Here is a 51,293-nt window from a genome sequence, read left to right as displayed (position 1 = left end):
TCTCCCATTGAAATTTTTTGTATAGTCGTTCTGGCGATCTTAACGCAAAAGGTACATTTGATCGAAGACATGCGCCCCTACAACGTTTCGGAGTCGACGATCGGATCGATACCGATACTATTGATGATATTCTGTCGATTCGATACCAAAGTACTCGATAAGAAGGATATGTATCAAAATTGTAAATACTCGGTATCAATTGTCAATTTATTAAAGCGTGATATTATGATTAACTAAGAATTGAACATTCAAGTACTCGATTTAGTTTGAACGATTCAAACTAAACCCAGAATGTTTTCCCAAGCTGCTAAAATTAATCTGAACGAATACGAAATATTATCCATGTCGGTATTTCTATTGCAAACACGAGACAACGGTATATGATCGAGTTACCGTTATTTCATATATTACTTACGTTATTCTTCGTGAAGAAATAAAATAAAATAAATACGGATGCGTCCCTGTGAATCAAAGTTACTATATCGAACGCGTCGTCGATGATTTATTTAAAAAAAGAAAGTCTTTGTAACGCATAATGGGTCAGATTTGAAATTTAGCCGTTCAAATGAATTATATCTATTTTCTAGTTAAATCATTTCTACGGAAGTTGAATTAGAAGAGATTGTTTAAGTATTTAAAAGATATTTTATCTGAAAGTTTACCTTTATTGTAGCATGCCACTCACACCTATTAGAATACTTTAACCAACTTGAATAGAAGAATAATTATATATTTTCGTTCTTAATAATGTTCCAAAATAATAAAACTGGTTCATGAATTATTGAATGATGTGTCGAGTCGAAAGTCTGAGCAGCTGAAATTCAATTCTGGCCCGCTGTGCGACGCGTCGCCAAATAAAGCGGAGATCGATGGATCGCATAATAAATTCTTAATGCGGCTCTCGACGCGAAAAATATTATGTATGTTATAAAAATAATTAAATTCACGGTCGACACGTATCAGAGAAACACGACACGAAACACTTTGTAATCGTAACTGGAAATGTCGAGGTGTCGGGTCTGTCCGGCCACTTTCGATCTTTTCCCTTGCGAGCTTCTTCGGTTTTCTTTTCTATTTTATAGTCGCGAACACGATGTGCTGCGCTTTGCAGTTTGTTTCGCGTTGCATCGGTAACTGGATATGATTTGGTTCGAGGCAATGGTCTCCTAGGAGTAACTCGACTCCGTTACCTACGAGAAAATCGATATGGGTGGGGGGTGAATGCACGACGACCAGTCTTCAAGAAATCTCGCGTGCGTTTAAAATATTAATACGAATTACTTCAAGTTTTATGCACCGTCCGTGTAATGTTGTGTACGAATGATAGCACCGTTTAACGCGTTGGCTGCTACGCCAGTTTCCTATGTTCAAAGATTTCCTCGACATTTGTTCAAATTAAAGCGTGAAACACTCGAGAAATTATGTTTACGGATAAATCTAAAATTTCTAATTGTTATTACAGTTTTCCTAACACTGGTTAACACTAAACGCGTAAGTCTGTTGTTAAAATTATTGCAATTTTGTGTATCTACGTAATACATTCTTATATAATAATGGAAAAAGCGATGAACATTATTTTATATTTAAATGAGTTTCATATGAGAGGCATATTTTCATTTAATAGAGTTAGAAACGTGTAAAACCTTCATGTTTATATTAATAAAACATCAAAATCATTATTTTCCATGCTTTTTATTTATATTCTCCTCTATCTTTCCCATTAATTCCTTTATTTTTTAAGTTCCAAAGTTTTATAATCCTTTAAAACTACTCTAATTAAGTTCTTTATTCTATTAAGATTCTTATTTGAATATTGCGCTAAAAAGTGACAAAGTATAGTATCGCCATCTAACATCAGGGATTCGTACTATCCGGAGTACAGATCCCCTCTCGCCCCCCAAGGTTTGGTGCACACGAATAGTATCGCCATCTAAGAACAGGTTTTGAACTAAAAATTTCATGCCAGGATCACAGAATGTTATAGGAGGTCTCCGGAGTACAGGTTCCCCCACCCCTCCTATTCCTGATACTTAGTACCTTGATTATTCATTAATAACTCCTTTCCTGGGATTGAAATATAAACTTTTGGAATTAAAGAATGTAGTATAGACCCTTAGCTAGATTCAAGGATACTTTTCATATCCATTCCGCCCGTAATTAACAAGTTATTAACGAATATCAGAAGTCGGAACATTCACGACTGTGTTACTGTCTGCTTTAATCGATGAATTATCGACTTTTCAACGATAACACACACATTTTGGCTATTAGGGAACCAAGTAGACATCCCTGGCGATATTCCAGGGCCGATTTTGTAACGCTTCACGTTCTAATTAATTAGTTATTAGCGATAGATCTCTTAGGTGTCGCGTTAGAAAGTTAGAAACAGTGTGCCGACTTCCGTTGTCGGTTAATAACTATTTAATAAGGCATAGGATGGATGCAACAGGTATCCTTGAATCTTCCCAAAGGTTCATACTATATTCTTAAACTCTAAAAGTTCATAATTCATTCCCAGGAAAGGCGTAATTAACAAATTACCGAGGAGTGATTTATTGAAAGCAGTGGTCTGCATTGTGGCGCCAACTAGTGGCGAAAACAGTGTACTATGTACTTCTCGACTCGTAATCAATTACTGCTCGTTAATTTACTAATTACGCCTTTCCTGGGAATGAATTGCGAACTTTTAGAGTTTAAGAATATAGTATGAACCTTTGGGAAGATTCAAGGATACCTGTTGCATCCATCCCATGCCTTATTAAATAGTTATTAACCGACAACGGAAGTCGGCACACTGTTTCTAACTTTCTAACGCAACATCTTAGGGATTTATCGCTAATAACTAATTAATTAGAACGTGAAGCGTTACAAAATCGGCCCTGGAATATCGCCAGGGATGTCTACTTGGTTCCCTAATAGCCAAAATGTGTGTGTTATCGTTGAAAAGTCGATAATTCATCGATTAAAGTAGACAGTAACACAGTCGTGAATATTCCGACTTCCGATATTCGTTAATAACTTGTTAATTACGGGCGGAATGGATATGAAAAGTATCCTTGAATCTAGCTAAGGGTCTATACTACATTCTTTAATTCCAAAAGTTTACATTTCAATCCCAGGAAAGGAGTTATTAATGAATAATCAAGGTACTAAGTATCAGGTATAGGAGGGGTGGGGGAACCTGTACTCCGGAGACCTCCTATAACATTCTGTGATCCTGGCATGAAATTTTTAGTTCAAAACCTGTTCTTAGATGGCGATACTATTCGTGTGCACCAAACCTTGGGGGGCGAGAGGGGATTACTCCGGATACTTCCACTAACATTCTGATAGATGGCGATACTGTGTCAGTTTTGGCGCAATATTGGAATAAATAAATATCGCTTCCAGTAATCGTTTGTAACTAATAAATTATATGAAAAAATGTGTAGAGGAATGATTGAACCATTTAATTACATAGTAATTAGATTCGTATAATACCTGGAGCAGTCATAAGACATTATAAGACTTTAAAATCGATTAAAATTAGGAAATTATTGGGAAAGGTATAGGAGAATGTAAATAAAAAGCATTAGATTAAAGCAAAGCTGTTTTATTAATAAATAAGGATGGTTTTATACATTTTTGACTCTGTTAAATAAAAATATACCTCGAAATCTTGATAGCACGTTCTACAAATAAATTATGTTAACGAGTAAAGGGTGTATTTTCGTAAACAAACATTTCTTTTTGTAAAGCTCACATTTGTCTTTGCTTTTGATTCCCTGTAGACGATCCAAAGTGCAAGTTCACTTCGGATAGCTTCGGAAAATTGAGGAATTAGACGAGTGTCAGTTTGTCTTTGTCTTGCACCTAGTGCCCGATCTAATAGCAATATGTTTACATGATATCGTAATATGTGGTATATAAAGGTCTGTATTTTCAAATAGTAATTAATAAAACGAATCTCTATATTATTTCTAATCACAACGTCTAACATTCAATAAATTTTGCTTTCCAATAGGTTGTTATATAAATTTCATGTCGATCGCTACTAGGTTAGGTCGACAAAAAAGTGCCGGAAATGTATTTCAAAGCCTACCAAAAATTATTTAGTAACCACGCAAGACAAATACACACTAATGTATCGCGTATATTGTATAATCGATATTATGATATTGATCATAACAAAAATATCCGTTCCTCGCGTCTATATTGGAGCGGGTTTGGTGTGCTAGTCATTGGGTTTACTTATGCTGCTGTGCCTTTATACAGAATATTTTGTCAGGTAATACAATTGTTTTGCAGAATAAAATAATTACAGTAAATGTAACAAATTCTGTGTTAAACAGGCATACAGTTACGGTGGTACGGTATCGACTGGCCATGAAGTTGATAAAGTCAGTACGATGAAACCTATTAAGGAGAAAGTGTTAAAAATATCATTTAATGCAGATACTGCAGCAACAATGCTTTGGAACTTTAAACCTCAACAGAATTATATAAACGTGGCTCCTGGTGAGACTGCATTAGCATTTTATACTGCTAAGAATCCATTGGATAAAACAATTACTGGTATATCAACTTATAATGTGGTTCCGTTCGAAGCAGGACAGTATTTCAATAAAATACAATGTTTCTGTTTCGAAGAACAGCAACTCAATCCACACGAAGAAGTAAGTTTACCAATGAATACTCGCGAATATAATTATAGGAACCAAGACCAAACAAATAAATAATATTTTTCATTGTGTATTATTAAAGGTTGACATGCCAGTGTTTTTCTACATCGATCCACAGTTTTCTGAAGATCCTAGAATGGAGAATATTGATGAAATCATACTTTCTTACACATTCTTTGAAGCCAAACCAGGAGTAAAACTCCCCTTACCGAAATATCTAACAGAACGTTTACAATAATTCGAAAATGTATGTTCACTTTTAAACGATGTACATAATTATATTGGTAAACAAATGGTTCAATATATCATCAATGAACGTAAGTTGAAATATCACTTTGCCTAAATTTCGTTAGGAGTACATTTCAACAGTGTAGAGCAACGATTTTCGATCATATATTGTTACTATACTAAAAGTGATCGAAAGTCGCTGATATAGAATAGTTTATCCGTAACAAAGCATTAAAACCTAAATAGAACATTAATTGGATAGGCACGTCTAAGACTAGAAACTTTTTCTCGATCGATATACAACGCGTCGATCTTAAGCGCAAGATCGTGCTCCAGTTTTGTTCGCGTTCGTAATAATTTCTGGTGCTGATTCTCCAACTCTCGTAATGCTCTGTGCATTCTTTCTACTTGATGCTTTATGTCGTCGATTTCTTGTTGGAGGCTGGGGAAAAAGGCGAATAAAGCTAGATATATCCATGGTACATCTTGCTTTAAAGTAATTTAAATTTGTCAAATCAAACCTCATGTGAGCATAATCGCGACACAGCTCTAAATCCGGTCGATGCATTCTAGCTTCTAATCTGGTATGAGCTACTTTAAATACATGACTTTTATCCGCAATGGCTTTGCGCATTAATTCCAAGTTCTTCTCCACGTCGAATATTTCGTGTTGTACCTAAAGCAAGTAACAAATTATTTGACGTTTCAAACTATAAAATACTGTTGCTTTTACCTTTTGTAAATGCTGTTGGAGCTTAGTTTTGGCTTCGAGTAATTCGGAGGATCTATGCGCTAAGGCATTGTTTGTGTTGCTCCATGCATCCCACATTTCTTGTGCAACTTTACTTACAAGAACCTCTACGTTCGTTCTCAACTGACAAGATTTATTTCTTTCTGTCTGAGACTTTTGAACTATTCGGTTCGCCGCATCCGCCCACGTTTCCTGTTCTGAAACGCTAAATTTCATTTTTTAGGGATATATCCGTTAGATATTCTGAGTTTCACGTACCATGAATCGTATTTTTCAATCCCAGAATAATACTGTAATCCCTGGCTGTAATTATTCAATTGATGACACATTGCATCTATTCCTAATGCATTCTCTTTATTTTTCAGATCCAGTTCTAACTGATTTTGAGAGGCCCTGCAGTCTCGTAGCTAAAAGTAAAACCGAGTGACTTTTTACCGCGAAATTTAGTTTTCTAATTTAAATTTACCTGCTCTTTGCATCTGTCCAAACAAATCTCCAACTTTTTTCTATTTTGACGTAAGATTTCGATTTCTCCGAGTAAACATTTCTCCGAATCGTCGTGCACAAGTTCTGTACCTATATGTCAATAAAAATAATATGTATTATAATACTATTAATTTATGTATCTTCGCCAGGATAATATAAACGTTGAATTTCACTTTTCTAAATTTGATCGATCATCACCCTGTCTAGCTTCTCTATGATAAAGACATTCCTCCGCGATGTGCAACGGACCCTCGATATCTCTGATCGCTTTCTCTACAACAGAACGAGAATCTTGAAGCCTTTCAATTTCGTGAAGCAACCTTTCCAATTCCGATGCCACTTCGTTTCGCCAAAAATTAACATCGTTCATTCTTTCGCCAAGCCGTCTACCAGTATCGTATTGTCCATGTTGCACTTTTTCTTCTGCATCTCTAATAGAATAATTCTTTAACAGAATTCGTTTAGAGCGAACGAAGAATTTAATTCGTGGTACACGATACTTACCTAATAATTCGTACAGCATCGTTTCGTATTCTTTCTGAAAAATGCCTGCACGAGTCTGCTTCGTTATAATATTTCACCTGTTTTTCGAACCATTCGTTTGGCGTGTATCGTGTATTAAGAGCAGTTCTTGTCGCGTGTACAGGATTACGTTGATATCCTGTTACTATATTCGGGAATTTTAACGAAGCATTTGATGCGTTGTTCGATATTGACTTTGTAGCTCTGAAACGTTCATTAATAATTAAGCAACTATCGTCGTTAAAAATTAACAAAAAATAAATGATAAAATTAGCGGGAACTTACAAAGGAATAACTTCGACGTTCTCGTACCCCATATTTGGGCGCCAAGGTATTAAATTATGTGTATTATGGTAGTCCCTTCCATAATACTGTGTTACGGGTTCGATGCAAGGTATCGGTACATTACTTACATTCCATGGCTGCAATTGCTACAGATTCGACACACATGGATGTCAACGTAATAATAAACTTTCTTAAACTCTACTTATTAAGCATTCTAATTGTGCTTATTCTAGAGTGGCGTGGGAGGAAGAAATTGACAACCATTATTTTTTTCTGCAAGTTTACAGATACATTTTTGTATTTATGAATAAATAAAGTAATCCTCGCTTTGGCGTCCGCATTTTTCCTTGCAGAACGTCTTTTCCCTTCTTCTTTCAGCTTAGTAAAAAATGGAGACATACGTCGATACATCTGCCAAGAAGATGCTTGTGCTTTGAAGACATTGTCGCATCGATGTTTATATTACATAATACAGACTTTTCATTCGTTCAAAGTGAACTTATTGTTCACGACTAACGCTTGTACTATTCGAAAGAATCCCTTCCCTTTAATTACATGTAAATGCTAATAGAATTAAGTTGAAATTTCATTTTCGTGTACAACTACTTCCGTGGGCTATTATATTTATCTTAAAACAATTTGTGTTTTGTATAAGCATACATGCAAAACAATGCTGTGCTTATAAACTATGAAGCCAAAGATGTTAGATTATTAGATTATACTTTCATTCTAAATGAGTTTTTATTTTAATACGCATTAGAAAATGTTTTCTTATCAAGTTCGTAGAATTATCTGTCACGTTCAGTCAAATTCAACATGGCAGATGTACCTACTGATGCACCACAACGTAAGTACACGTGCGGTTAAGTTCTTTGCGTTATTTAACAAATTACCACACGAAATAGTCACAATTTTTTATTTCGAAGCTTCCACACAATTACAATTTTAATTTTACGAAATAATCGTTGCTACCATATTATACGCAATGTTTATACTTCGAGTATGAGGTTATGCTATGTAAAACACTACAATTTTGTATGTATTTAGTTATTAGGCCTACATAATAATAAACAAAATTTCGAGTAACTGTTTCTCGATGAGGAATAGCTATTTCATATTTTTATGAATTTTTCTACATTCGATATCTGATTATAATAATTATATTTAATATCTTTTTAGATTGCCCTGGTACTACAAGTAAAGATGCAGGCAAAGCATCTATGTGTGCAGGATGCCCGAATCAAACACTATGTGCATCAAATGTTACAAAACAACCAGATCCTGGTATAGCTCTTGTCAAGGAAAGACTTTCTACAGTCAAAAATAAAATATTGGTATTGTCTGGTAAAGGTGGAGTTGGAAAAAGCACTGTAACATCATTGGTATCCAGATCTTTAGCAGCAACCAATCCTCATATAAATGTATGTATTAATGTTTGATGTATACAATAGTAGATATTATTTGCACTCTATACTCTCTATAATATTTCCACATCTTATTCTTCAATGTCTATTTATATATAGCATGTTATACATTACAAATTGAGCCTTGGTTACTTAATCATAGAAAAAGACTTACCCTTTTGCTCATACCAAGAATATTCATGTTGTTTTCAATGTACATAGTGATACAGTGACTTCTAGTAGCTGGTTATGGTCTACAATGTAGTTGTCTAAAGGAAATCCCTATATATGCTTATAAACCTATGTATATTGTATCAGCTTGTACCAGTTCCTTATTGATTATCTCAAACCTTCAATATTTCACTGTATAATTACACAGAACGAAAATGTTTCTTAATATGTAAAAATGAAATATACATTCTCAATTTTAATAAACGATTTAATATACAGGGTGTTTGGCCACCCATTCAAATTTCAAATCATTCCGAAAAAATTATTTTTGGTTGCGGGGGTCAATTACAATTATTTTTGGTGAATAGACATACCCCCGAAATCCTACTCACTTTCGAGAAAAAAAATCGGATAGGTACCTAAATTTTTCGGCGAAAAAAAAAATTTTCAAATCGTTCTAAAAAAATTATTTCTAGGTTCTGGGGTCAATTACAATCATGTTTGGTCATTAGACATACCCCCGAAATCCTACCCATTTTCGAGAAAAAAATTCAGTACGGGGGGAACTTTAAACGTTAATAACTTTTTACCGAAGCCTCCATCAGTAAATTAGTATTCTTGATTTTCGTCTTATTTTGGCCTCTAGAATCTCTCATTCAAATTTTTAATGTATAAACTGTATGAAGCAACAGGTGAAGCCTGTATAAACAAGTTTAATAGGTTGCAGTACTGGATATTGACATTTGTGGGCCATCTCAACCAAGAGTGTTAGGTGTCTTAGAAGAACAAGTTCATCAAAGTGGATCAGGATGGTCTCCAGTAGTAAGTCTCCATTCATTTCTCTACAGTTGTTAAGTAATTTTCGTTATTCGCGAATAAAATTTGCCCTATTTAAATGAAATTTATTCTTTTAGTACATAGAGGACAACTTGTCCCTAATGTCTATTGGATTTTTACTTGCTAGTCCAAGTGATGCAGTAATATGGAGAGGACCAAAAAAGAATGGTACCTTCTTAATACTGTGGTAGTAAGGAGAAATGAATAACCACAGAGATTTTATAATTTCACGTTATTATTTTTAGGGATGATTAGACAATTTCTGTCAGAAGTTGATTGGGGTAGTTTAGATTACCTGATTTTAGATACACCTCCCGGCACATCGGACGAACATTTATCGGCTACATCTTATCTTAAAGGTGCAGGTATTACAGGAGCAATAATTGTGACAACCCCACAACAGGTTGCACTATTGGACGTGAGAAAAGAGATTGATTTTTGTAGAAAATTAAACGTTCCAATCTTAGGTGTTGTCGAAAATATGAGTATTTTTGTTTGTCCTAAATGTAAGGCAAGTATCGGGAACAGTATGGAATCGGTTGGACGATGGTATAAACTATCATATAATCGAAATATACTTGTAAATAGGATTCTGTTGAGATATTTCCTGCATCGACGGGAGGTGGCCGTGCAATGGCCAAGGAATTGAATGTAGAGTTTCTTGGTTCTTTGCCGTTAGATCCGCTTTTGGCTAGATGCTGCGACGAGGGCAAAAATTTTTTAACGGAAGTTCCGGACTCGCCAACTGTTCTTACGTTACAAGATATCGTTCAAAGTAGGCATTTTTTTAGAAGCTTTACGTATTTATTCGTGTTGCAAGTTTAGTATTTAACGTTTTGTTTCAGAAATCGTGGAAAAGTGCGAAGAACAGAAAGAAAATTGTCAAATCAATTCAACGTGATAAAAATGTAATTTTTTATTCCCGATAACTACATGTGTATTAAAGTTGTGTATAAAAACATGTAAAAAATTTAGTTTTGTTTATTCTTTGAAAGTGTAAATACGAATTTTGTAAATTTAATAAATATTGATTTGTTTCAGTTGCTTTCAAGAATAATCATTTTATTAGATTGGCCAGTAAATAATATTAAATATTTTAAGTAGATAACGTTTTTTGTTTTTTCTGTAAAAAGTATTGCTCCTAGATTACAAAATTATATATTCTGAAAGCTGACACTTCACGTATAGCTTAAATAAGAAGTCGTTACGATAACTTTGTTTTGAAAATAAGTGACCAGAAGACGTACTTCCGAGTAATTACTGTTTTTTTATTTCCTCGAAGTAAACAATGCGATATAAACAATGAAAAAAACACTATGATAGCGTTGTAAGCGGAAGAATGATTCAAATATGGTTTAAGAATTGTTGAAGATTTTAGTCTGGTTAATGATCTATCGAGGTTGATGCAAAATACTGAAATATGTATAAAATGTACAAAAGTATAAATAAAATTATTCTTTACTAGAAATACGATCGTATTTCGTGTGTGATGTTAAGGTTATATTATGAGTCATTCTACTGATTAGAGTAGCTATTTATAATGTTATTGTGGTTGGTTGATGGAAATTGGAATCTCCTTTGTTAGTACAGTGTTCTCAGTGGATAGAATATTTGAATAAGAAATAATTTGCAGTCGGGAAAAAAGATTTGTCAAAATGATTGACGTAGAAATGGATCGTTTGATTATGAAAACGGATCTCGGAAAATCGTGTCTGTCAAAAAACGATCCCGTAATAGAATCTCCAAAAGTAAATACATCAATAAAAATTGATTCAAACAAAACGAAACAGCATCCGTCAAAAAATGTACCTTTAAATGTGTGTTTACAATATATATTGCCATGCAGTCTTTTGAAATTAGCTTTATACGTTATTACCTGCTGTGCTTTGATATTGTTTATAAGACAAGTCAAATATATTTTTATTGAGATATACGAAAGAGACATAAATTCTATCGAAGACAATGAAAGCAATCTAAGTGGAAGTTACAAATTTATTGATGCTGCAAATGGTATAACTATTAACCAAAAGTATGAATACGATGTAGCATTTGTTGATATAGTATTTCAAGCAACTGAAACTACACAAGTAAGTTCTAAACAATGTAATTATAAATTTTTATCAGATTTTCTATAATAATTTTCACTCATTATTAATAACTTTTTATCTGTTACAGTGTAACAATGTTCCAGAAATATTACGGTTTGATTGCCACCCTGAAGATGAAGCATCAGAATCATCTTGCACAAGCAGAGGCTGTTGCTGGAAACCAGTCACTAAACAGAATTCAAATTCACAAGTACCTTTGAGAGTTCCATTATGCTATTATCCAAATAATTGGAGTCTATATAAGTATACAAATTTGAGCAGAAATGGAAATGATGTTTCTGGATTTCTTAAACAAACAGGTAGTTCCTTTTATGGAAATGATATACCTCTTGTTAAAGTAGAAACCAGTAGTGTAGATGATTCGATTTTGCGTTTAAAAATATACGACGCTTCGAAAAAACGGTATGAACCACCATGGCCTATCAGGTCTGACACTAAATCATTTTCACAAAGAAACATTGATGCAAAGTATAAATTAGATGTTGATGACACCAAACCTGGTTTCAAAGTACACAGGACCACAGATGATACAGTGTTGTAAGTAATGTTTAAACTGAATTTTGGACACATAAATTACAATAATAAAGAACCTATATTGATCAGTTTATAAAATATTAATGTTTTCTTTTCATATTCAGATTTGACTCTATTAATATTGGAGGTTTCATATTTGCTGACCAATTCTTGCAAATAAGTGCTCTTTTACCAACTCATAACATTTATGGTCTTGGTGAACATGAAACAAACTTAAAATTGGACACTAATTGGAAGATTCTGACGTTATCGAATTTGGATCAACCGCCGATGGAAAATGTACGTAGATACGTTTTATATATCGTTTTGAGTTCTTTCTTTCTGTATACAGAGGATTCTTTTTAATTTAGGCAAATTTATACGGATCTCATCCTTTTTATTTAATACTTGAAAATTCTGGAAAAGCTCACGGAGTTTTGTTTCTCAACAGTAACACTATGGGTACTGATCTCTTAAATCATTTTTCATTAGTTTTTCTTTGAACGCGTCCACAAGCATTTGCTAGATCGTTCGTCATTTTCAGACGTGATACTACAACCATCGCCCGGTATAACGTTTCGAACTATTGGGGGTATATTTGACATATATTTCTTTCTGGGACCAACCCCAGCGGACGTTATAAGACAATACTCCGAAATAGTAGGAAAACCTTTTCTTCCTCCATATTGGTCCCTCGGTTTTCATTTATGCAGGTATGCACATTATCGTTAGCGAGCAACTTCTATATTATTTAACACATTTTGTAACAATGCAGATACGGATATAATACTTTGGAGAAAACAAAAGAAGTATGGAAAAGAACCATAGCAGCTGGAATTCCATTTGTAATATTTATATTTATATTCACTGAGTGAATTTCACTCGATTCAACACGTTAAACGATCGGCATTATATTTTTTTTTTCATTAAATTTAAAAAATAATATTAAAAAAACATTGAAACATTTTAAACTAAAGTGAAATTTACTAGCTTGGTCTTTAACGTGTTAAACAAGACTAATTCGATTGTTTTAACCAGTTCGTATTACATTCAGGATACCCAATGGAACGATTTAGATTACATGGATAAAAACAACGATTTTACGTACAATATTGATAAATTCAAGGATCTACCGCAATTTTTGGAAGAAATACATTCGGTATGATTATACCGTTCGCGTACGTTTTTAAAGAAATATTGGTAAATGCATCTAATAACGTATTACGTATTACAGAGAGGAATGCATTATATTCCCTTGATCGATGCCGGAATATCTGCTTCTGAAATTAACGGAACTTACATGCCGTACGACGAAGGCCTGAAAGAAGATATATTTGTTAAGGATCGAGCAACTAATCTGCCATTTGTCGGTAAAGTTTGGAATCTCGTTGCCACTGTGTGGCCCGACTTCACGAATCCTAAAACGCCAGATTATTATTTTCGTATGATGAAAGATATGCACGACAAGTTTGCATACGATGGTGCCTGGATCGTACGTGTCTATTATTAGTAGAGAAATAGTAGTGTTAATATTTGTTTCATTCGTATCTTGTATTTTCCAGGACATGAACGAACCATCAAATTTTTACAACGGTCTCAAAAATGGATGTACACACAATAGTTTAGATTATCCGAAATACGTTCCCCATACTATTGAAAGTACACTCGCATCGAAAACGCTGTGTATGGATGCCAAACACTATTTAGGACCGCACTACAATCTCCACAATACTTATGGCATGAGTCAGGCGGTAGCTACGAATTAGTAAGTACATAAGACAGTGAACGCGCAAATGAAAATACGGTTTCTAATAAGACAAATAAATTGACGCAGCGCACTGACTAAAATTCGGCACAAAAGACCATTTATAATTTCTCGTTCGACGTGGGTAGGACATGGATATTATGCTGGTCATTGGACAGGAGATGTTTTCTCCACATGGTAATTAATACGCATACAGAGTACGAATTATCGGCGAACGAATCGTTTTATTAATCGTTATCATTCGTTAGGCACGATTTAAGATTGAGCATTCCTGCGATGCTATCGTTTAACTTTTATCAAATACCAATGGTTGGCGCTGATATTTGCGGATTCAATTGGAATACCACAACTGCATTATGCAATCGTTGGATGCAACTTGGTGCTTTTTATCCCTTCTCTCGTAATCATAATTCCGACGACACGATCGTTCGTATTGTTGCTTATTTAAAAACTCATTAAATATACTCGAATATTTTATTCGATGCTATGTACGTATGTGTGCGTAGGAGCAAGATCCAGTTGCTATGGGCGATTTAGTGGTGCGATCGTCGATACGCGCTCTTAAGATACGTTACTGGCTTTTACCATATTTATACACCTTGTTCTTCCGAGCGCACAAATTTGGGGAAACTGTGGCGCGGCCATTGTTTTTCGAGTAAGTGTCTGCAACCATGATTGTTGTTTAGGAGTATTCATACAAATTCCCTTTTTTCAGATTCCCCGATGATCCAGCCACGTACGATATCGATACTCAGTTCCTGTGGGGTCGCTCTCTGATGATTGTTCCTGTTTTAAAAGAAGTGAGTTCTGGCTAATAAAATTTTTTAAAAATAATCGACTAGACTATCGACACATTATCACTATTTGCTATGTTTAATTTGTACGTTGTCATCGTCAGAACGCGGTGAACGTTAGCGCTTATTTGCCGCGTGGACTATGGTACGATCTTTATACGAAAATTGGTGTGTTCGCGATCGATGGACGACGTACGTTGGATGCACCGCTGGATACTATACCGCTAATGATTCGCGGGGGGTCTGTTTTGCCGGCTCAAGAACCGGCTGCAACAACAACGGACAGTAGAAAAAACAATTTTGAATTGTTAATTACGTTGGATGAATTTAAGAAGGCAGAAGGAGAATTATATTGGGACGACGGCGACAGTTTAGGTATTGTAATACACATAATTGAATAATTGCATATTCTGTCGTATCGGTATCGATCGACGTCGCAATCTTTCTTTTTCTTTTTCTTTTACGCGAACCTTTTTAGACTCACTCGAAACGGGACAGTTTGCGTGGGTGTCCTTCGTCGTTGAGAACAATACTTTGTCCAGTTCTGTAACGAAAGAAAGTGCCTTCAACCAGAAGGTCGTCCTCGACAAAATAGATATGTGGGGAGTAACATCCAACGTCTTGGAAGTTACCTTACAAGGTCGTAAAGTGAAATTCGAGTATAACGATCGACAAAACGTGAGTTCAAATATACTCTAACGCAGTCGTATACATCCGTGGGTCACTTACGCGAATATACAGATGATATTCTTACAAAATGTTTCAGTGCTTGTCCGTACAAAATCTCCAAACGGATTTAAGGAAAAACTTCGTGCTCGAATGGAAGTACGGTCGTCCGGCCAATACAATCAACGACAGAGATTAAGTCTGTGCATATCATAAATGGTAATCGTCGTGTCGCGTACTCTCATAATCATTATGCGTTATCCGTGGTTGTTGTTATTATTCACGGGCATAGTATAAAATATAATCTCCGTTCGTTTTGAATAAGACTTTTGTTACTACACTATATACATATACACGTGTTTGTATTTTCTTATACGTTTAAATAAAATATCTATAAAGAAAAAAACATTTTATTCGAATCACTGTACTCGTCGTACAGCACAACATACAGTACGGCATCAGTTACGTAATATTTATGGCACTAATGAAAAACAATAAATAGAAGTTTGAATCTTTCGATAATGCGTTCAACGGAAAAAGAACGAGGGAAAACGCGGGTAACGTAAATGTCCAGGAACGCTCGTTCGTAATCGTCACGCGAGTGACGGCGAAAGATAACAACAGACACATTAGGTCGTGCACGCGACATTCGTAGCGTTGGCTAAGAATTCTTTTTGTTTTTTTTTTTTGGTTTTTTTTTTTAATTTCTTTTGCTTTGGCACCGTAACTTAAAAGTAACGCGAAAAATTTTTAAGCGCTGTCTCGTCGAAACATCGAAATCTCCGTCTCGAGTTTCTTCCGTGTATCTTATTTTCCCTCTGTCTCAACTTTCGAGCGACCGAATGCGCACGACGTGTCTCCTTTGACCTCGATCTATATTCTACATTCTATATTCAATGTCTCGCGACCCCTGTTTGCATTTCTACGCCGGTCAGAAGAGTAGATTTCGATCTTTCGAATAAATTTCGAAACAATATGCTATCGGTTCGTGTCAACATAATCTTGTCGTGGCTTTACCTACCTACGTAAACGCACGACCGAGTGAATTCTCGCAACAGAACACGTTACAAATCACCAGAGACGGGCAAAATTCTTATCCATACATGAACTTAAAAGAAACAAAAAATAAGCTCATCCGTTGCTCGTTATAGAAATAAAAAGAAATTATAATTACACAGGATGACCCTGATTTTAACAACTAAACTTTGCCGGTATATTTTTGTTCGAATAAAACTTTGCCCGTATCGTTAATTTATCTGAAATTATGTCCAGCTTTTCGTCGACTTTTTTAAAGTTTTCCAACGAAATTATATAAATAATGATCTTTGGATCTCGATGAACATTGGCCGCTTTGCGTTTTTACCAATTTGACTGCCGTTAATGCTTTTTGATTGATCCGTTTAATAGCGTGTTTAACATTTCTATACAGAATTGTACGCGTTAAGTTTTGTCCGAAACATTTCTTTAAGAGGTTTAACGCGTACACTGTGCATAAAAAGACATTTTCGTTTCTGTCTACACGCTAAATAGGGAAGTGGCAAGGGTAGCATATTTAAATATAAAACTATTTTTGGCCTGTGTAAGACGTACACAATTTTCGACCGGCAGTTAAACTGTTAAAAATCACCGATCGCAAACGAAGAACACAACCTTCGACCGTGTAATGAATTCATTAATACTACATCCGTCGTCAAAGTGTTCGTTTACAAACGGCCGTTGATGAAAATTTGATTTCCACCGATTGACGCGCGTACGATAGCAGGTAATATTCGAAATGTTTGCGCAATACAAAATAGCACCCTGCTGAACGTTCAACGGAATTAAAACGTTTTTAACAAATTAAACATATTACACGTTACAGTACTAATATAATAGGAAACGCATTAACGTATATTCATTTTCTCTCATTTTTCGTTCGATTTCAAACATGTATCGCACAATAATATAACGTATATTCGTATGTGTATATGGATATATATGTGTGTGTATATATATATATATATATTTATATATCTTTTTTTTCAATGGCTAATATATATCTATCTCGCAACCTTCTTCATTATTGTCTGCTCACATTTACTTACACCTATCTAAAGGATGTCGCGCTTCTTCCGAGCACGCGTACGAGCAATTAAACGTACAATACGGCAATACACGCGAATGCGTACCGAGGTCAGATAACGAATAACCATGTCAACTATAATAGAAACGGAGCGAGGGTAAGGTCTTTCGGCATCGAAGTCTCCATTCTCAGCGTACGACGAATGGAGATTCCGTGAACACAAAACGAAATCGCGTGGCGCATCGCTTTTCATGTACTAAGTTCCGCGAAATGCATTTCAACGTTAACGTATAATTTTATTTTGGTTCGACGCCAACCTGGAGCTCTAACTCGCTCCCAACAACGAAAAAGAAATTCTCTCTATCTTAAGGAAACAAAAACTGTATCGCGTCGCGTAAAGAAAATTCTCTTATCTACGTATCGATAAAGTTAACCCTTAACTGGTATCGTGGTCCAGCGACTACGTTAAGGGAGTATTCTACTAGAAACCTTTGAAAACATTTCATAAAAATCCGCGTTTTACAGTAGAATACTTCGATAATATCACTACTTCTAATTTTTCCGATACCATATTTTGAGAGGTCTAAATGCCCAACGATACTAGTTGTACAGTTAAGGGTTAAAAGCAGCGAACTTTTCGACAACTTGGTACATGTTGCGCGTATAAATACAGGACCATAACGTTTGAACAGTTCCCTGGAAAATACGCGTATGTTATTAAATCACTTTCTGCTTAGTGAATTATTTACTTCTTAAAATGGAAAAAGGGCACGAATTTCATTGATACTTACGAAACCTAACGTACGCTTTTTTTCCGGAGAATTATTCGCTTAGCTATAAAAGAATATATTGCAATAAACGACGTGCAGTTCTAAGATCCTATTTAGCCTCTTAAATTTTCGTAAAGGATCGTCTACGAACCTAATATACGCTAAAGTGTGCAATTATAATGACGTTTCAATGACACAGTACGTGCGTGCACTCGCATGCATAGATATACGCTAAGAAATATGGCAAGAAGATTCTTACGCACTTTTGCGTCGAAAATATACCTCTTTTTCTCCTATACTAGATTTAAAAAATCGATGAACGTACCTTTCGGTCGATCGAAACGGATCTCACTCTCAATCCGTTCTGTCGTCAGCCTGGTCGATGGATGTCGTGCCCGACATTTTTGATTACGCCGTTAAAATAAGTACCGCACGTTTTTTCGCGTATCACGATCAACGTATATTTCCTATGTAACAACGCAAATAACGCACGTTCTTTGATATTATAATGCGGCAAGCACAATGACACATGGCACCCGCGGGAAAAACACGCTCGAACGCGTTCCTAACCTCTTCGGGGTCGATCTATTTTGTCCAAATCAAACGATCAAATCGATATCGTATCCGTGATATCTATCAGCTTTGTACCGATGTTATCGGTTATATCGTTACCAAAATTTTGAATAATTATTCATAACTTTAGCGATTACCTTGTACCTTAATAAATTTTAGTCAAACACAATTGCACACCGGAAGAGGTTAACGTTTAGACTGTCGAAAGGATGCGCAGACACGGCGAAGCGGCATGTCGTTTCCGGTGTCACGATTATACTTCCGAATCGAACGAATAACAGTGTAAAACGTAAATTTTCGCGTATAGTCGTAACGTTATTATCGAATCATGCAATCTCCGCGTGTATCGCTAACGTTTCTACTTTACAGGACAGTCTGCCGTTTTCCACGTTTCTTCTTACATCTACCACGAGTCACAGTCGTAACGATTTATCACACTACGAGTCAACGCGAAGTAAGAAGAAATACTCGACACGTGTTACTAAAATGTAACATTTTAATCGAATCTTCGATGTTGCAGGTTTTATGGCGGCGTTTCTACTGCCACCTACCGTGGCGTTCTTACGTAAACAACCCCAGACACTTTACGATTATCGTACGATTTACGACAGAGTGAATGCGTCGGTAAAAAAATCTGGAAACATTGAATTTATCGCTTATTTTTGTTTTACGTCGATTCATATCAGTGGTAGTCAACCTTGTATGATATAGACTCTACCATACAACGTTTCAATAGTTGTATATTAGTTCTAGCCTATATGGATTTCGATTACGGTTTTGTGTATATTCTTATATCGTTTTCAATATACTTTGACGGCCGCTGTCACGTATACGTGATTTTACTTTTTCAGTCACGCGTGCCTCGCTACAATATCAGTATAAAAAGCTGTTCAGGCTGATATATTTCATTATATAAAATCGAACCGCAATCGAAACAGAATAAAAGGTTGGACATAGTTCTATAAAAATGCAAGGTAGCAAAATCATGGGCAGCCATTTACGTAGATTACAGTAAAGTGGACCGATGCAGATGTTAAAGAATAGCAATTAGCAGGACAAATCGTTACGTCTGTGGCCCCTGTACGTCGGACCGATTCTTTCGTTGAATTGCACGCGACGTCTAGCATCTTGCCGTTAAATAAATCAGTCGATCTCTTAATTAACGAAGCTTAAAGAATGATAGAGTCGAAGGAGAGAAAGAAGTTGTTCAAATTTAATCGTAGACACCGCGTTTGCACTTTGGACTAGTAAATATCAACGTTAAACTAAAGAAAATTCTATAACGTTACCGACATTCGTCGATCCCTCGGAGAAATTGTACGACGTTTCTCGAAGTTCGCGTAACCGACGATTATCGCGGGTCGCGACAGTATACTATCTCATATCTATCGAGACGACTCTCGAGGCAAGTCGTCTTCACTGATCTTTGGTGAGGCAGTTGGACGTTCGTTTAGGTAGCGGTAAGCGTTTCCAATATGTCTTCGGGACTCTTGTTCAGCTTACGAAAGTTCTCCCAGTGTTCTTTGGGCACGGTCCATTTTAGAAATATCTCGAGATTTCTGGTGAGGGTCTCGAGTTCCGTGAGACCGTCGCGAGCGACCGGATCTCTGCCGGCAGATATCAGCGAGTCGTGAAGAACCTCGTCGATCAGTCGTTTCCCAAATCCCAGCTCGTCCAGCCTCTCCTGTTTGCTGATCCTCTTTAACAGGACCGCGAGCAGCAACCTCATCCTCTCCACCGTCATCACCCTGTACTTGGAAGGCGGCGTCGACGGTTTCTCGACGATCTCGCTGAAAATCGCGTCCGAGTTGCTCGAACCGTCCATGTTGGCCGCCCCCAGCTCCGGATGGCACGTCTTCTCGTGGCACTCGAGGTCGTTCTTGATCCTGAAGAAACTCTTGCATCGTCTGCAGGCGTACGGTTCGTTTCTGCCGTGGATACACTTCATGTGCTTCTTCCAGTGCGGCAGCTGAGTGAAACCGGCGTTGCATTCGGCGCATTTAAACGGTCTCTCACCGGTGTGGCGTCTGGTGTGCAGCTTCAGAGCGGTCGAGTGGGCGAACGCCTGCCAGCAGACCAGACACCTGAACGGTCTCTGGCCGGAGTGGGTTCTCTGATGGACGGTCAGCTGGGACTTTTGCGCGAACCTCTGGCCGCAAGTGGCGCATCCGTGAGGCCGGTCTCGCGCGTGCGTCCTCATGTGTTGAGGTAGGTGGCCCTTGAACGTTTTGTTGCAGATGACGCACAGGAAGGACTTTACGTCCCTGTGAAGGCATTCCAGGTGTTTCTTGAGCGCGTCCCGTCGTACGAACGCGCGGCCGCAGATCTCGCATTTGTGATCCTTCTGGCCGTTGTGGCGTTTCACGTGCAGCGCCAGGTTCGCGGCGCACGTGAACGTCCCCGAGCACAACCCGCAACGATAAGGCTTTACCTGGCTGTGAGTGCGTCGGTGCTGCACCAATTGGCCGCCTCGTGCAAAGCTCTTGTCGCACTCCGGGCATTTGTACGGCTTGAAGCCGGTGTGCGTCCTCACGTGAAGCTTCAGCCTCTCCTTCAGCGGGAACTCCTTGCCACATTCGTCGCACTTGAAGATCGGTCCGGCTCCGTGTACGATCTTGTAATGGTTACGGAGGCCGCCGCTGCCTTTGAATCGCGCCTCGCACACCACGCAGCAGTACTTCTTCTCCTCGTACTCGTTGCCGTTCGTCGAGAACGCCTCGTCGTCGACGTTGACTTCCTTCTTCGACGACCCGTCGTTGCTCGACGTGTCCAACACCAATGTGGTCGCGCAGATGTCTCGAACCTTCTCCCTGGCCGATCGCAGCACGTTGTTGTTCTCGCCCTCGAGCAGGTAGTTCGCCTCGATGATCGCCTCGATGCTCAAGCAGGACTTGTCGCTCCTCAGATCGGACTCTTGATCGTCGATCGTTCCCCGAGACGGTATAGGGCGCTCGTACAGTGCCGCGTCGGTGTCCGTCGAATAAAAATCGGTACGCTCGGCCACCGGGTCGAACGGCCCGCTGGGGAACAACGGTTCCCGCCGAAACACGTAAATCTCGTCGCTGAAGTCCTTGCTTCTGTCAAAGTCCAGATACGCTTCCTCCTCGTACTCCGACAGCGTTCTCTTCTCCACCCTGAAACCGTTCTCGACCGATTGCCGACTCGTCGACTCGCCGCCATTCTCCGTTTCATCCTCTCTGCCTGCTGGCGTTCCGAATCTCTTCTTTCGCGATTTCGCGCGAACCACGCTCTTCTTGCAGATGCCTTTCCGTTTCCGTTTGCCCGCCTCGGCCTCGAACGTCCGGTCCTCGACCTTCCCTTTTCCCTGCCGTGGTTTTCGCGACTGTTTCTCGAGTTTCCCGCAAAACGCGAAGTCCCGCAGCTGAAAGTCTTGCGCGTCCTCGATGCAGCCATCGGTGGCGAACCTCCGTAGCACTTTCAACGCGTCCGTGGTCCCGTCGGCGATCGTGTCCGTGTCCAAGTTCTCGTTGGCGTTCGCGTCCGGGTCTTTGAAGATGCCGTTCTGTTTCACCGGCAACAGTTCCGTCAGCTCGACGTCTTCGCGCGGCTCGGTACCGGTCGTTTCATTCAGAACGGTTTGCTGCACATTGAGCGTGGCCATTTGCCTTCCGTTGGCTTTGCCCGGTCCCCGGATACGGCTGCGAAGACCCTCAGCTTCGAGAGACTTCGACGCTCGGCGCCATTTATCGGAATCGTAATTGCGAGGCTCGTTGCGCGCGTCGCGCGATACTGGAGCCGATCGTGGAAGTTTGCCCCGGACGTTCCGGGCCGGGCCGATCCGTATCAAAGGAAGCTTTTTATCGTGTACCGCCGCGACGAGTGACGGGGAACGGAAATCGGTAACGGAGCGAAGCGGAGTCGATGCGTTCGTCAGCCGACTCCGGTTATCGGACTCTTATCTTTCCCGATAATCTCTCTTTCTTCTCGCTACGTCGACATTTCTTCCTCCCCGCGTCGTACACGTATCCCAACGCACGATTCTTCTACGTTTCGAGCGGATCGACTTTCCGGCCGAGGGTGAAACGAGACGCTCGAATCAATCGTATCTCCCTTTCCTGAGGCACGTTTCGTTCTCCAGCCTCTCCTCGCCTACGATTTCGACGCACGGCACGCTCGCCAGCCACGATCTACCCGTCTCGCGTGCTGCTGTTGGTTTCCCGGAAATACGAGGACGGTTCGTGCGCGCATTGGAATCACCGAGAAGGGTTAGAAGAGGATACCGGAAGTCGTGGCGAAAGCGTCGGCCCCGATGGATGCGGCTCGCGGTCGGGTTTTACGCGCGTACGTTCCGCGACAGAACGACGGTTATCGCGCCGCGGACGCGTACAACGGCACGTGTCGGTTTATCCCCGACGAGCGAAACGATCGAACGTTGGACGCGCAAGAGGAGGATTGCTCGCGGGACAATGGTCGGCTGTCGATAAAAAGGGACGACAGAACGGCGACGCTCCGTGTCCGTCGCCGCGACGATCGACCGACTGCGAGAGCTTCCTCTTCCTCGCGACGATACGCCGTTTCCTCGACGGCGAGTGCGCGCGTTTTTCACGCAAGCGCAATTCGCGGTCGATATCGGTCTGATTTCACCCCCCGTAACCCCCTGCACCCTGCTGCCCTGCTGCCCTGCCGGCGACGGCAGACTCTTTCTATACCCCTTTCGTTCTACCGTCCCTCCTGCCTGCGTTTCGTCTGCGACCTCTCACCTTTATCCCCTGCGATTCTATCGCTCGCTACACCCGCCGCCTCTAATTCTACCCGCTTTCCGCCAACCGTCATTATTTCCTTTCTATCAATTGCTCCACACGCTCGCGTTCATCCCTCGCGATCCACCGTGCTTGAATCCATCCGCGCGCGATTTTTTACGCATCTTTCGGGGCGCTGCCCCTTCCAGGGGCCGACGGTTTCGAAACCTGCACCGTTCCGTTCGACCACTATCCTCGATTGTCGCACCAGCGATATCGGTACTTTTCGTTTCGCGCTGACAAGGCCCCGCAAAGCATCGATGTTACCGGACCGCGATAGCGATTCCAACGAGTCGTACGGGTTTACAATTTTCTTTGGCGATTCGCGACTTAAAGCTTAATTAAACGGTTCTTTGGTTACGCATTGGCTTTGGTCGTTTCGACGCGGTGGGAAAACGTTCGATTCCGATTCGAAACTGGTTCGAGGTCTGTAGCGTTTCGACGACAGAATCTCGACGAGAATTCGTGATACAATCCACTTACTTATCGCGTTCCTATGTTTACGCTTTGACGTTTCGAGTTCATCGTATAATCGCCCCTTATCTCGGCCGCGTCATAATTTCCTCTTTAAGGAGTCTCTTTCTTTCCTGACTAGACCGCCTCATGCACGAGAACGAGACCGCCTCCTGGTTACGCGCGATTTCATAACCAGTTTCTTTCACTGAAATAATATACAGGTACGATGCATACGCGCTATACGGTAACGTATGCGTACGGATACAATTTTACTCTCGCCTGGATTAGTAAGCTGTGTTAGTAGCCTTAGCCTTCCCCATCTGTGAATCGCTCTCTTGATTAGTGAAAAGCGAAGAACCCGCCACCATCTGAAAGAAACGAGAAATACCGAAGGCATTTCTTTGCTGTCTTTAATCTACCTGTCTACCGATATTTGCGATCCGATTCGTCTCGCGAGTCTAGGCGTTTCGAAACGGAAAAGTACGCGGACAACACGCGCGCACCACTTACCATTTCGTCGATTAATTGACCGCCGTTTGCCCGTTCGAGCCAACCCTCTGGGAACTGCATCGATACGCGAGAATTTTTCTTCCTTTTTTTTTATTAAGAACGCAACCCAGACCGTGTCCTATTTACCAGTCGGCGCAAAACAGTGTTGTAACATACCTACGTACTGTACGTTTATAAATCCTAGTAACTCGTTGCTATTTGGACGAACAATCGAAAAGATATTCAACGATCCTAGTTGGCTATATACTCTGTATCAGAAAACAATGATCCTGAAGGCATTCCAAGATATTGCTTATAAAAAGATGCCCCCTCAACATCTGGCAAACCGCCTTGTGGAATTTCACTCGTTGTTCTACTTCAGTGTACGATGAATTAGAAACTATTTGCGATATGAAAGTACAACTGGACCTCGATAGATCGAAGGGAAATGAAAAATGTTTCCAAGTCTTTAGATCTCTTGCAGATCTATGCATATGTTATTTCAAATTGAAAGTGCCTTAATTCATTTCATGTTACATTCGATAAAGAAAATGGCGTGGACGATAGTCCAGAGAGGGGCGTATACGACCCACGTGGCATAGAAAATAACTAGACACTGTCTGCCAACATAATATACAAGAAAATATTTAAATCGTATAGTGTCCGAATATTAATTCGATTGGCACCGTTCGAAAGGTACCTGTTACAACACTGGCGCAGACATTGATCGTTTCCGAGTATTTGCATCGCGCGCGATTGAAAACTCGTACGAGTTACGTGACTCGATCTTTAACCGCGTCGATCAATTTCTGTTGTCGTCGTCCTCCTCGCTGTTAGCTCCATTAGATCGTCAGAGTAAACCGAGCAATCGCGAAGATTAGAACTTACGATATCGTTTGCGCGACATAAACAGAACGTCCGAAAATAGGCGATACAAGCTTGAAAGAGGTGGCTCGTGGAGAAAAAAAAGGAAAACAATAAGTCGGTAACGTGGAACGCGTTTCTTCGTACGAGCCTTCGTTTTCGAGAAAACGGATCTTGAGAACACACGAGTTACGCTAATTGTCTACTCCCCCTCGTGTACGGACACGCAACGGAAATTTAAGCTCGCGCATCGTTTCTTCGAGCCTCGTTCGTGCACGGATTAAGCTCGCGATCGCTCGCGAATACGGACGTGTTTACGCGCGCGTGTGTGTTCGTGACATTGTTGCACGTACACACGCGCGAACACACTCGCTATAGACCTCGCGCTCTCGTTTCGTCGAGACGTGACACACGTTTGTGCGCATTGAACTTCCCAGTCCCGAAAGAGACGGTTCGTACGTTTCGCGAGATTCCGTCGGTCGGACCGGTGCGAATTTCCCGCCATTTTGACGTCCCACGAGCGACTAGCCCACCGAACGAGTCCACGTTTTCGTGCGTTACGTCGCGACAATACAATTTTTACTCACCAAACCGGAGGTGGCTCGATATTCCAGCTATCACGACGAGGAAAAGGCTTCCTTGCGAAGCGTCCGCTCAACCCTACCCTCGTATCGCCATCTTCGAACCACGTTCAATTCTACCGATGATATTCTCGAACCGTGTAGAAGGGCAAAATAATCGTAATAAAACATCGTACCATCTTTTCCTGCCAGATGGCGCGCAAAACGCCGGCACAGCAGAAGCACACGAGTCATTGTTTTCAAATGAAGCTCGAACGTGGCTTGTTTACACTATATTTCATTCTTTTGCAACATTAACTAACGTTATACAAACTGCTTCGAACGTTACGATCGAAAAATCCTCGTCTCTCGTTGTGTCGTTCGCGACAACGAACGTATTACTTTTCGAAACTATTGTCTTTCGTGGACAATGTAACCTCGATTTGTTCACGCATCGTGTATTCGATAATAGGTACACGATGTCAAGTCGATCCTTGATGATTTTTTCCGAAAAAGATATAGGTGCCGTTAGTCGATATTATAGGTCCCTCCACAAAGTTTTTACAGCCACGCCCCAAATTCGTAGTTCGCGATAACATTCGACGGTACGTATCTATAAATTATATATTTATAGTTTACGAGTTGCGCCTAAGAGTTGATTATTGACGCCTGTCTTTATCTTTGGCGCGCATCGACGACAACCACAAATCGTTCCCCCAATAAAGTAATATTAGTTTTCACCACGATTTAATGCTCTACAGCACTGATATTTTTGTATTTATTAAAAGAAATAGTCGTAGGTTCATAACTTGAACCCATGGATCAGATTACAACAGTAAACAAATAAGTATTGAAGTACAGGTACCAGTCATATGATACTAAATTGAGATTGCACAAAGTGCTACACAGATTCGATAATGGATAACCAGAAATATCAAGAGAAGTAATTGTTTAGTGACAAACAAGAAGATACTATAGTTCACAAACAAACCCATTGCCACGTTACTGGAATTTGAACGTTAAAATTAAAGGTAACAGTTTCTTAAGTTTAACTTAAGTTAAAAATAACTAAAAATAAAACAGTGGTTATACGATTACATTTATTCGATTCTATTGCTTACTCTTTGTGCTACCGTTTCGTACAAATTGTCGGTTCACGCGTCACACAAAGTCAGTGATTTCAATGCTTCCAAAATAACAGCTCGTGTAGCAGAATTTAAATCGGATGAAGCGACATAGTATGTACATATGTTTTTTTATCTGTTACGTAAAGGATAAAAGATTATCGTTCCAATTTATACGTGCACACGTACGTACGCGCTTATCGAAATAAAATTCGATATTTTATGTAGAACGGACTATCATGTTTCGTGATATTATGTTTATTCGTGCTGATATAATTGAATTAACATCATTGAACAATAAAAGTATTGATGGTCAACCAATGAACTGGTTTATTTGGAATCTTGTAATATCTATATCGATCGTAAATCGAAGCTTCTATAAATTCACACTAGATGGTGGTAGCATAGTGATATTTCTCGTGAATTCTCGTACATGGATTGTACCATTTGTCTATTTATACTCGTCAAGTTATTCTCAAAATCTAGCAACAAATTCATCAAATGAGAAAAATACGACCGAAATTTAATGGAAGACTTAATGTTTTCGCATGTTTTATGATATTTACTCTGAGTCATAAATCGATGATTCAGATTTTTATGGATTCGTCTTGCTACGCAATACAAAAGTTTGACAATATCTCTCTATCGATTGTCATACTTTTAATTATAGTTGTTGCGAAAGTGCAGATATTAATGAAAATAATAGAAAATCTTTCTTTCATAGGTGCCGTATCATTTTGTCGCACCCCCTTTTTGCATAAATAAAGTTCCTGAAAAACCGTGTGGACGGTGGCCGCCTTACTTTGCATGTGACAGAGGCAATGAGTATCGTTTGTCTATATACGAAACTTTTTTACATACCATTACGTTTGAGGAACAGGAAAATTTCATGGATGTCCTATTATTTTGCCGAGGAGTGTATTTTTAGAAAAGAATGAACGATGATTTCGAAGCGTGACGCGGCGCCATGTTACCGCGAGTGCCGAACAGTTACGGAAGAAGCCGAAGTTGGATTTGACGAGGTCGAGTGCAGACGCGGCCAGCAGTGCGGACGGTACGGACAGTGCGAGCAAGTGTAACGAGGGAGCGTGGCCGCTGCGGTGTATCCGATCTTGCTGAATTTTTGCTCAGCTGTCACTCGGAGCGCCCTACTCTCTCCCTCTCGCTCTCTCGACTGTGAAAGCGTGGTTCGTGGTTCGCGGTTCGTGAGTGACGCACCTACCAGGATCACGTCTTCTCTATCCGTCTCGTACGTTTTTTCTTTTCTACCCGTTCTTTCGTCCCGTCTGCTCCATGGTTTTTCTTTGTCTCTCTCAGATTCGTTTGCTCCGGTCGTACCGTACGCTCGATAATAGTCGTGTGTTCTCTTACGTGGACAACGACGTCGAAACGAGGACGTCGACTGACGACGCTGACTGCTGACGTTTTGTTGTCGATCGACCGCGTCGTGTGTGTGCCACCAGTTGCGTGTTGCATAACTACGATTTTACGACAGCCAGCTCCTCTCGTCCGTATTCAGGTTCAACACACGGCACCGCATCCTTTTGCCGGCAAAATTGGACTTGCCGATATCTGCGACTGACCAAACGACACCGGTGAGTTTCTGACTTTACTCGCGATTAACGGGCGACCGATGTCATGCGTATCGCGACGCTTCGATACATCGAACGATTGTTGAAAAATTTGTTCGCGAGGCGCGAACGTTTCGGCCGAGGAACGGATTCGATCGATCGTTGCGCGAATATTTGAACGAATCTCTGGTATCAGTTTCATAACATTGTTCGTTGCGATTTGTGAATTCAAGGTCGACAAAGATTCGTTTCCGCGATGTTTTTGATACGCCGACGAAAAGGAATTCGCGAGCCGGAATGTCTGCATTCGTTGTTTCTTTTTTCTTTCGCTCGGTTTGGACTTTGGAAGAGCGTCGTGCGAGTGTGTGTCTCTGAAAAACGGTTATGAATTGAAATTAGACGCGATTACGTAAAGTTACGTGGTTCGTTAATAATTTTGCTTATGCGGACTGCCGGATTCGATCGCGAATACGAAATTTGTTTACGGTTCCGTGTCTGCGCGCGATCCACGTGGATTACGCAAATTTCTAGCTTTCTTTGTATCGGTATAACCGCGGGAATTCAACTGATTACGAAATGTTACTTGCACGCGAATAGTTTAGAAATTTAGGGAAGCGCCGAAACGCCGCGCTCTCGATTTTCTTTGCGTTTTATTCCACGGTCGTGCAAAAGTATGCAAAACCGGTGACACGCGACTAACGTCAAGGAAAATGCTGTACACACACGTGCGTTGAAAAGGAGCAAAGTCGCGTCGTTGTACATACATACAACTTGCACAATTTACGGACGACGACGCGTACGATCCAATCCGGAGTACGTAAAGGGTACCGTCGCGTCGCGTTGCGTCCCCACCCGTCGACTATCGTGACTGTAACGCTACTTGAATATGCAACGTGTGTTCTTCCATCGACACGAAATTATTCATCGACTGCTCTTTCTCTGTTCGTCTGTACCGCGCTTTTTCTTCATTGATCGTTTATTCGTCGCTTTTCAACGTAAACTGGTAACAAATAATATTTATTAGTCTTGCAGCTTTAACATCTCCCACATTAGTACAATAGAAGCTAGTAACAACATACTAAATTAAGTTGAGGCATTTCCAGGCAAGTAGGACAATTTTTCTAGCTGTTTCATACTATTGTATCTCCCATGGAGGTCCACCTAATGATTATAAAAAGCTTCGACTTCTTTTTAGCCGATCCAATACAAACTGGAGATATCTTTCCCCCCATAGAGGTGCAGCCTTTCTCGTTAAATATCATCGAATTTATTACGTGGACATACCGGACAAATGGTAAATACCAAATGGTAAATAAATTTGACAAAATGCTTGCATCTCAGACTCCATTAAGCGGGGGAAAAAGTTGTTGCATACAAACGGGGAATACTATACAAGGGCATAAATAAATTTGTTCGTCGAACGTGCAGCAACGCGTCTGCAAAGTTCGTCTCGGTTCGGCCTTTGTTTGAAATCGATGTTGCCATTTAAGAAAGGAAAAAAAAGAAAAAAAAACGACGATTAAATAAATCGTATGTACCGCGACGGACTCGGTAATGCTACTATGCACCATCGACGCGTTCGCAATAAATCTCGGTGGCAAGAATGTACGTACGCAGTCAGGTACCACGGCTTACGGCGCAAACTTAACGGACCTGGCTCCTTTTAGTCCGCCTGGCTATCCTGCTCTCTCGCTCGAGGAGCGATAACTCGTGTTAATTTGACAGTTAATTAACGCTCATCGAATCGATTCTATGCTCGACGACGCACTTCCGTAATTGGCCCTTTTTTTCTCTCGACAACCTACCGAGTGCATCCGTTTACTTTGCTAATTGTCGATCATCGCGTGGTCGCGATCGGTTCTTCATTGTCATTTCTCGCACGTAGGGCTCGCTATGTGGGACAAAATGATGACACTAGTGAAAGGACGTCTGCATATTTTTAAAACGTTACTTGTGTATATTCTACGTATCTTTACAACTGTGATCATAGATCTAGCTACTGTGGTCCAAATAAAACGATACCACATTTTGTAACAAATGTTTTACGCTCGTTAAGACATTACCAATGCCTTTTTGCTAGAATAGAATATTTGAAGGGACGGTGAGCTTCCTCGTTCGCGCTTGCGAAACGCGTGCGTTGCGCTTAACTTATAAAACCACGACGGTTACAGCGTGTACGGCAACTAATAAGAATGCCGTTGATTAATTCCACGTCGATTTCTATTTTTATCCTTTCTGACGTATAAATAAAAGCCGCGGATTCCGCTAGCGAGCGGCTCTTGAACCGGCGGGTTTGCGTTCAAGACTTGAACTTCGAGTACGCCCTCTTCTTTTTTCTTTCTTCTTTTTCTCTCTCTATCTTTGCGTCACGATCGCATTAATGACTTTGATTTCTTTGTACCTCGTTGTCCGTAATTTACACGCGCGTTAAAAGGCTGCGTCTCTTCAGACACAGCTTTCGTCGCATCCGTAGAAGAGAGATTCGCTTTTTCCCCGTCGATCGGATCGCTTTAATTGGTTACTGGCTTTTGTGTTAAACGCAACGGTTGCTTCCTCTAGCCAGCGTTAACAAACGATAGCCATCGCTCGGAGGATTAGCGCCGCTCCTCCGTTAATTAAGCTTGTATCGTAGAATCTCGGCATGATCGGAATTAATGGGCGAATTCATGCTAGGCGAGAAACTCTCTCGGAGTGGGATGCGTTCGGTGTTGTGGGCCTCGCGCGTAGAAAAGAACGAGGGGGTGTTTTGTACCCCTTATACCGATAATTTTCAATATATTTCTGCTCGCGAATCAAATCTTAGGCGATACAGTCCCTTGTGCTTCAAGAACCTACATCGTCCCTTCTTTTATAGATTAATTGATCAACATAACATGTATTGAATACATTTAATAGAAAATTAAATTTTTTAAAAATTGATTTCAGGCTAGAATGCCCCCGTTGAACCATCGTCGGTGTTCGAAGAGCGGAGTTTCCGGGATGTCCGTCGGTTGAGAGTCGCTGTTCGCATGAGTTTCATTAATCTGACCGCGCCTGGAGCCTCGTCTTGTATCTTGCCTACGTGTGCACGGTATCGCGCGTTTTGTTGTACCACGTGTACGTGCATTTAGATACACGCGCGCACACAACTCACACGAGTACGTCGCGCGTCTTACACGCAACCACCGACCCCGTCGTTCGCGTGTATTTGCACGCGAGGATCCTTTACTCACTCGCACGTTTTATTTTTCTTCGTTTCTCCCCCCGGCTTCTTCCCTTTGGCTTTTCTTTTTTGCCCTACGCCACTCCTTTTTTTCATCGTTTTCTCTCTCTCTCTCTCTCTCTTTCTCTCTCTTGCACCGCATCGCCAAGTTTCTCGCATTCACGGTTTGTCTCGGATCCCCGTACACTTTTAATCCGTTCAGTATTTCAAGCCCGTTGACTATTTTATGCGCGCGACCAAAGCACGAACGGTTACGAGCGGCATCCGATCGTTCGTTTCGCATCGAAACGTTAATCCCGCAGGAACGTTATTAAATATCGGGTTGGTGGAATTTGAATCGCAACGCGTACGCGGCCAGCCTCGTCGCGTATACGAATACGGATACCACTGTAACCGTAACTGTGTACATATATACTTTCACGTGGCCGCGGACTTTAATCGGAAGGTACTTAAGCCAAGCCGTACTACGGAATTATAACCGATAGCTAGTACACATTCCCATGCTCGCGAGCCACACGGACTGCGGAGTTTCTCACGCGTTCGATCTCCATCTTCTTCCGACGTTTCCTGCAACCAGTCGAACAAAAATCATCGATTAGAAAACCTTTCCATAGTCCGAGCTAGCCTTCTTTTCTCGCTGCTCGATCGTTCGTTACGAAATTTAACTAATATTCGAACTCCGTAAGGTTCGATCTTGAAACTTTCGATCGTCAGAGCCGCCATGTTGGTTTCTCGTGCGTTCGAGTGACATTTGTACTTAGCAGTGCTTTACGAGCCATCGTGGAGAGATACACGGTTACAATTAAGGTTCGCAGAATTTCGCAAGAGTCTTCGTTTCCACGGAAACTGCCGAGAAATGCAGTGAGAAATTATACTCGCGTTGGATCGCAAATCGTTACGCGAGTGCTATCGTTAGAGTTGATCGACGGTCGAAGTTGCTGAACCGCAAGTAATAGTTGCATCTCTGATACGGAAACAACTAAATCTCGAGCGTTGCATAGGATGTAGGTATTTGGGGCAGAATTACCAAAATAGTTTCGCGTAATATTTTAGCTCGAACTCGTAAATCTGGCGTTGAACAACGATCGATTTTGCTTTGGCGCTGGCCCCGATTCGTAGATCGGAGACGGGCGTGATGAAAAAACGAGATAAAAAATCTGGATCCGATCGCAGGATCTCGAATCGTTCCGAAGGGTTCCTTAACGAATGGACCGAGGCAAAACGAAGGAGGAGTAGGAGGAGGATCAGTACGAGGAGGTGTATGTATATGCTTCTCTCGGCGCTTCGAACTCTCTTAAGTCACGGATTTAACTGAGTTAAGACGCTCTTAAGGCTAGTAGAGGGTGTTAACCTTTTGCTCTCCCGCTAGCTCACCTGCGATAGCTACTTGCCAGCCAACGATACGCCATCATTTTCCGTAACGTTTCAATTTTATACGCGAGCCAGCTTCCTCTTTGCACCACTGGAATTCGGTTCCTGGATCGATCTGTTGCTTTTCTCTCGTCCAGCCCTCTCGTTAGATGTATTTAATATCAATTGTATTATTCGAGGGTTCAGTACGAAGTTGACCCACCTTTCTCGTTTCATAATTTCCTTCCCACTTCATCCCTTAAATGTTCGATGGCATTTGGATCAGGTCTCCGTGGCAACGCGTGTGGGACGTTATATAGTGTTCATTCTTTGACAATTTTTACCGAACGTTTCGAGCCATTGTCCCGCTGAGAGCAATAATTTTCTGGTAGAAACTCTCGATAGTGGAAAGTCTCACAATTTTTAAGCACGAACGACCGTCGATTTAGAAATTCAACTATGAATTTCTCCGACTTTTGTACGCAGTCGGTGAAAATTTTATTTTCTACCGATACGCTGGCGGTGATGCTTTAACGGTCCATTAAACGTCAGGATAACTATTATTTATTAACCACGCCGGAGGTCATTGGAAGCCTGAATTGCAATGTTTAAACATGCTAGGCGTACGCTCGAACGTACGGTTATTGCGGAAAGTATCGCCGTAACGGCGTGACATTTAATGGTTCATACGAACGTTAAGGTATTTCTTTTTTCAATTTTCAGACGTTTCTTTTAGCTGTCGCTAGAAATTATATCCCACTTAATAATGTACTGCGTATGTTTCTACGGATTCCCTCCCACTCTGGGGTCGAATCGTTGATTCAAAAAGCATTTTAATCGCTTGTATCAAAGAAATAGCGCGATCTTGTTTCCGTAAGATTTGCGTGCGTTCCGTTAACGCATTAGCGTTCACGTAGGTAAATGCATTTTCACCGTTTTACGGATCTCTCTGTCTATGCACGCACACCTAATCGGATAATGCATCTTCCGCGTATTCGTATCGATGCAGCAACCCTCCCTCGTTTTTAGAAACCTCCATATAGCATGACTCAACGAACTTGGATAAAAACTCGCGAAAAAGCAATTGTTACACTTTCTAACGCAATTCATGATAAACAAATCGACGATAAAATCACTAAAACTCCATATACATATAATATACATCCCGCATAAGGTTAACATATTATTTGTATGTTTTTTATATATCTGGGCACGATTTGGAATCCGGTACTGTAATTGTATCCCGATGCCTAAAAATAACGGAGACATCGAAGGTGTTCGGTGTTATTGGGCCACTCTGTACAGCCACAGGCGTGTGTGCGGCGTGTTGGGCGATGGAGGCAAGGTGTGTGGAGGCCTGGCAACTGGACTCCCCTTGGGGCCCACATAAATCAGAAACTCAGGTTCAAGCGTAGCCCGAAGCGCGATGCCAGAAATTTAGATGCACTCGGTGTTCCCGAAATAGTTTCCTCCCGATGTGGTTTATGGAGTCGAGATTTCGGACGAAGTTGCCGCAACGTTATCCCTTTTTCGATCTTCGGACATGATTTTCGGTTCCGCGCGTTCCTGGTCCCGTTACTCCGATTAAGGAATTAGTTTCAAATCGATTGGAAATCAGTTGGATCGGTCATTTTATTCTGATCCAAATTTAAACCCTATAAAAGCGTAATTCAAAGTATATCAAACAAATCACCGCTGTTACTAATTTCAAATCGTTACTCGCAATCGTGTAAAATTAAATCGCGTATTAAATCCAATTAATTAATGCATCACGCAAAAAATCTATTACACGTCTTGTAAAGCGATACTGCAGTAGAATAACATACGCAACACGTTCTCGCCTATAACTGTACGCGTTGTAACGCTGAAATTTAATTTACGATCCAATAAAATAAAAGATGGCCGCTCGAGCGTATCGAAAGACGAGCGCTCTATGGGGCATTCAGCGATTCGCTCTAGTCTGCGCAACGACCTGTGCAAATGGATGCAAAAACGAGCTGGATATCGCGCAAGATCGAAAGACCGCGGCGTTTCCAGTCCGACCGGTCGCGATATATTTCGTAAACAGCGATACTCGCGACGCGATAACGATCGTAAAAATCTCGATCGTCGAGACGCGCTGATTCGAATCCAAATTCGAATCGAGCACGCTCTACTTGCTCGATTCGACGGCGCGAGGGGGGGAGGGGGGGAGATCGTTTTACGCGCGGACGACTCGCGTGGACGCGTTACGCTCGTTTTTCTTTTTTTTCTTTTTTTTGCCCCTCCCCACCGCTCTTCGCCACGGACTTTCGATTTCGAAGGCAGCGAAGTTGCACACGCGCTCGCGAAAGTGGCGGAGCGAAAGAAAAGAGAAAAGTGGGGAGGTGGGGCGAGCGAGAGAAAAAGTAAAGTAAAAGAATGAGAGAGGAAGAAAGGAGACCCGGAAGGGCAGCTCATCTTCCGCGAATCGACCGGGCCACTGACTCGTCTCCTGTTGCATAACGATTCCATCTCGTTCGAATGCATCCCCGAGAGTCGCGACTTGAGAGCCACTGGACCGTGTACCGGTTGTTCCACTCGTGGAATGCGGACTAGCTCGTCGTGTACGTGTACGTTCGTGTACGTATGTGTGCCTGTGTGTGTGTCCCGCGTCCGCGTCGCCATCCTATTCGTATTCCTTCTTACCTATACACGCGCCATCCTGCTTATTGCACACGTATGCGAACTGTTGATACCTTCGGCAGGCAACGCGATTTCGCGATTATTGCTATTGTCGCTCGTATTGGGTCCTGCGTTTTTAGTCAGGTGACTCTGTATCCTGCAATTCATTAGATTCATTAAAATACTGTTTTCAGACTCCATGAAAGCCTGGGTGGCCTCTTTTCCCTGTTCAAGAAGGCGTCTAGATGTTCGAAGATATCTGTAAGAGACAACTCGTGGTGGAATGATGCAGTATTTTATAGCTTAGATCCTCAAACTTGAAAATTGTATGGGATTGTACGAGATCTTGCGTTATTTACGAAGGGTGGACGGTCTAGTTTCAATCTACTAAACAAGAACAATCAACTGTACCCCATTTTTTCGTGGATGAAAATGTGTAGTACAGCGTTGAAGCGATCGAAGTTCGCGATGGAACGAATGGCGATAATGAAACAACTCCGATCGCGTCGAATATGGGCGAAGGGGTAGGAAAAAATGCATGATCGTCGCGACGACGGACGAACGCGCGAGTACGTTTATAAACAATCGAAGGAAGTCGTAGCGCATAAATATGTAGAGAGTCCGGACGGTTGCAGGCTTTGCAGGGCCACTGTATGCAAATCCAGTTTACCGGTTGTGTAGTTACTTTACATGAGAGCACACGGTATATTTGTTTTTTTCGAAGTCGTCGCGCGGAAGGTGGAAGGAAGAATTCAGGAGGAACCGGGGATATAGCCAGGTGCTTACACGGTGTGGACAGGGCATAAAGCGACGAATTTAACGTCTACAGGATATCCGGTCGCGAAATCGAAGCTCGTTGAATTTTCAAGCTTTCTTCCTCGACGCCTTTAGATTTCATCAAACTTTAAACGAACGTTTAAATGTTTCTATAATGTTTCTGGTGAAATTGAATACTTTGTATATCCACTGTATGCACGAAACAAATATGGCGATCTGTTTCGATGCATCTAGCTGTTGCTTCGCTCGTCTTCGAACTCCCCCGACGCGGACAAGCTTGCAATTTACCGTTAGCTATCCTGCACGTTCAAAGCGAGAGAATTTTTCTATGAAAGTGGTAGACGAAACGATACAGAAACAAGCTGGAGCTTCAGAGACGTTTAACGCGATCGGTGGTTTATCGTATCCGTTTGGAAATCGTTCGCTTGCAGGTGTGTGCTGCAGCTGCGCATATTTCGCGAATATTACCACGCAAACAGCCGAATTTCGGCTTAGACCATTTTAACGAACGCTCAAGATAGCCAGATTTCGACGAAAAGAAACAGCTGACCGAATGCATTTGAACGTTACGCGATAAAGATCTTTCGCGGATCGATTCTGCCGTTCGTTCTAACGATCCGTGCGTTTTATCGTTGCAGAAGGTTCACGACAGAAGGCAAGCCAGACCCGAGAGGAGGAATTCATCGAAAATGGCGGCGGGAACGTGTCAATTGGCCTAAAGAGAAATTCAGAGACGCAAGGTGAGTCGCACCGTCGATTAATACGTACAGAAGAGTTTTACGCGGGAAACTTTTTCGTCGCGCGGGCGCATGCGCCGTGATTAAGACGCGCAACCGCGAATTCCGACTCGATACGTATCTACGAACTTTGCTCATCCTTCGCAACCACGAAATCTCTGATCGAAGAGTCGATCGTGCTCGCAAAGCATCGAGAATTATAATTATTTTGTACATAAAGTCTGATAAAATTAATTTGATAAGGATTCTGTTCACCGATTTGGAGACAAACGCATAAACTCGTCTTTCTCGGAACACACGCGATGCACACTCGTAAAATAGAGACATCGTATCGGTGCGTCCGAGCTTACATACTCGGAGTCTCGTTGTCCGAAGGAGTTCGTGGCTCGTAAGTTTCGAACAGCGAGCATCGGTAAGCCCTTCGCGATATGGACGGGCACCGTTTATCGGACTGCAGTAACTTATGCGTCACCCGTTATCTGACCGCGCTTATTATACGCGTTATCGTCTCCCTCCCGCTTCGACGAGGGAAAAGCCATAAATTTAATAGCCCGGGCACCGGTCCCAACCTCGGCCCTGCGAAGGAGGCTGTTCTCTTTGAGCATGAAAACCCAAATCGATCTTCCAGAGAGATTCGGTTCGTCTCTTCTTAAACGATTTCCATCTCCCTCTTTCTCTCGCTGGCACTTCTCCGCTGGCTTCTTGTCGTTACTCCTTACCTATTCTGAGACCCATAGATCACCAAAATCTGGTCTGAATTGAAATATGACGCAGTGACAGTGATTTTGTTACACTGCAGGTTCATTTCTTCTCAAGTTTACTATAATTCTTCATATTATTTAGATTGCTTAATGTTTACTTGATATTTTCCGTAGGCTGAAGAGGCACTTAGCGACCTGCACGTGATTCTATACAGATGATGGTTAAAAAGAGAGAAGATTTTTCCGATCGGTCGGTGATGCGTTAAGATTCGATGATCAACGATGCACTCATACGTAATTTCTCCCAGCGTTCGTTTCTTCGAACTAATCTTATCTAATAGTACGATTCGACCGCTTATCTATCGAAAATCCTTGCCGTTACAAGGGAAAAAGCCGAGCGTGGAGTTTCTCGGCGCGCGTCACGTTTTCGTTGGTTGGAAAAAACAGACGGAACGTCCTTTGCTCGCTTTCCACCGATAACCTTTTCGATAAATTCTCGTTATCTCGGATTACATACGTTTAACGAGAATTTAAACCCGTCGGGGATGCGTCGTCGGAACAACAAACTCGTGTATGCTCGGTGTCGAAAGAATCCCCAGATCCAAAATCTGTGATTATCAAATTCTTAAAATAATTTGTATTATTATCGATAATGGAACTAGATATTCTGGCCCTCGGTTATGCTTACTTATTGCAATTGCATTTCATCCCTTTCGATGCACAGTTTACACCGAACGACAGTAGCTTTAACGTTCAATTTTTCTATAGGACACCTAATCCTCTTTGTCGCGAGCGGTTTCTGCACCGCGGTTATGGCAGAAGGTCGATGAATGAACCAAAAGAGACAGGGGCCTATTGAAGATTCCCGAACACGCGTGCTGACGGGGAAAAAGAACCTGGTCGAACGAATAAAGGCATTATTGTCGATTGTTCTTTCATATTATGACGCTCGGACAGTGTTATTCGGCGTTTCCGGTAATCTGGTGCCGCGAGCACTGTGCTTCCGTTATTCGCGGATCCTTGTCGATCCTCTCCCCCGACTCGAAAAAGCAGCGCCCTAATCGGAGATTAACCCAAGCAGAAACGATATAAATAAAGGGCAAGCTTTTCTAAAAAGCAACGATTCAACGTCGATTCAATTCAGTCAACGATAAAGCGTCTAGGCGAGTGACGTCGACCTCTTTCTCGACGCATCGTTATCGAAACGATTCGATTCCTCGATTTCTCCTTTTGCTTCCTCCTTATTCCGCGTAAACAATCCTCCGCTGGTAATAATAATTTATCATTTTCCTCGTGACAAGCGCGATCAAACCGACGGCGTGAAATTTTCCACTTGCGTCTCGCGTCTTCGTATTCGTGTTCGTGTTCGCGTTCGCTGGACTTACATACACGCTCCCGCAGATAGGTAATTACCACACCGACTATTCTTTCTTATCGTTCACGTGACTTTTGTTGCAGACTCTCTCGAGTCAACGATTCGCGTGATTTTTTCCCTCCGTAATAACGCACGAATCTTAACGCACTCACAACCGATCGAGAAGGCTCCCCTCGTTGTAAATTAAAATGTAAGCAGTATTAAACATTAGGTATTTAGCCTCCATTTTAATCTTGCTTATAAATTATTCCAATAGAAAAACTACTATTAAAATGTATTAAAAATTAGTTAGACGAAACTAGTCGAAGGTGTAAAAAGCCCAGCGTCAATGGAGGCAGATTTCAAGCATAAATCAAGCGGTGTTCAGCGTTAAATGCCGTTGGAAGCCAGAGTTTACGCGTGCGGCAATCAAGAGCGATGTACAGATCGTTATCTCGGTCTTCGAGGACCGATTAGCCAACGGAGATCCGTATCCAACGACCGCGGAGATAACGGTGATTAGGCGTTTAATTAAGTCGGTTAATTAATCATTAAACGCGCGTACAAATCTCGACGCGTCGAGCGCAGCGTAATCGTATTATGGTTACACTTCGAACAGGCTTCTTTAAACACTTGCAAATAGAAGAGTTGCAAGGTGTTTGGAAAAGGAATCTAAAACAGGAGACACGGCATTTTTATATAGCTTTAACGAGTGCTTGAATCTACGTTTCCTTTCTTGTTTGATGGAGAATATTTATTTACGACAATAAAATAAGTATCCACATCGTCTTGTAGCTGTTCCTTACGGTGTGGACGAACATTGTCGAGGTTGAGTCGTGCTGGAGCTGCAAAGGCGGCAAAAGGGACGCAAAGGAAAATATTAGAAAGAAAATTTCGTTCCGTTGGCGTCGGTGCGGTAAAGGTTGGCCGGCCATCGAGATTCTCGGTAGAATCACCGCCATTAGAATACCGTGGGGGCCGCGAAGAAGAGGGTGATTCGAGGAAAGGCACCCGTTAATGGCTACGGCCCTTTTGCACGCTTAAATAAATAACTGCGCCGCCGCATCTCGGCTGTGTAATTACGCGGCCATATATACGCATACGTGTTACGTACGTGTACGAGTAACGCGGCGTGGTTTGCGTGCATTCTGCGAGTAATCGGTACAGAAAGAAAGGAAAAGGGCGGAGGAGCGGATAAGAGGCCTACGGTATGCCGTTTCTAAATTATAGCCTCAAAAAGACCAAGGATCGCGGATAAGAAAGGCTTCGATCGAGAGAGCCTGTCAGTCGCGCTCGATCTCGCGTCTCTCGGCCAGATCTCCGCCTCTTTTTTACTTTTCCGGTAGTTACAAAGTACGGTCGAAGGGAATAATCCCTCCTGAACAGAACTCTGAATACGATTCAATGATCTTCGCTTGTCTTTTGCAAGTACTTCCACGGTTCTCGTCGTCACTGTAGCTATTTTAGGGATGAATTCATAGTCTAAATTCGCGTTTAGGCGACTCGGTGTCCTCCAAACGTTAGAAAAAATGTCACGGGGAAGGAATTCCCCGGGCAGGATCGTAACGGGCAGGCGAACTGACGGACACGGAGTTCCGAGTCCCGGGCAGCGTGCACATAGCCTCTTAGAAAGGCCGATAATTAAGGTAATGGCTACTTTTCAAGTGGATTTCCGTGTGGCTCGATCCCCGTAGCCAGCCGAGAGCCAGCCTCTCTGCCGATTATGGTCACGAAGGGCCTCGACGTTTTGCTCGTTTCTGGTCTGGCCCTTCCCTTGCATCGTCTCGTCCTCTCCTTCTGTTTCGATTCAGCCTCTGCATCTCCCCTTGTCCTCCAAACGATAATTGTATATAGCTCAACTCGATTCTCGATCGCTATCACGATAATTCCGACGGCAGAAGAGTCGCGAGCACGCGTCCTTTCTTCTCGATATGGATTCCTCGTCCTCGACGACCGATCGAGACGGCTCCAAGCTTCCAAGCGTCGAATCGAATTGTTCGAATCAAAATTCCGCGTCGGAATCGCGTCCGTTATCGGAGAAAATATGGCGCTCGGCGTGATTTCCGAAGTCGTGTGCCGGAATCGTTTCGACCGAACGGTATCTCTCGATTTCAGCACCCGTGAATCGTCGTTATCGTTGCTCCAGATACTCGTACGATGATATTTATGTACGAAGCTATCTCGACGCTTGCTTTTTCAATTCTCTATCCTCGTAGCGTCGATCCACGAGCATTATCTTCGCCGGCGCGAAGTGAAACGCGAACGTAAGTCGGCTGGAAACGTCAAGAAGTTTTCTCGCGATAATATTCTTCTCGGTTTCATTAACGATCTCGCAAGCACTTCTTCCTATGCAAATCTGCTTCACGATTTGACATCGTTCGTTAAACTTACCAGTCCGTAGTTCGAACGTCATTCGTCAAACGATCGTCTTATTTCAATGAGAAGTTGCCTTTAATATCAAAGAAGTCAGACGAATATATCCGGTTTTAATTCCTCGAAGCATGTTGCTGGGGAAATTGGTCAATTTTTAGCGTTGCTGTAATTCGATGGGATTGGTCCTCGCGTATGGCGTCTCTGGGTTGGCCTTTAAACTGCAAAGGAAACGAACAAGGGAATAGGAAGAGGAGGATGAAAGGGTGTAGGAGGACGACGAAGAAAATGTGCCGCGACCGCCAATCTGGTACAATGGATTTTGAAGAGTGTAATTTTCGTTGGTAACAATGGCTATACGGACCGTGCTGTATAATCTTACCGTCGGCGTGGTTCTAATTTTCCGCGCGTCATGGGAATTCCTGGCAAAGTCCTCGCGAGCGAGTCCTTTCCGGCGAAGGATCGACCGAGCTTCGGTAGTATCGCGAGACTTTCCTCTCAGAATTTCTTTACTTGTCCAATCAAGATTTTTTTCTCGAAAATGCGCAGGCTTTCTGGGGTATGTCTGTTGACCAAAAATGATTGTAATTGACCCCCTATAAACCTATTATGATAAGGCTTTAATCGTAATAAAATATCTGGATCGTGATTTTATTATACTCAACTGCTTCCAAACCTTAGGACAGTAATGTATTTATATCTTAGTCTCAAATATACTCCCGAAAGATTCGTAGTCTCTCGAAATCACCGAGTCGTGATTATAAATCGATGTTCCGATACGAGATACATAATAAAAAAAAGTGATAGGTTGCAGCACGATTCGTTTGAACGTGCTTAGAAACGAAACAGATTTTCCCTCTCGATAGAAAGGATCTCCGGTCGTCTTCTACGCGTATCGAAGCGTATGCACGCACTGATCAAGATAAAGGTCGTTAAAATATGGTTTACGTAATCGTGCGTAGCCTGAACGTTTCTCTATTCCGATGTTATCGTTGGCTCATGCTCATTCTCCTTTCTTTTTCCGTTTAATCCTATGCAAGATTTTTGACTCGCGATAACTCGACGCGATCGTAGCGTTCGTGGGAATATAGTGACGGCGCCGTGCACGACGATACCTAAACGCGAGACGGAAATGTCCCTTTTCATCGGGACCATAGTGAATGTTTCAATTTTCGCGTTTAAAACACACGATCGACCGTATTTAGGACACTGTTTTTTTTATATAATCAATAGTTTCGAAGTCGTTCGACGGGATCGATTTAAATTACGCACCGTGTATATATAATTGGAACGTAGACAGGCAGTTAATTGGCTATTAGAGCAATTACGGCGATAGAAAGTTTTTTGCTGCGTTTCGATCGTGTGGATAGCGAATCTGTCGAGGAAATAAATTAAAAAAGACAGTTCTTACGATTCTACGGGTACGTAGAGGAATTAGCGCAGAATTGTAATTAGTATCTGAGTAATTTGATCAGAGTAATTTAGAGTCGGTATACTTATTAGGATTTGTAGTAAAGTCTCTTCGAATAATAATCATGGTCGTATCGATATAAATTTTCTGTTGCTGTAGTTGCTTCAGCCGTCGATTAATTACACAGTTACGTTCCAATTATTTCTAGATTTAACCGGCGGTGCATCGAGAGTAAAATTGAATCTTTTTAAACGGCGTGTTTCGAGATCGTTTCGCAGCAGTTTCCCAACTTAATAATTTTCCGAGGTTACGGAAGATTTTCATTCGTTTTCATAGGAAACTATACGTTATTTTTCACATGGAGTAATTAAATAAAATACGTAGAATATTTCATACTGGATAGATTTTCGTAAGGGATCGATGTTGCTTGGCCGTGTATCGGTACCAGCGAGCGACTCGATCGGCGCTCAAACTTGTCGTCCTATTACGATATAAGTAATCGATCGGAGAGCCACGATTATAAAAGAATAATATACAGTGTATTGGGCACGGAATGGTTCGGTAAACGATCGAAACAGCGGCGGTCCGAGCAAAAAGGAGGAATTATATACCGCAGGGGAGATTTCGATTTCAAAGCCCCCGTCGAGAGAGCGTTCAAAGCGAAGCAAACATGTTATTTTCTCGTTCGTGGTGGTGGTGGCGGCGTCGGTGGTGGTGGTGACGGCGGCGGTGGCTCGATATCTGATCGGTACCACCCGCTTCGATTGGTCCCGGTTGGATTTTAACCCATCCCACTGCCGGAGCGTGGATCGCGTCGATCGACCAATCGGCATTTTGACCGATAACAGAAGCCATAATTAGCGCGATTTGTTAATGAGTCGGGCAACCACGGTAACGTTTGAATGAAACGCCGTTGTGAATGCTTTAGTCGTAGCCGCGGCCGATGACGGATCGAGCAACGTTTCATCGTTTCGACGTCCTCGATCGGATCGCGATTTCTCGATTTCTTTGCCTCCGTCCGGACTCGCGCGTTAACGAGCCGGTGGTATACATTGTGCAACGGATCGTTACGTCGCCGTTCGTGCTCGTGGTTCTCGGAAAAAGTCAATTAACCGGTCCTCTTCCGTCGAACCGAGCTTTTTGGAACTTTTCGACGAGCCGCGAACTATGAACGAATCGAACTCTCGCGCGAGAATCGGCCGCCGCCATGCTAGTTTCGCTCCCTCCTATAAAAATATGCATACCAAGGAACAAAACTGTACGTTGACATGGAATTTTAAATAACAGTTTAGTTGGGATAGAACATAAAACTTTCGACTTTTGCTACGCGTCGATTAGAAACGATGGAGAAGCATTGTGCTCCACCATTTTTATTTTTAAATCTATTCAGGCATTTTATTTTGCATTCGGATCTTGGGTTCGATCGAGCTGCTCTAAAACTTTAAACGCGCTCTTGCGGTTGCCTTTGTCGCGAATTAGCGAACGTTGAAACAAATCGTGCCTGTGTTGAAACGCGTAACGAACTAACGACCGGCAGGCGCCATCTTGGACGTGCTTACATTCGAGTGTCTACGCTTTTCGTCGAGAAGATTGCAGCTTTCGTCGTGCCAGGTGAGCCGTGCAAATGGAAACGTTCGAAACAGGAAATTACACGCGATGCCATTCTACTTTTACAAGTTCTACAGCTTCGAAACGGGAGATCTCGTTCCAAGTACCGAGTCTCGTGAAACAAATTAAACATATATCTCGCGTTTTCGTGTTCGCGGAACGCAGACGCATCTGGTTACGACTCGAAAGATCTATTTTAAATCCCGCGACCAGCCACGTCGCGGAACAGTGGACGGAATCTTCGCGGAAACCTGGCGCGCGCCGAGATCTTCGAAAGCCACGAGTCCGTTACCACGAGTAATTGGTTTCGCGCAAGCTCGAACGATTTTGTTTTATCTACGCGCGAGGATAAAAGAAAAAAAAAAAAAAAACGGGAGCACGATAAACCATAATCGATCTTTCGTCTTTTTCTCCGTCCCCCCTTCGTTCTTTTTTTTTCACACGATACGGTTTTACTACAGAGTCGAACTTAATTATCGCGAGAGGAACGAAATGGAGTTAATTATTTCAACAGTTTAAAAAGAAAGTTCACTCGTTGAGGAAAGATGAAGACGAGACGGAGTAAAATTGTTTCGGGAAACGGTCGGTGGGTTCCGATCCAGTTTCTTTTCTCGGTTTGTCGGGGTAATCTCGTTAAACAAACGAAAGGTTAAACGCGGAACGTCGTTCGAGGCAAATGACCTTAACCTTTGGGGTAAGTCGGAGTAGAGGCTAGCTGCCCGTCCGACCGACTGGCACGGTTGTCCCGAGGTTTTATTGTTAACGCGATTAACGCAACGCGACCGGCCGAGTCCGAGTGCCAACAATGCCTGTCGCTGATCTTCGATCTCTCGATCCTGTAACCGGCTTTGTCATAACGCTTCGTAGATCGTGCGTCCAGATTAACGGCGATTCGAATATTCGATCGTAAAATCGCGCGGGGCCTTCGGTCATTTCAAAAAGTCAAAGCCTCTACTTTCTCCATCCTGGATCCAATCTTCAAACGCTCTCACACTTGAACAGAGTTCAATGCTTCTCTCGATTCCTTCTAGAGTGAGTTCAAAGGGAGAATCCTCCTCATCTTAAAGGAGTTACGAGAAGAATGACATAAACAGCGACTATGTGAGATCAAATACACATCTAGATTTTAAGTTTTTCAACAACCACATATCTCATTAAATCCGTTGAAATCCTTTGTTGAAAACGTTTAGTCGGGCCTCCAATTTAAATATTTCCGCCTCGTTTGCTCGGATCTTCCTTCGGCGTTCGCCAAACGACGATCGTTGGCGATCGGAGGAAGGTCTGGGCGTTTCATATTTTTCCACGTTGCGTTTCGCGAATCTAGCAAAGTATCGTATCCGTTACACGACGTGCTGGCGTAATATCAGCTTTTATCGCGGCTCCGCGAAGGCTTTAATCGGCTTATCGCATCATTGCTTTCCACCATCCACGATACGAACGTCTTATTATTGCGGACGGGACGAATCGAATATATCGCGTGAATTTCGAATCAGTGCACGAATCGAGACGTTTTGTTTGTTTGTTCCCGGGTGACGCAGGATGGTGCTGGTGGTGAACGGGGTCCTGCAGGAGGACATCCCGACGGACAGCAGGTCCTTGTACGCGGCTCATCCGATCTATCGTGAAACCGCGGCGCAACTTCACTCGATGCCGGCGAAATTGGTCGGACCGATGGGTCTTCTATACGTCCAGCAACGAGAAATGGCCGCCACCTTGCCGCACGACAGTAAGTTCACGCACGTACGTCTTCCGTGCGTTTATTTTTCACTAACCAATATATATATACACGTAACAGAAACGTCGTTGCACGATAAAAAGAAGGAAAGAGCGCGTGTATGTGTACGTCTGAACAAGCGCGACGTTGACGCAACGCGTTCTTACATCTTCGTCCATTACTGCAAGAAATATCGAACGGCATTAACATCTATTTATGTATATACCGACATTGACGCAATATATTGCTAACCGATTTCCAGCTAGTTCTGGGAATCGAAATGCAACGATACACCGTTCGGTTTTCTTGCACCGTCGCTCGGTGGGACGAGGAAAATGTACAACTGGAATTACACGTTTACGTCATATTTTTTTATTTTAATACTGCAATTAAACGATTCTAATATTTTACAACTGGTCTACAATTTTCGTCATCTACTTCTACATCTACGTTGTCGAATCGTGTTATTTAATCAATTTCTCGAACGAGTTTCCGCAGTTTTACTGTTAAAGATATTTTTCAAATAATTAGACGTTAGTCAACTACTCGCTCGAGGTCGACTAACTTTTTATCTTATTTTTATTTGTAAACTAATGCGAGATAATCGAACCAGGAAACAGAAATATGCCTTAAGCAATGTATATTCAAGTGCTGCCTTCGACTATATTTATATGTACAATGAGAGTACACAAGAACTTTAGATAAAAACCTTATCTATACAAAAATCATAATGCCGTGATTGTGGATAAAAAAATAGTTAATCATTGGAATTATAGGTAATAAATAATCACTTATGATATGCATTATTCATAAATTTTTGATTTAAAATAAACTTCTTAACTAACTTTCAACAAATCTCGCTCGGTTTCAAGGAGGAGACATTCCGATGTTAATAGATTTTTTCTAGGTGATTGTGTAAAGGGGATACCGAAGGACAACCTCTTCTTTTTAAACGGAATTACCAGCTTTTTTATGGCAGAATTCTGACTGTAAAAGTATTAAAAATGTTCTGAAAAATGGCCCTGCGTGGGGGATTTGAATTTGTCTTGCACGTATGTTTGGCATCCTCGTTTAGAAATCTTGTACCGATTTTCCGTTTTTCTATTTTTCAGAAAACGTGAGCATTATCGGCTCGGACGACATGACGACCTGCATAATCGTCGTCGTGAAGCATTCCGGTGAGCATTCCAGTAGAATAAGGATCCGCAATGGCGATTTCGCTTCGGTTTTTAAACGTTAATTCACTTTGATTTCTCGTACACGCAATCATCGATCCATTTACATTAAAAATACATATAATATTTTCCACGCGTAGCTTCTGACGATACACAGGATGTTTTATTAGTATGAAAAAGCATGAAATGTCAAGGATACGATAACAGTCTTACTTTAAAGCTCATTGATATTTACGTTGTCCATTGATACAAGCTATTCAAAGTCTACTGTTTTGATACGGTTCAATACGATTGCAAGTTACGTATTTGAGTAGTTATTTACGTTCAGTTTCATTCTGGAGCAGTAAATGCACGATGAGCAATTACGATTAAGTTGTTTGTTGTTCGACATCGACGACATCGGCGATGGTGTTTGTGTGTGCATACGCAGGTTCCGGGGCTGCTGCCCTTGCCCACCTAGACGGAGCTGGAACAGAAGAGGCTGCAGCGGCGATGGTTCAAAGGGTAACCGAACTCGCCCTCGGATATCCAGAGGGTCGTTTGGAACTGCAACTCGTCGGTGGTTATTCCGATCCGAGGAACTACTCCGAGGAACTCTTCTGCAATATTCTTTGTAAGTTCTCGGTACGATTCATCGGCCACAGTGTTTGAAACCCTTGTTTGACCGCGCGAAAGCCATCCATTGAGTCCACACGCTAGGTTGATCTATAGTTCCACGCAGTCGAACGACGATTTTGAAACACTGTGCAATGCAAGAAACGAGGAACCGCGACAGAACGGATATTTGTTTTTTGTTTCCTTCGCAGCCGCCTTTCACAAGCAACCGGTGGAGATCGATCTGACCCTTTGTTGCGTGGGCGAGTTGAACACCACCGTGAGAGGTGGCATTCATTGGCCGGTGATCTACGGTATCGGCCTGAACGTGAAGACAGGCGAAATTTTCCCGGCAACCTTCCCCGACAAAGGTCCCGATCAGGCGCTAAGATCAGCGAGACACTTGACCGGTGGCCAACAGGTGTGCATTCCTTTTAATTATGCAAACGGAATTATCCTTGTTACGCGTTAATTCCACTCCTTTAAATCAGATATCTGCACATGTAAAGAAAACAAGCGCCACTTGGTTTCCTTCTAATACTGTAACACGCTATATTATATTTTTAAGAGGTACACACAATTCTTTTCATGTAAGAATATCGTTAATTGTTGAATAATTAAATTTATTCGCGACGTGGCTCGCGTTACAGGGCTAAACTCTTCTATCGTTCCGTGCGCAGGTTCTGGATGTTTACGACTGCACCCTCGGACTGCTCAGAATCGGTCCGTTCAATTACGATCCTCTGCGAGGGGTCGATCTTTGGTTGGCCCAGTCCGATCAATTCATCCTGCAACACCTCTCGACTGCCCCGGAAGTGGAGCCTCCGCATTTCGTGTCGCAGGTAACGTACATACGCTTCTCGAGAGCTTTCAATCTCCCTAGTTCTTCGAGACGATACTGTTTGAGGCTTATCCATTAGGAAACACAGAGTAGCGACACCTCTTGCAATCGCCAGCGGAGGGACAACCCTCTCACAAGTACTCCATCTATTCCTATATGTACGCTCCTCGATTGATCATTGAACCAGAACGAAACGTTCTCCTTTCCTCTTCATTCCTCCTGCTATCTCGCTTGCTCGCTTCGTGAAAGAAGAAATTTGGTAATTTGTTAATAAACTTTGAATCGTGCTTATTCCAGATACGGATCCCACAAACAGTATCTGCTTCTTAATAAATTAATCCGTTACATGAATGTGAATTCATTGTTTCAGATCCGGGCGACGCTAAAGTACATACAGGACAATCAATTTCCGGCCGTCACCGTCTTCCGAGATAATAGACCTCATTACTATCGTCGAGACGAGACCACTGGTGTCTGGCAGCCTATGAGATACTAATACACACAGTCGGCTGTACTTTCGCTCTCGTGGACTCGCACAAAGAGAAAAGACAAAAGCAGTTTGCGAAATTCCCCTGGTGATAGAAAATCCAAAAATAGAATCGCGAGCCGACGAAGAATCACCGTAATAAAGCGGGGACGCCACCACGATCCGTGCATGTGTCGCATTTTATCTTATCCAACGTTGTTCGCGAAACGTCCTTTTCGGATTATATATTTATTATTCCCGAAGCGTGGATACTATTATCGCCCCGAAACGATACACGCACGCACCATTGTGCGCGCGGATTCTTCGTCGAACTCTCGATCTGTTTCGGTGAGAAAAGGTATAATATTTCGTCGCGTTCTTCGCCGTTGTTGTTACATTTAACGATAAGAGGAACGACGATAAGATAGCAATGCCTTCGTCGATTCGCGGTCGTCCGAAAAAGAACGAGAAAAAGGTGGTTTGAACGATCATCGTTAGGGTAATAATAACTTCGAAAGATCAATATGTACTAGGAACGGTAGTTTAAGGGTTAGCAATCGGCGGTTGTTGAGTTTCATTTACTTTATTATTTTTTTTTTTTTTTTCTAACTCTACTTCCTTTTCGTCTCTCTTTCAAGATATTTTTACAACTACGTTCACGAGCTGCGATTCCAAGACTCTTGTCGTTAATAGCGGTCGCTCGTTCTCGAGTTAATAGTGCGTTCCTCTCGTTGAATGTGCACTTTTTCGTGTTGTCCTTTAACGCGTCCAATATCGTATCATTTTTATCGATGTACATATTGTGGTGGACATTTGGTTTCTGTGCGAGCTATCGTTAGATATTTAAACGATCGCGAAATATTCGATTCGTTGTATGGAGAAGGATCTAAATAAACGATGGAATCGATTAAGAAGAAACTCGCCGCAGCTCGTTCGAAAGTATATATTTTATGTAAATCGTTATTGATCCTCGATGCGTTTCCGTCGAGATCAAGAATTTGTTCCAAACGATGATGCAAGTCATCTGTAAAACTGCGATATTATGTGTCTTCTGTTTCTTTCTTCTTCTCCTAGTTGGATTAGGGAAGTTCGCAGCAAACGAACATTCCGTACTTGCCATAAAAGAAAGGAAAGTTAGAGAAATTAGGGAACGATGTAAATAATTTTTTAAAGGTTACGCGCGACTCTTGCGGAGAAGAGAGAAAGCTTCTATTAAAAATAAAGAAAAAGAACCTGTTGTTGAACTCGTATCAGTTTCTCCTGTTATCTCGAGATGGTTAAAAAAATGCAAGACGAAACGCCACATTTTCGTGGCGACGTGAAACGAAATTCGAGCTTTCTATTGTCTCCGTGTGATTCTGTTACGAAAACGCTTTAGTGGAAACAACTTTTAATCGAAATATACAAAATGTTAAGGAAAATAAATAAACGAGAAAATTGCGCTGTTTCTTACCCATAGAAGACGACGGTCCATTTTCATGGTAAGGGAGTGAAAACAATAACTATTTTCCATTCTTCTAGCGATATACGAAAATGGCTAAAATTGATATCATATATAGAGTGACCGGCCACCCCTGGGAAAAATTGTAACGAGAGATTCTAGAGGCCAAAATAAGCCAAAAATCAAGAATATCAATTTCTTAATTGAAGCCCCGTTTAAAAGTTATTAACGTTTAAAGTTCCGCCCGTACAGAATTTTTTTCTAGAAAGAGGGTAGGATTTCGGGGGTAGGTCTATTCACCAAAAATTATTGTAACTGGCCCCCGCAACCGGAAATAATTTTTCCAGAACGATTTGAAATTTTTTTTTTCCGCCGAAAAATTTTAGCTCCTACTAGATGTGTTTTTGATTTTTAATCAATATGTTTGACACTCTACGGAAACGTTGTTTAATACTTTTTTGTAGGTATCTGTAAGCTCTACTTCGTAAAT

At 41.8% G+C, this 51,293-nt stretch overlaps 5 protein-coding genes across 12 annotated transcripts; 4 read left to right on the top strand and 1 right to left on the bottom strand.

Moving 5' to 3' along the window:
- Positions 1-3,405: 3,405 nt before the first annotated feature.
- Positions 3,406-6,298, top strand: Cox11 (Cytochrome c oxidase copper chaperone COX11). Of its 3 annotated transcripts, none has more exons than XM_076765780.1 (6): positions 3,406-3,545; positions 3,771-3,911; positions 4,004-4,267; positions 4,332-4,655; positions 4,744-4,908; positions 6,006-6,298. In XM_076765780.1, exons 3-5 carry the CDS (start codon positions 4,064-4,066, stop codon positions 4,897-4,899), a joined length of 684 nt encoding a protein of 227 aa, XP_076621895.1. In that variant the 5' UTR covers positions 3,406-3,545; positions 3,771-3,911; positions 4,004-4,063; the 3' UTR covers positions 4,900-4,908; positions 6,006-6,298. The 3 variants fall into 3 exon arrangements, 1 of the variants encoding a protein (XP_076621895.1); XR_013079742.1 differs by having other exon boundaries at positions 3,407-3,545; positions 4,744-4,978; XR_013079743.1 differs by lacking the exon at positions 3,406-3,545 and having other exon boundaries at positions 3,722-3,911; positions 4,744-4,978.
- Positions 4,972-27,716, bottom strand: LOC143342172 (tektin-3). Of its 5 annotated transcripts, none has more exons than XM_076765769.1 (9): positions 27,710-27,716; positions 6,934-7,079; positions 6,631-6,852; positions 6,325-6,557; positions 6,107-6,216; positions 5,899-6,047; positions 5,623-5,845; positions 5,411-5,565; positions 4,972-5,331 (listed from the first exon to the last, which is right to left on the bottom strand). In XM_076765769.1, the coding sequence occupies exons 1-9, from the start codon at positions 27,710-27,712 to the stop codon at positions 5,121-5,123; spliced, it is 1,452 nt and encodes a 483-aa protein (XP_076621884.1). In that variant the 5' UTR covers positions 27,713-27,716; the 3' UTR covers positions 4,972-5,120. The 5 variants fall into 5 exon arrangements, 3 of the variants coding, with proteins under 3 accessions (XP_076621884.1, XP_076621883.1, XP_076621882.1); XM_076765768.1 differs by lacking the exon at positions 27,710-27,716 and adding an exon at positions 8,512-9,483; XR_013079741.1 differs by lacking the exons at positions 4,972-5,331; positions 5,411-5,565; positions 5,623-5,845; ... (3 more) ...; positions 6,631-6,852; positions 27,710-27,716 and adding exons at positions 18,348-24,179; positions 25,752-26,772 and having other exon boundaries at positions 7,010-7,079.
- On the top strand, positions 7,675-10,389 carry Nubp1 (NUBP iron-sulfur cluster assembly factor 1). Its single transcript, XM_076765777.1, has 7 exons — positions 7,675-7,780; positions 8,113-8,354; positions 9,228-9,329; positions 9,422-9,512; positions 9,590-9,855; positions 9,933-10,119; positions 10,190-10,389. Exons 1-7 carry the CDS (start codon positions 7,750-7,752, stop codon positions 10,243-10,245), a joined length of 975 nt encoding a protein of 324 aa, XP_076621892.1. The 5' UTR covers positions 7,675-7,749; the 3' UTR covers positions 10,246-10,389.
- On the top strand, positions 10,510-15,575 carry LOC143342171 (lysosomal alpha-glucosidase). Its single transcript, XM_076765766.1, has 16 exons — positions 10,510-11,431; positions 11,520-11,989; positions 12,091-12,265; positions 12,337-12,427; positions 12,510-12,678; positions 12,741-12,810; positions 13,020-13,124; positions 13,200-13,457; positions 13,528-13,730; positions 13,800-13,907; positions 13,979-14,156; positions 14,237-14,385; positions 14,446-14,530; positions 14,629-14,899; positions 15,003-15,202; positions 15,291-15,575. Exons 1-16 carry the CDS (start codon positions 11,000-11,002, stop codon positions 15,387-15,389), a joined length of 3,063 nt encoding a protein of 1,020 aa, XP_076621881.1. The 5' UTR covers positions 10,510-10,999; the 3' UTR covers positions 15,390-15,575.
- Positions 27,499-50,606, top strand: Ntan1 (N-terminal amidohydrolase 1). Of its 2 annotated transcripts, XM_076765778.1 has the most exons (9): positions 27,499-28,097; positions 28,166-28,443; positions 37,030-37,131; positions 46,111-46,298; positions 47,399-47,464; positions 47,892-48,074; positions 48,268-48,476; positions 48,736-48,897; positions 49,267-50,606. In XM_076765778.1, the coding sequence occupies exons 4-9, from the start codon at positions 46,112-46,114 to the stop codon at positions 49,390-49,392; spliced, it is 933 nt and encodes a 310-aa protein (XP_076621893.1). In that variant the 5' UTR covers positions 27,499-28,097; positions 28,166-28,443; positions 37,030-37,131; position 46,111; the 3' UTR covers positions 49,393-50,606. The 2 variants fall into 2 exon arrangements, with proteins under 2 accessions (XP_076621893.1, XP_076621894.1); XM_076765779.1 differs by lacking the exons at positions 27,499-28,097; positions 28,166-28,443; positions 37,030-37,131 and adding an exon at positions 43,857-44,575.
- Positions 50,607-51,293: the final 687 nt, after the last annotated feature.

Source organism: Colletes latitarsis, chromosome 5 (assembly GCF_051014445.1).
Source record: "Colletes latitarsis isolate SP2378_abdomen chromosome 5, iyColLati1, whole genome shotgun sequence".
NCBI classification, from domain to species: Eukaryota; Metazoa; Arthropoda; class Insecta; order Hymenoptera; family Colletidae; genus Colletes; species Colletes latitarsis.
The sequence above is the reverse complement of the archived record's forward strand: the minus strand, read 5'-3'. Positions and strand labels throughout refer to the sequence as shown.

Excerpts from the sequence above, each read along its gene's own strand:
- Cox11 (XM_076765780.1), top strand. The coding sequence starts at position 4,064 with ATGTATTTCAAAGCCTACCAAAAATTATTTAGTAACCACGCAAGACAA. Across the intron at positions 4,268-4,331 it reads TATACAGAATATTTTGTCAG|GCATACAGTTACGGTGGTAC; the intron begins GTAATACAATTG and ends TGTGTTAAACAG. Across the intron at positions 4,656-4,743 it reads AACTCAATCCACACGAAGAA|GTTGACATGCCAGTGTTTTT; the intron begins GTAAGTTTACCA and ends GTATTATTAAAG.
- Nubp1 (XM_076765777.1), top strand. The coding sequence starts at position 7,750 with ATGGCAGATGTACCTACTGATGCACCACAAC. Across the intron at positions 8,355-9,227 it reads CAACCAATCCTCATATAAAT|GTTGCAGTACTGGATATTGA; the intron begins GTATGTATTAAT and ends CAAGTTTAATAG. Across the intron at positions 9,513-9,589 it reads GAGAGGACCAAAAAAGAATG|GGATGATTAGACAATTTCTG; the intron begins GTACCTTCTTAA and ends TATTATTTTTAG.
- LOC143342171 (XM_076765766.1), top strand. The coding sequence starts at position 11,000 with ATGATTGACGTAGAAATGGATCGTTTGATTATGAAAACGGATCTCGGA. Across the intron at positions 14,531-14,628 it reads TTGTTCCTGTTTTAAAAGAA|AACGCGGTGAACGTTAGCGC; the intron begins GTGAGTTCTGGC and ends TGTCATCGTCAG. Across the intron at positions 14,900-15,002 it reads GGACGACGGCGACAGTTTAG|ACTCACTCGAAACGGGACAG; the intron begins GTATTGTAATAC and ends GAACCTTTTTAG.
- LOC143342172 (XM_076765767.1), bottom strand. The coding sequence starts at position 22,217 with ATGGCCACGCTCAATGTGCAGCAAACCGTTCTGAATGAAACGACCGGT.
- Ntan1 (XM_076765778.1), top strand. The coding sequence starts at position 46,112 with ATGGTGCTGGTGGTGAACGGGGTCCTGCAGGAGGACATCCCGACGGAC. Across the intron at positions 46,299-47,398 it reads CGCCACCTTGCCGCACGACA|AAAACGTGAGCATTATCGGC; the intron begins GTAAGTTCACGC and ends TCTATTTTTCAG. Across the intron at positions 48,898-49,266 it reads CTCCGCATTTCGTGTCGCAG|ATCCGGGCGACGCTAAAGTA; the intron begins GTAACGTACATA and ends TCATTGTTTCAG.